Here is a 60,948-nt window from a genome sequence, read left to right as displayed (position 1 = left end):
TTTTTGCGTATTCTTTCTATCAGTTCTGTGAATTTTATTTCTTGTGGCCTGATTTTAATAAATGTAGATTTTATATTTTTTATGATAAATCACTGTTCATTATCTGTATATGCTGATTTTATGATTGCTGTTAAGCACATTTATTATAATAAAACTCCAAATATGGTTTCAGTTTGGTCTGTGTGTCTGTCTTTGTGGATGTGTATGTTTTTAATTTCATATGATTAGATTTGCTTTCACTTTAATACACCAAAGGCAAGAGGGGTTTCATCCAAACCAGAAGTACTGTGTAGAGTGACTTTGAACCCGCAGTACTGTACGTTGGTTAATATTTGTATACATCACATTAATGATAGGGGTTTTTGTATTAGTTTAAAGAGTAAGTAGCAGGGTTCTGAAAAATATAGCGTTATATGTCCCCATGTGTTGCTACTACAGTCTAAATAACTTGCCTGTATTTTTTATGTCCATTGTTAACATCCTGACACATTTTTACACTTATAAGTTTAAGGTCTGTTTAAAAGGTCTTTTCAGCATTTTGCTTATTTCTTTTCGCTCTTCCGACAGTGATAAGAGAACACACCCCTGACCTCAAACCAAAGTGTACTGAAATTGACATGTTGAAAACCTAAGATCTTGAAAGGAAAACATGTAAGTCACATTTATTTCTGGGAACCTGCTGTTAGGAATAATACTTCTTCTATGTGAAAACACACTTGCTGCTCTAAAACAAAAATTTGAGTTTTAATGGTTTTTCCATTTTAATTACAGTGCATTTACAAGTGGTGACACTGCAATGTAAAAATTCTGTACAATAAACAGATTTGTAATGTATTACTGTAAGCAATACTCCTCTCTTCTGATCAACAATCAAATGTGTTGTTGTTTTTATTTATATTTTGTTTCTGCATTATGTACCCATTCATTCAAATGGCATTAATTATCAGTTTTTCAATAAATTATTTGTGTGTCAGCCATAAAGGGCTTTTACCCTTTTTATGCTTTTACCTTTTTTGTGTGCTTGGTAAAGTTTACCTGATTTAACTGTGAAGTAGATCAGTCAGTAGTTAGTTTGATATGAAGCTGCCAAACAGTTACAGATGTGAGCTCAAATCTCTTAGCAGCTTGCGTGTTGACAAGATATTGAGAGTTGAGTTTTATGTGCCTTTCAACATTTTATGAGGGGAAATGAGCCTGTCAGACAAATGGACTTGCAAACTACACTTGTGCTTGGAGAGCACTGAAGTGAAATCATAGTAAGAAAAGAAAAAACAAGATTACAAAACATGAATAAACAGAAACAAGTAGCATAGAACAAATCTGTTTAAAAAAAAAAAAAAAAAAAAAAAAAAAAAAAAAAAAAACTATATAGGGTAAACTACTTGTGCAAAAAGTTGTAGCTGTAAAAAAAAAAAAAAAAAAAAAAAAAGTTTGAAACTTATGAATTGAAACAGAATTATGAGTATGCATGATCACATAAAACAGACTACTTGTTTAAAAAAAAAAAGGTTCCGAGTTAACAAGGTTTTTTTTATCAACCTTTTTTTAGTTTGATTTTTTGAAAATTTTCATTTAACTCATGGATTCATCTGCTTTATTTTGATAAGGAACTTTGTGAGCCCAATAACTCAATCAGTTCATCTATACTTGTTAATGTGGAATATTAGAACTGAAAACTGGATAAGACAACCTATTTCTCCCTTTATCTATAGGCAGGCTACATGATATTAAGAAGCGGGATGTTCTTAAATTGCACTAGCTAGATAATACTGTAAGATGCATGTTAGTAGCCTTCTCTCCTGGGACTATTTGAAAACATTAGTTCAGGCTATTGACCCACCTGGTCAATATGCCAATGTGAAAATAAAAATTGGAAATCTTCTGTGGGGTAGCCTGACCTGAAAAAAAATACAGTAGGTCGCAAAACTAATCACACGCATGAAAGAAACCACACAGCGATTATTAAACATGACTCCCTCACCCGCTGGTCATGAGTTATGAGGGCAGACAGCAAGTGATTGCAGCTACACTTGCTTTCTGAGGTGTTGCACATTTAAGTACCATTTATCCCCCATGAAAACATGTATAGTATAGACGGATATCTACAGTATCCCTTTATACTCTTTTTGTAATAATACTGGAGAAAAGGCTCCTCTTAAGAGATTTTGCAATTGGAAATAATTGCTGTTGTAATAATGTTGTAACAGTTTTGTCAATTCTGTCCCATCGGTGAGTGAGATGAGGTTGAAAGCTCTATCAGTTTGAATGCAGCCTTTGCTCTGTTACAATAGCATCACCCAAAGATATTCTAAACTGTCTTCATAAAATATATATATATATATAAACGTAAATAACCATTCAACGTTTATAATTGTTGATGTTAAACATTTGTATCTTGTTAGATATTAATAGATATTATATATAAATAAAAAAGAAAAATTGTCTTCCAATGTTACTTAACATATATTTTGAGGATCCCTCACCCAGCTTTAGTTTAATATCAAATTAGATATTTTAGTAAATATGGTTGGTGGCACAGAAGGGTGGACTATTCTAAATGGGCAGATATATTAATAATGTCTTATACTCACCTATCAAAGAAAAAGAATAAGCTGAGGTAATTAATAAATAATGTACATGAAATCTTGTGTTACAATAACACAGAATGAATAGTTATTCCTGTTATACCATAATTAAAGCTATATTTAAAATATATGTATGTATGTGATGTAAAAGAGGGGCTATCCCCAAAACACAACAAAGCTGATTTTCTTGGTGTTCAACAGTAAAGGTTATAGCGACCGTCAAAAGCGACTCGGTAGCATAATGTTGGTATTAAGGAAAGGAGATTGGGATTCAGGCATTTAAAAATCTATTTCTGAGCACCTATTCAAGTTGAGCTGTTTGTTTTTCAATTTTAATTTGTTTGGTACAAACAGACAGTTATTGTGTTGAAAACCACATGTATTTGTAGTTGAATGTCCTTTTACAGAATCTACATTGTCTAATATTTAATGTTGTACCTCTTTAATATCATATATCTTCTTTTGCTTAAAGTGTTGTTGCGTACACAAGAAGGTTAATGATAAAATATGAGTCATTTCTGATAGTGAGGGAATAAGAATGACAGAATGTCGACCCTCTATAGATTTCTATTGACCTGTGTCATGTTCAATTATATAGCTTGATCGGTTCCAGTAAGGTGAACGAGCAGCTCACATTAAGGGACTCATATTAAGGTCTGAGTGCTATTCTTTTAAATCAGAGCCATTGTCTTTTATTGATCTATTCAGAAAATTGCCACATTAGCAGATTAAAATGCAGACCAGCCATCATCTTTTATTTTACTGAGGCAGATGTATAGAAGTTACTGATGTTTTTGCATTAAGCAATTGTACTCATTATCAGAGTCAATCTTTTCTATTGCAGTGTGAAAAACAAACATTGCAGTGTTAGCAAAACATTTAAAAAGCGATTTATATTCAAACACATTGGCACACACTAGTGCAGGGATTTAAAAATAATTATTAAAGAAGACTGCAGCTACATGTCAGGTGCTAACATAGTTTTAGAGTGAAATAAACATATTTGCATAGCCTAGTTAGTTTGTTGATTACATCTGCTGTAACACCTCACCTTGTGCCTACTTCAGTTTTTCTGACACAGATGCTTTGACTCTGAGTTGAAGCAATGGAATGGATCTCTTCCTAGCAGCTGATGAGTTAATAATACTGACAACATCGTAAGACACATACCTGCCCCTCAACTGCAGAACCTGTTCTAGAGAGCTGCAATAGGCTGAGATGCCAAGCCATTACTGTACAGTGGTTCCCAACAATGAAGCTCTGTCTTTTAACTGTGAGGGTACCGGTTCATGTCTAGCCCTTGTCTTCCCATTCAATCCAATAGGTTAGGCTGGCAAGAATCCTGACCCCTGTTCAAACAAGCGATTTGTCTGTTTTCTTTGCATTATACGCTGTCATAAGTTGCTCCGGATCCTGGGGACTGCAAGCCGGATGTTGAAACTCCCTAAGTTAAGGTTGGCTTGCACTTGTGTTTAAGCTCAAGGACGAGGCTTGATTAAGGGGGTGCCTCTTCATTCAATTAAATGGGCTGAGATGCCAAGCTATTGCAAGCAGCTCAAGCTGATGGCTTATTATAAAAAAGCAATAAAAAAATTAACACACCAGGATGTATTTTTTGCAGAATCTGATACCACTCCTATTTTCAAAACACACTGTTATGAGAGACTTTTCCAACTACTGTGGATATAGGTCGCAGTGATTTTTTTTAGGAACACCTGTAATGTGTTATGTATATCCCTGACAGCATATCAGTGTAAATAACATAACGTTAATAAACATCCCTCTTTGAACAACATATTTTCTAAGTTGACAATATGCCAGTAGCAATGGAATCAGCTAAAAATTGTAACAATGACGTTTCAGCTGGTGTATTTACTGAAAAATGAATGTTTCCGCAGTCAAGCCAAAATTGTATTTTCACCCATCATACTTAAGCAACAAATGTTCCCAAGCAACTGAACCCTGAAGATGAGACCCAGCCTTGATTCTGGTGCCTCAGGATTACAAAGGTTAATACAGCACCAACAGCCAGGAATAGCAACTTTGCACCACCAACATTCCAAGGAGCTCTCGATGACTCTCCCTGCACTCCATGCATGAGTGCTTATACTGTACTAGAAGAGCCGCTGGAGACCTCTGGGTTCATACCTGCTCCCAAGATACTTTAACCACATGAAATGTGAAATCTCCGATAGTTGGTACTAAGGCTCACATGGCGAGATGTTTGGTTATGTATTTCAAAATGTTCTCTGTTTGTGCTTTGCTTTAAATTCTTGTTCCGTTGCTGACAGGAGATCTTGGAGCAAAACCTTTTAATGTTTCTTTCCATCAAAGCTTTCATCCTTCACCTTCAAAGCAATGTTAACAAGGAAAGGAAAGTTTTATTTTACTATGACTAAGGGTTGATTAAGATATTCAACAGCCCTCCAATGTAATTACCAGCCCTGAAATATAATTAGCAGCTTAGTGAGAGCAACCACTGTCCTTGAATTGTGCAATTCAGGAGACGCTGCATGACCTAGTTTGACACTGAATTCTGTATTACACTTGCTATATTACAGATGTTTTTTTTTTTCTTCTTGCGAGAAATGGCTTAAGGGTAAGGGAAGGGAATCAGGTGACTCAAACGAGCTGTAGAAAATACTGGTAACTGCTTGGAATGTTCTTTTCCTGCAGCCATACAGCACACATTGTATGTGAATGAGAAGAAGCTTGAAGATTTCTTTCCCCAGTCTATCTATTAAAGAGTTACAGAACACCTGATTTTGATTACAACACATTACTTTTTTTTTTCTTTTTGCTGTGCTGTACCTACAGTGTCATGGTTATATTGTGAAAAATAATCACAATTGTTCTGATATTTTTGTCATAAAAAAGTTAAAATAAATTCTCCTCGACATCATGCATCAATGCTTTCTCCTGCATCAATGCCAAGCTGTCTTTCTGTCTCCACGCATGCCATTCAATCAGATCATCTGCATTATTGCAGCAGAGGGAGCAGATTTGGATACAAAAAGATAATTTTTGTGAAGGGCAGTCAGATGAGGCTTCTCGATTAATGTCATTGATCATAATTTGTAAAATATGTTTAGTTTAATTCCAATCTGTATAACCCAAGGTTTAGGAAAATAATGATTATATAGGATTCACAGGGTCTTGTTTTAGATCTTTTGGAAACTGGACATGTTTGATCATAGCATACATTCTTTAGTGCAATTAGTCTCTTATCACAGAACCACCTTGGAAAGCTCTCTAAATTTAGAAGCTTTGAAAACCCATCATCTTTTCATATTTCCCTGTTGCTTATTTGGCTAGCTTTCAGGTTTGTGACAGTCACTTGGTTGATATATATTGATGTGTTCAGCTGACTTGCAGTCTCTGTTTTGAACTGTAGTATGGAATATAATTCCCACTTTGTAAAGAACTAGACAACTGTGGAGGACACTGTACAAAGATTGATTTTATTATTATAGTAAGAGATAAGATTGATACTGAGTGAAGGTTATGTTTTTATTACTCACACCTTGTGCCTTTCAATGCTCTCTCTAACATAAGTCTTAATCTTTAACCCTGAGTTCAGTTTTAAAAATAATCCACTTTGAATCCAAACTCCTGGTATTAAAGCCTAATTTCATGTTCCATTCCAATTCGACAAAAAACTGAATTTGTGACAGGGACCACAGCGAACTGTGGATTACAAATCAAATTCAGCATTTCGAGTGCATATGTGTGATTGTAACACTTGTATTGTAATTCTTGAGATCTACTAAATGATGTATGTATTTTCTATTATCAGTAATATTCGGAAATGGTATTTTGAATGCATTTCAGTTAAAACAAAGTGGTGAATTGATGTATGTTCCAATAATCCACAGATTTTAACAGTTTCTCACTTATATTTGTTTTGTCTCTCACATAATCCATCCACTGGTACCCAAATACCTCTAGTTCAAATACGAATGGACAGGTAAAGAGAGGAAAGGGTGGTCTATGGCCAAGATTAAATACTGTTACAGTGAAATGTTTGCAGATCTCAAGCTGTGCCAATGGTCTTATCTCCACTGGTGAGATCACAGCCCCGTGAATGAGATCTAAAATATATATATACAGTATCAAGCAATTGCAATTATTGTAACCATTTACTGGGTTTAATTGTTGTGACTCAAAGTCACTAATACAATGACTAAATGAATTACACAAGCATTACTGAGGTTGAAATGAGATGATTAAATTGTCCTGGGGCATTGCTAAGGTTACAAAAGTATGTTGTTACGCATAACATAGGCTTTCCATTCTGAATCATTTACAGTAGGCCGCATAATAATAAGATATACCGTTTTATGTATTGTAGAGTTTTAATAAGATAGGATTTTGTTCAATATGAATAACAATAAAATAAGTTGTTTCTTTACATAATTTTCTACCGTTATGTGTTTGGTGGAGCCAGCAGAGAGGAAAAGTCACAGCAACATGTTTTGTTTTGATGTGAAGCAGTCAAACACATTAGGCATGCTGCTAGCACTCAGTTAACTAAAAGCCTCTACTGTAAACAAAACAAAGGAATACAACTCAATATTGCAGTAGACCCAGAAACAACCAAAAATATATACATGAACAACTGTAAAATATGTATACAGCATGTTTTCCTGAAAGTTCTTCTGTTAAACTGTTTTGTATCACAAACTATCTGGGTTCAGATCACTGATATAGACTGTGTTGAAGTGTGGTGAATATTATATCCATCCATAACATTAAACAGTCAGCTTAGGGAAACAAGTCAATTAGACACATATTTCAATGAAATGTCTTTTTCAACATACAGCTCATCAATCTGCAAAAATAGTTGCAAGCAACATGCCCCAGACAGTGACAGATTATTGTACAATGGGAAGCTGTCTAAAGACTATGCAAAGTAATACAATAAATTAGTTTCTTCTCATTTTTTTATTTTGTAATATGCACCATATGAACTCACCATCTGCAGGACCTCTCCAATAATTTAGTTTTATAGGAGTTTATCGTCTTAATTGGCTGTTTTTATATTCCTCCTTTACTGATTACTGAAGAAGGATCATGATGTTGGAAGAATGGAAATGTGCTGTAGTTATTTATCTGATCAGTTTTGAAAGACGTGCCATTAAAAAAAAAAGAAAAAACAACAACATTCTGCTACTATACTGGGTTGAAGAAAATTCTCAGTTTTCATGCCTTACTTTTGGTTGCCTGTTCTTGTACTTTCTATGTCAATGTCTTCTATCCTGCCATTGATCAATCTACTGCAGTGAATTGACCTAGAAAGTTGTTTTAGTGACTATATGAAAGTAAGGCAAGCAAAATGAGTACATTGTTTAACCTAGTTTGGTACCAAATATATTTGTTAAGCATACCAGTGAGGGGAGCTTGTACGAGTTTGCAAATCTGCTACTACAACTATGACAATGACCAAATTTGGCTTCCATATTAAAGTTCTATTGTATAGAGGCAGTACACTTCGCGTTATTGTCTTAATGTTTGGAACACAGCTGTATTCTTGCATGTTCTTAGTTAATTTCCATTACCAGTGTTGTCTCGAAAAGTGAACCCTTTCCCTGTGGCATTGCTTTAACTTCTAACCATAAGTGATACAGATCCTTTCAACAAAATGTTTCATCATATCTAAAAACATTTTTTTTCAGATATGAAAAATAGCTTTAAAAAAGCAAAACAAAAGGGAAGCAAAACATTGATAGACATGATTAATGGACCAAAAAACATATTTGCACATTTTATTACTGGTGTGTTTGTATTAGGCCTACCAGTCTTGTTGATATAACTAAATGACTGCAACTATGTCTTTAATTCTGTCCTATAAACTGATAGATATGATGTAAACTTCTGCTTGCGTACCTTGGGAAGTATGTACTGACACTGTTTACTTTAATCAGTCCAAGTGTTACTTCAAATCAAATTACAAAAGCTTTACTAGACCCACATGGTAAGCAGTAGAAATGTTCTTATTAAAAGTGTCATTCTGCAATTAAGATGATTCCAGCGTGCCACTGGACAGTTTCACACGTGTGTAATTTATTTCAAGGAAGATGAGCCCAAATCTGTTTTAAATTGTGAATTCTGAGCAGACATTTAGAGCCAAGACTTTGATCTTAGACTGATCATGCTGTAGCTAATAATGGTAAAAATGAAAATGCATAGTATTACCTAAGGGGACAGACACAAATGTAATGTACTGTGAGCCTTATTAACTTCTATTTGGAATTGTACTGATACAGCACACAATGGAAATGAGGTGGCAAAAATCTATGACATTTTAATAAATCTACCTAAGTTCACAGTATTGACTCCAGTCAAGTGGAAAAATGTTTCTGAACACAGCTAATCACACTCTAACATCACACGATAATACAGCATTGTAATATAAATTAATACACTGTGTGTAGAGTGTCTCTAGTTTGAGTGAGAGGACCACAAAGCAAAGCTGTCTTCTCATACAGCATGAAGTCATTTTTGTTAGAATAACATACGGCACACTTATTAATTAACTTACTATAAATCACAAAAAACAAAGATTGTACTCAAGAACGAATATTAAACAATATAAAGGTGATTTTTTATTTAGTTTTTCATACTATAATGCATTTTAGACTTTGAAATCTATTTAAACTGTCACACCACCATAGACTGTGCAAAACAAATTTGCTGCAAACAGGAGTTAGGTGGTGTCAGGAACAAATACATGGTGAAAAGGGAAGGAATCTGCAAAGCTATAATAGGATCACTGGAGTCTGAACAGAAACCACTATAGAAGTTTGAATTATTTTTGTACAGCCATTGCAAGCTAAGTTAATCAAATATTTACACCATGAACCCCCTTTTTTTTTTTGCAACTATATCACTTTGATTAAAGTTTTCCTCATTAAAAGGACATATACTAGTTTAACAAAATGTCTAGATTCATTAAATAATGCTATTTGATCATTAGATTGGATTTTCAATTCAGGTGTATGTTGTAATCTGGCTGATATTGTTGTTCAAAACAAATCTTTTTTTGGTACCATACCAATTTACAGAAAGCTCTCACTTTTGTCTGTTACTGTTTTTAGGCCATTTCAGTGTCTTAGGGGTCAAAGCATATCAATGTTTGCCCAGCTTGTTAGTCGAAAGGGGAAGTAGCTAGTTAGTTATGACGGAATAGGTGTCAAAATCTGTCATGGCAGTGTAGTGCACAACACTGCCTGTTACACTTACAAACAAAGCTTTATTTACCCTGGTATAGTACTAGACCCTGGAGTTCACTGTAATGATGGAATTGTACTATTTTGATAGATATTGTTTACCATATATAATTTAAATACGGTTTGTGTTACGATGCTGTCCGGATAGAATAGCCACCAACACTGTTTTCAAAAGCATGCATTAATTTTCTACAGTATAGAAATGGGGGTGAGTGGCCAACTGAAAAGTATCCCTAAACGTGTATGAGTCCCTAAATGGATTGCTTCCCATAGGGAACAATGGAAATGTTCATTTTTCTTTAAAAAAAATCTAATTGAATTCAAATGTAGTGTAATTTTATTCTGATTTACAAAATTGTTATCAAAGACCTGATGAATAGAGGATGATTGAATTTTATGGATAATATTGTATTGTATTTTATGCTTGCTTTCTAGAAACCATTGGTATTTACAATAACTGTGGTATACAGTAACATTTATCTGGGGTATATATCATAGTATTTTTCTTTCTTTTTGAAGACTAGTTTGATGATTGGGTGATTTTGGGTGGTATGGTCCTTAGAATGTTGAACAGTGACCTCAACACTATTTCCTTGTGCTGCTGTGAAAAAAAAAAAAAAACACTGAAAGAATATACAATACCAATATGCTGCTTGCTAACCTCTCTATAACTGATTAAGTTAAGTAAGCAAGCAAACATTACTCACATACAGTCTTCCATCTGTTCCAAGAGTGAGAAAGAGTTGGAACTAGGAAAAAAAAGAAGTACTACAATATCGGTGTTCAGTACAACATACCTACAGGTATTTACAAAAATGTTTTTTATTACCAAATATACAAAATATATATGTATATACATTCAAATATCTGTAACATTGTTCTTTACTGTGTGAAATTCAAGTAGATTTCCCCTGTAAACATTGCTCAGACAGACAGACATAACAGGTCTGAGCCCTCCTTACTGTACGACATATTTTTTCCTTTCCATATTTGGCTTTCTCTTGAAGAAGGTTTACTTTGCATTTGGCACTAGCAGATCATCAAATTAACTGCCAATTTGAATCCTCAATGGTTTCACAGCTATACAGTCCAGAACAAAGTTTGCTCATCCTACTTAGGGCTCAAAGATAACTCTGCAGATAAGGTTAGATGCCAGTCTACTGATTTACAAACAGTCATTTGTATACATGTTTTGCCTCCCTTTAAACTCAAGCACCTGAGTTTGAATTAATCCCATTTATACACTGCACACAACTAGTGGTTTACTGAGTTCATGGTGACTGAAAACTATATTTAAACATTTTTACAAAACATGTAAACATCTCTGTGGGTAGCTCAGTAGATAGGAGCCCTGGCTTCACTGTGTAAATATAATGTGTTTGAGCTCCCATTTGTACAACAATATGTGGTTGCTTAGTAACAAAAAACAAAACAAACAAAAAAAAAAAAAAACAGGGAAGTTAAAGACTGTCAGGCAATACAGTCATCCCTTACGTTACAACTAGAGAAACAAGCACTTCCAGCAATACTCAACCTATCAGGTTTCAGCATGTGGGAGGCTTTTTACACATACTTAGCAGGTTATAATTTACACTGTTTATCTTACACAGCTACATCATAATTAGATGGAACCATAGCATTTACATGTTTTGAAAATCACAGGAATAAGCCTCTAATATTTCCAATAATTTATATAAAATATAAATACTGTATTTCAATAAATATGAGCAGGAAATGTATATGCAACCCTAAATTAAAAAAAAAAAATGGATGTACATTATTGGAAATACACAGAATTTGCAGAATTTGTTTACTATGAGGCTGTACACATAATAAGGGATTCTTGCCATAAAGTCCCAATTTAAATGCACAGGATGGGCCGCCTAGTCCAGTAATATGCGATCTTTCTTACAATCAACCACAATACTTAAAATATCTTAGCAGCACATTGCTAAGTTCTTCTGTATACGAAATACCAGATTAGTGTGAATGAGCGTTACAGAAGAACATGTTATTTTTCTCTTGCACAGGAGTTTGATCTCATTAGATGCAATACTACAAATCCTGCATATTCTTGAGAAATATTCACTCACACTTTCTCAGCTCGCGTGGTATTTGTGAAATACTGTAGAACTAGTTCCACAGTCTAAATGGCTACCATAAAGCATTGTCCATCTCTGAAACCCCATACATGTCAGACAGTTTTTTAAAGCGGGGCCCCCAGTCGCTGAGATAGTCATAGTCATGGTCGGTATTCGTGGTGACAGACTGCAAGGAGCTGAGAGAATCCGCCACGGACCCCTCACCTTCATAGGCATATGTCTGTAGGGAGTCGTAGGGGGGCGCGCTGGGGTCCACATCGGCCTCATACAGCTTGGCCAGCACATAGCCGTGAACGTTACTGTCCCCCATGTAGTTCTGAGGCACATAGCGGGACAGGCTCTCAATTTCCGGCACCATGTCCTGCCTGAACTTCACAGATTCTCTCGGGTTCCACATGGCGGCAATGTCAAAGGCCTCAGTGTCCTGCTCTCCGCCACCTTCATCATCGTAGCGCACAATGTTCTCGTGTACATTCTCCTCCGCGTCTGTCAGATAGGGCTTCTTCCTCTGGCTCCGCAGGGACAGGATGAGCAGGACCATCACTGAAGGAAGACAGCGTAAGGATTTAATAGCAAGCTGAATAATAAGTTACATTAAATTTAAACAAAATAACAAATGCATTTTTATATTAGAGCAGATCGGCTCCATATTGGAGATATTGGGAACTCAATAGTATTTTCACTTTCCCCTGTTATTATTTAATTGACCTTTGAAACACTTCTAGATGTAACCTCAACGCTAGAGAGTGATCTCAATGCTGGACAGAATGTCTCTTTCTGAGGAAACATTTTACTCTATAGCATTAGCCTGTCCTATAGTTTCGGTGAAGGAGGACAGCACGGCTTATGTAAGGAGGAATTCTCACTGGAAAGGGGCTCCAGCACATGTGGACCAAAGTGAAGAAAATGTAAGTGCTAAAAGGGGAGCAGTAAAAGAATAAATACCTACAGATTTTTTTAAGGTAGAATAAACAGGGTGTACAAAACTAATCATTTTCTTATCCATGTATCATTCATGGTATGTGGTTTCCAATCCTTGAAATTTGTCATTTTGTAAAAATATGTTCTCTTCTAAAGACCAGTATACCCCATAGAGATTTTTAAACAAAGGAAAATAGGGAGTTTTATTAGAGATGGTCCTCTCAATAAGCATTAAGACTTCACATTGCCATTAAACCTGTACTTCTCTGATACCAATTGGGTCTATACAATTTTAAGTGAATCAATTTAACAAAGTTCAACATAAAACAAAAAATGGCTACCAATATTAACTTAAAAGTAGTCTATGTGTTTCCTATAAAGCGATTTTTTTCTTTACAATTTTTGTAAAAATAATTCAATAAAAAAAATAAAATAAAATAAACCCTTTTTGTTCTTGAGAACAAATAGTTTTTATTTTTGTTTACAAAAAATGTAAACAAAAAAGGTGTTTCATAGGAATGTGAAGAACATTAACATCCCACTTATTTTTTTATGTAATTTTGTTTGTAGCTTTGGGTACATTACTTTGTTGGAACCGATAAAGTTAATTTCCCCCTTTTGCCAACAAGTCACATTCTCACATTCAGAGTGTACATGTATGACAAAGTAACTGTATCATACTAATGCTCAAAATGATAGAAACCCATGCATCTAACACCCCTTTACAACATCTTCCTCTCAATTACTTCACAAAAAAGAACTAACCAATTACTCGTTCAGCAATTATGAACCATACGATGAATACAAAAAAAAGTAAAATGTTCTCAATGAAAAATAACACAATATAAAAATTAAATGTGACATTAAAACTCTCTTTGGGGCTAACACCTCAATTCAATTAACAAGACAGGAGGTCAAATGCATCCACCAAGATTGAGGGGTTTTACCTGTATTTACAAGATGCTTCCACTTGGTTCCCCTTGAGGGCTTTTTGCATCATCACTGTGAGGCTAATTTGACTATTAATCTACACCTATGGGAGCTTTCCTGCAGACATTTGCGCTGTGATGCACTAGCTGATTGCTTCTGCTAATGAGATGCAGTGAGTGATGTTATTTTTTTTCTATTGGAAAGCGCTCACACAGAATACTTATCTTAAATCTCTCTTTGATGATGCAAAAATCATGTGTGGAACAAACTAGAAGCATCTTGTAATGGTATTTAGCAGAGAACATACTATCAACATACAATCCATCCATCCATCCATCTGTTATCATTCTGCTTCTCCTGGTGAGGGTCGCGACTGAACATACAATGTCGATCTCTTTATTTATTTATTTTTTTAAATAAAAGTCTCAAGGATGTAATGAAAAAAAAAACAGACAAGAAACAAAACACTATTTGGAAAGCAAATAACATCAATGATATGTGGCTGTAAGTATTATTTAAATTTTGTAAACCATATTTATTCTACCTTTAAATCTACCTCAATATGAAAACATCAACCTCAAAAACTAAGCTGGCTTACCAAGTAACACAAAAATGCAGGCTAGAATTGCAATGAGAGCTCCTCTGCTTAGGCTAACAGGAAGCGTGTAGGCCTCAGCAGTGCATGACATGGCATTCCCCTGTGTGTCACAGCTACACACACGGATCGTCAGGGTACTGGTACTGCTCTGCACAGGCTGTTCCCCATCTGATATTAGTATTGGTAGGTAATAAATGCTCCATTCTTGCTGGCTGAAACCTCCTCGTCGGGTCACTATCCAGGCTGTGTTGTCTAAAAAAAGAAGAATGATAATTACACCATGTTAGACTTCACACAATGTAAGTCATAAGATGTATTTCTATAGAAATGAATACTGAGAAAGTCACAAATTTCTTGCGCTTCCATATTGTGCTGTTTGCGTAATGTTTTAGGTTTTATAATTCCACAAATATAAAATATCAAAAAGTAGGTGGAAACATAGCTTTTAATAAGTCGGGTGCTTCTATTGATGAAAATTCAGAATATGTTTTGTTTATATAATTTTTATAGGGCCCAGTTTTCTACACTTTTTGTCATTATATATCTATATGTCTATATCTATATCTATATCTATATATATCTATATATATATATATATATATATATATATATATATATATATATATATATATATGTATATATAGATATAGATATAGATATATATATATATATATATATTTTGTAATTTATTTAGTCATCTTCAATTTTTTACCCCTGGTTTTCTCCCCAATTTATTGTGCCAAATTATTATCTGTATCCTTGGCTCACTGCTCGCAACCCCCCCCCCCCCCCCCTCCAAAACGTGCTCCTGCCAATCCTTCATTTTTCGCACTGTGGATCCACGGCGAGACCACCAGACCTATAGTGCCGGAGGACAACACAGATCTGGCAGCTCCACTGCAGAACCACAGGCGCTCTATCGGCTACAGGGGTTGATGATGTACGGTGAGTCATGGATTCCCCTGCTGACCTAAGCCCTCCCTTGCTCAGCCAATTATGCGTCGCACCCTCGGAACTCCTGGTCACGGTTGGCTGTGACATAGCCTTGACTCGAACCTGCGATCCCCAGACTATAGGACACATCCTGCACTCCACGTGGAGCGTCTTTACTGGATTCGCCACTCGGGAGCCGTCCTGTCATAACATTTTTTGTACTGAGGCACAGTTATTTTATTCAATACCTCAACACCGCCGAGGGCAGTAATGTAAATGATTAATTCTATCTTCTCTTATTACCTTGGTTGTCTCTGAGTGTGAAGTTACGGTTGTTAGCTGCCTCGGGTGCCAGGCTATAGTAGAAATGTTGACCTCCAAGTGGGTCATCTAGGTCCACGGCAGTTACTGTCTGAATCAGCTAAGGTCCAAACAAACACAATCGATGAGCATAACAGCCTTCTCATGAGCACACAGTATTACATTAATTGAACTACTGCAGGCTTAGTATTCTCCACTGAATTACAAGAATTGCATGCTGTCTATCCACAAATCATCCTTCTGATACATAGTGGAGCTGAAAATAATAGAAGCAGAACATATTATTTATATTATTATTTATTTACTTTGAGGTTGAACTTTATGTTCAGTTATTCTTTTATACTACATTGCACATTTGACTGTTATTTTTAAAGTTATTTCTCATATGGAAGCAGCATGGAGACTGGTGTATGCAAAATAACAGAATCTTGCTTGTTGCCAATGTTTTGTTGCCTCCACCTGCCAAATTCCATTGTGAAGTTAACACTTTTTTTCACAACAGCAGTGTAAAGTGAATAAGTGTATATATTTACAATTATTTTCGATCAAAAACACTGTAAAGCATATAATATTGTGCTGTATTTTACCTGTCCAGCTTTAGTGTTTTCACAGACAAAGGCTTCACTGTACTTTGCCAGCTCTGGCGCGTTGTCGTTAACATCTATGACTTTCACAGTGACTGACACACTTCCAATTTGTGAGGGGTTGTCTGATGTAACAAAAAGGTTAGATACAGCATTCATTCATTCAGTCTTTAGTATACAAGTATATACAAGTACATTAACAATATTAAACATAGGTTATATTATAGTACAGTTGAGTCATGACAGAAACATAAACTAAACTGTAGCAGCTTGAAACTATATTTAAAACACAAAACAAAACCAAAAAAAACAAAACAATGTACCCAGTTATCATGTACCTGTATGTGACTGTGAACCTTATTGACAAAACTTTAACTCATCAGTTATTTAAAGAGGATTTTCTTTTGATAGATAAAATCCACACCATCAATTGAAATTTGACTCAAAAAATATAATTTGGTAGCATTATGAAATAATTACATTGTAAAAAACATCCAAACTAGCAGTGCTGTCTTTGATATTTTCATTTAACCTAAACACTTCATTAAGAGATGCTTGGGGATCCAGTGGGCTGGGACAAGCACTGCTCTTTCATTTTCTGTTCTGTTTTTCTTGATTTTGCCTTTTGTCTATGTCCTTCTATTCTACAGCTTTCTGTCAGCTTACTCCAATGGTATTATAGTACATTGTTTGGGACTCTGCCAAGCCAGGAAAAGTTATTGTTTGACCTTGCTGTCGGCTACTTACTCATTTCCATAGCCATAACAGTAATGTTGTGCCAGGAGACCTCTTCGCGGTCCAAGGGCCTTGCAGTCATTAGAGCCCCTGATGTGATGTCGATGTAGAAGTATCTCCCAGGGTCACTGTTCCTCTCAATGGAATATCTTAGAAAACAAAACAGGGAAGCATGGGACTAATTCATGCCAGCATTAACTGCTTATTTACCTTTACTAATTTTAATTCACTGCTGGTGGTTGGCAGTTACATGACAAATACTGATATAGGTTGTGAGTCCCTGCTGAGTAATGCATATTCCCTGCCTAAATCATGACAACATGAACAGTGAATTCACACAATATATTTTCCCTTATACAAATATAACTAATTTCCCCCCAAGTGTATGTATTTATGTCTTTTCTAAGGTCATAATCTAAATGCACTCAAGCAAGGCCTGGCTGGAATGGCTGATACTGTGCCGACGAAGAAATCCCCTTAAGGGACATCTATTAATATAATTCCTTCATCACCAAAACAGTGAGAATATTATATTTCCCATAATGTAGAGATGTGTGTAGTTCTGAGAAAATAATTAATTTGATTACATGAAAGATTAGTCCTTTAACATTTTTTAAACCATATGCCCTTTTCTGTCGTATAATTGTAATTAATTGTCAATTTATTCCTTTCAAAACCATCCTGCAGTAGTGTTTTAGGATCCATTTATAGCACAGCTATGCCTGTGGCAGAATTTGTAAATCATCATTCATGCTCGCACACGAAATAAAGTATTTATCATATAGGCAGCCACGTGAAGGATACATTCATATGCTATATAATAGAAATTTGGGCATTTCTTTCTGATTGGATTATTTAATAGAATTTACTGCCTCCAGTGATTTATAGTCAAGTTGAAACTGAATAATTGATATGGCAGGCAGACAGGATTAACTCAAAAACACTGGAATCATCAGATAATGATGCACATATAATAGCCTGGCAACACTGCGAGCAAATGCAGTGCACAGCATACCACTTTTAGCGTGTACCTGAAAATAACACATCAGTCTTTCATCATCCATCCTACCCCAGAGTGTCGGACACAAACACGATGGACAGATGGGGCACCGAGTCGCAGACAAGCCCTATCAAGGTATGTGCATTCTAATGAAATAATAATTCATGTTGGGACCAATTTCATGAACACTGCTTGGGCAATATGAGCTCTGTCCTCTCGTGGGGAAAGGGCTTGTTAAGGCAGTGGTATCTGGCTGGGCGAGAGCCCCTTGGGAGGCAGGCGAGTGTCTCTAGCCGAGGTGTTCTTTCGGGCGGAGTCGACCATTAGACACAATGTGAAATGAATAATAGATATTGATGCTCGTCATGTTCATTGTGCATCAATGCGTAGATTAATAGGATGAGCGGGAGAAAGGCAGTGGGCAGGTGTATGTTAATAAACTATAATAATAACGTAAGAGACAGATTGGTGCTGGCAAACTAGCTATCAAATAATGGGTGTCCATCACTCACTCAATCACCAGTTCTCCAGAGCAACAAACCATCTCAAAGAATCCAATAGAAAATCTATTCAGAATACAAAAGATCTGGTCCAGACTTTCACCTTCCAAATCAACTGTCACAAGGAGTACTGGAGTTCCGTTAGCACTATGTGCCCAGATACTCTCCCATCAAGGACGTCCTAGAAACAATGCTGTCTCCTTTACCGTGGGTGCCTCCGGCATGGTGAAATCACCACCAAACCAGTTCCTTGATCCATTAATCAAACCCCTGCATTGGAGACCTTAAAATTCAATCTCAGGTCATGTATTCCGTACATATAAAGCATGTAAAATATGGCATTAATCATACTAATTGCCTTTCTGCTTCTAGTTGCTGAACCTTGGTCTCGGCTGGCTATCGAGGCGTCCTGCTGCAGTTCATATGGATCTTGGACTTCGGTCTCTGGTCATGTATCCAGCATTTAGAGTTCAGGGTGGTTTCAAATTTTCTTAAACAAAGTAAATCTGGTAAATCAAGGGAAGGAAAACTGTTCAAATTGCTTGCACTAATTATGTTTTCTGTCCCTACACTCCCATGCTGCGATATCTGGTCTCCAGACCCCAAACCTCAGCTCTGGACCTGCTGTTAACTGCGCAGAACCCGGCAGTCCAGGTCCTGGTTCTGTAAGACTCCAAGATCCCCAAAAAGGCAGCACTTCTTCCTCGAAGTATTCATGCCATGCCTTCAGGATTGGAGCTGCAACCACAGCTGCTCAGCGAACCATTCCTGCGCATGTCATTAAAAAAAAAAAGCTTAGCAGTGGTCCTCAGATGTTTATGACATCGACAATAGACTTTCACTGCCCAACAACACTCGGAACCTGCATCTTAAAAAAAGGACTTTATCCCAGGATCCAACCTTACCATATCCTTTCTTATATTGAAAGAAAAAACAAAATGAACTGCATTCTGCTATATGATGCCACCTATTATGTATAACTATGCTATATCATATATATATATATATATATATATATATATATATATATATATATATATATATATATATATATATATATATATATATATATATATATATATATTATATATTGTAAGGTAGCAGGGAGGGGGTTAAAATCCTTCCCTGCTAAAACATGTGAAAATGCACATTTGGGTGTTATTGAACTAATTGTTTAATTGTTTATTGCTTAATTGTGTTATTGTTTAGTAATCCCCTGCACCTGGTGGTAGTTGTAAATTAGAGCCAGGTGCAGGGTATTTAAGAGAGACAGGCAGGTTGTTCAGGGCTGCTGTGTGTAGGGAGGCAGAAGTTGTGGTCTGCTTCCAAGCAGTCAAGGTAAAGTGCTGTAGGAAACCGTGAGAGTTTGAGTTACAGGTAAACAGCTTAGCTGTCCTGGTTCAGTTAGGTTCCAGACTGTATAGTTAGTGCTCCAAGAAGGAGCTAGGTGTTTGTTTGTTTTGTTTAATTTTTGATTTTGTGGTTATTAAAAGTATGCAACAGCGCTAAGAAAATTTAACATCTGTGTCCTGGATCTACTTTGAAAGGGGCAACGAACGTGAAAAGTGAGTGGATCATTCACTATATATATATATATATATATATATATATATATATATATATATATATATATATATATATATATATATATATATATATATATATATATATTTATAATATATTTTTCATTTGTACATTGTATAAAAAACTGAATTCAGTATATTGTTTGTTCAGTATATAGCAGGTGGATTATGGCTCAAATGGTAAAATAATAAATCAGGCAGCTATTGGTAGATATTTATCAAAATTATTTCTGCAGTATAACACATGTCCAGGTGGTAACAATCAAATCAGTACCTCATCTTTTTAATTGGCCACTGGCATTAGGTAGCGGTCGTGCTCTAGAGCTTAGCAACGGTCGCAGGCTAGGGGTGGCACAAGTGTGCACCATTTTACACCTTGATCTGCTCTAGGTGGGTGACAACCATACAGTTGCCCCATCTTCATTAGATCAGCCCACTAAGGTTGCAGCCGTGCTCTAGACCGCAAGATCAATATTGCTGTCTCACCCCGCGCAGGGGGCAGCATCGGCTGCTGGAATGCTAACATGGTCTTGTCCAGCATACATCATCATGTAGTCAAATCATCTGGTTTTGAATTGTTTTAACTTGTATTTTGGGGAGATGCAGTCCTGCCTTTGCTTAACTAGCAAAGGCCAAGTATTTATCATGCAGGAGGTCAATTGGTTTGGCAATTTAAACAGCCTCGTGGGTTGGGGGGTTGGGCGGGGGGGTAGCTATCTGCCCCCTGCCCCCTGCCCCCTGCCCATGGATTTCATTGTCAGCCTCTCCACTTATCAGTGGAAATATTTATGGAAATATTTGACCAAAGATGTATTATATGTTAAATGTGTTATCCTAGAATGTACAATATGCATACAAGTGTTATCGTGTCTAATCTGTAATACATATTTTATCTATCGCATGAGTTCCCTGACTGAACTCATGTGCTCTGCATGAATTTACTAGTTGATGCTTTTGGGCACTAACTGTGTTAGCATATCGACACTGCCACCTAAAGATAACTTTCCAGAACTACATCCTTATTAAAGGGGAATGAGGAAATAACTGAAATTCTACTCACTTGCTCCTCACTTCAGTTTTTGTTTGGCTTATTTAACCAATGTATTCATCTTTACTTTTGACCTCTTTCAGTAAGTTCATCATTGTATACCATGTGTTGTATTGCTCAGACTTTGCCCAGTTGCAACCCCCGGCTTACCTCACAGAGTTATTAGACACATCTGGGTCCTTGGCAGAGACTGTCTGGAAGACAGTACCAATCTCCACATCTTCAGGCACCTCCACATAATAGAATTTGGAATCAAATTGTGGGAGCTCGTCTACATCCTCTACGCTGATGTGTACGATGGTTACGTCGCTGAATGGACCCATCCTCAGGAAACGGTGGTCCAGCTGTGTGTTGGCTCCCTCTACTTTTAAGGTGTAGCTCTTCTTACCTTCAAAATCTAGAGGCTGAAACACAAAGACAGGAATGAAGTTTGGTGCAGTTTCAAGCATCCTGAAGCCAAGTGGCTTGATACTGAAAAGGGTTGGAAGGTTTTTGGAAAGCGATTAGAAAGGGAGATTCAGGGGTTTCCAAGTATAGACTGAGCAGCAGAGGATCCCATGGCTTTGTACTATATAACTATTTACTTTCCTTGAAGCAGCATAATATGTGTGTTCAGAATATCTTAGGGTCAGGTTCATCATTTTGTATATCCTTTTAAAAATATGTTGTGGCTCTCCTAAGCTTGTGTGAAATAGCAACATAATGTACTCTCTGTACAAGCCATCAGGGTTATCTTATTAGTTTCATTTATGTTTACCTGCTTTCAGAGCTAACTTTTTGCCCAAAGGCTAGTTGCACTGTGGAGATACTAATGAATGAACAGATGTCACAGATAATTATGCAGATACTTAGCACACAGTTTCATAATTACCAGCAATTGTTTTTAAAATGGCCTAATACCAGACATTAATATTTAATATGGCTCAATGCAATTTTCGTTATAGGTTGAAATGTACCTGACTGCTTTGTAAAGGTCACATTTTTTAATATTTGGTAACTTGCCAAATGTTAAAAAGAAAATGCATCAACATTGCCTATATTCTGTGTTCTAATGGGGTCACACATATTACACCTTTTCTAGTTGACCTTTTCTGTTTCATTGCCAGGAAATTGCAACTGTTTTTTGAATATTTAATTTGAATGGAGAAATTGGGCTATCTGTTAGTTTCTAGTGGATGACCAGTTACTAAGTGACTGGTGTCTACTAAAATAACATTGCAGTTCCTTTGAAATATCTTGAGTTAGATTTAACATGGGCTATCTACTGGTTTTGCAGACTCTGATTAGCACTAATCTTGAATTATCTAATTTTACTTAATCTTGGATTACCTGAACCAGCCATACTGTATGACAGGTTATCCAAATAATTAAAGGAACATCAAGAAACAAAAAGCAATAAGACTGAAAGCTCAAAAACAATACTCAGGACGGTAGGGTTTCTGTGGAAGAGTTTTAAATAATTATTCAACTACAGTTGTCTGTTTCTTACTTTTCTGATGGTTATAATGCCAACTTGTTTTGTGGGATCAGTACTGATGTCAAATGTGTCTCTCCCGTCCCCATCAATGATGGTGTATCTCATTTCAGCATTGATCCCTTCATCCAGGTCCTTGGCCCTCACTTGACCTACTATGGAACCAACTGGGGATGACTCTGCCACACTCATCTGGTACAGCTCTGTTACAAAACAACAACAAAACGCTTTCAGGTTGTCTTTCAAATTCAGTCATGTTAACCAAAAGAAATATACTGACAGTCTTTTCCAATCTAAGGGTTTATTGTAAGCAGCCAAAGTGTACTGTTCACTGAAACTGTGAATACTGCACCTCATGTTTAGTCAAGAAAAACAAAAACTAGCAAGAGATAAGAATTGTCTAAGAAAATTATTAAACTAAATTGGTCATTGCTACCTGGCTTAAACAGTATACACAATCTAGGAGAGGTAGCAAATCGTGAAAGTGGTACAATAATCAAACACAAGCTGCATAAATAATGGAAACCTGTACTATACATATATTTATATAGGTTAGATCAATAATTCTACAACAATAAAGCAATTGGTGGTGTTTGTTACAATGATATGACTTCACCCCTGGGCAGAATAGAAAGAGTGGGATTTTGCCATGGCAACACCATTGGGTATGCCTTATTATAACCACGGTACCAATTATCTTAAACTGTTCAATATTCATTGACTGTACTTACATTATAATTTTTTTCATGAAAGCTTGTTTTTGTTTTAATAAATAGATCTGTTTTTAGGAATAAATGAATATGTATCATGTCTGTGATTATCTGATTTTATTCATAACACTTTTTTTTTTTTTTTTTTTTTTTTTTTTTTTTATTATACTGTGTATCCCATCCACACAGTACAGAAATAAAACATTATCTTGGGTTGTGGGTTAAAGGTCAGTGTAGAAACAAGTCTAAATGGAGTACCTGGATCCCAGAGAGTCAATAATATATCTGTTAGGATAAATTAGTTCTGGATCTATCCTGACGGACGGTGAATGGAAATAGCTTGCAATATAACCCATTGGGATTGAATGTGTTGTTTGGGCAGATGCTGAAAATGCTGGGGAGCAGGGACAAAAGACATTGGAAAGCACTCACTCTGTGCAAATTGTGGTGGATTATCATTGACATCACTAAGGGTGATATTGACATTCGTAGTCCCAGCTAAGCCTCCCAGCTGCCCGCCCATATCTTTGGCTTGTATAATCACTTCGTAATGCTCCTTGGCTTCCCGGTCCATGTTTGGCAGAGTCACTCGGATGATACCTGGAAGTTCAACAGAGTCCAGCCAGGAAATACAACTTAATAAACAAGCAAACCAGTAGAAAAGGCTATGTTTAATTTACCTCTGTTGAGAAGCATACCACTGTGACTCACATTGTTCCTTTACAAAGGCTTCCAGTGTTCTTCTATATTTATGTTGATCAGACCCTTGAATGCATTATATATATATAATATATATATATATATATATATATATATATATATATTGAACACTGATGAGCATGTGCCATGCATACTGGCACAGATTATCTTTGCTTCATTCAACAAATGGATTTTGTTCTAATCTGTTTACTCTGAGATATCTGAAGATACATTGAAATACATCAACGTGACCACCTGATGGCAGCATTAGCTACATTACAACGAGAGCAGTGCACATCTTAATGTGGGTACCGCTAAATACACATTATGTGTTAAAGCCATAAATCACAATCCTGGTCCAATTTTAAATACAAACATTAATAACCCAATACGTACTTTTTGCTTTATTTTTCACAAAAAAAGTATTCTTGAATAAATATAATTTACAATTTAAAACTAATTATGCTCTTATTAGGACGGAAGGCATTGTATTTTGCATCTTGCTCTTAATTGTACTGCATTCTTGATATGTATTTTTTGCATACATCTGTAAGTCGCCTGCTACAAAATAAATAATTTACTGTGTGTCACTGAGTACCTGTTCTGGGCTCCACAGAAAAGTAAGGCTGTCCCTGTAGGATACTGTAGACAACCCTGGCACTGTTGCCATAAGTGGGGTCATCTGCATCTGTAGCTGTCAATTGCAGAACAGAGGTACCTAAGGAAGAGCAAATGCATTACAAGTCATTACTTTGTGTTTTTTAAATGACTTTGGAATAATTAAGGACTGGTGTGTTGTTATTAAAAAAACAGCTTCTGCTTTTGGAATTCAATACACTGTATCTAATTGGTATTCTATATAACAACTTTACAAAGTAAAAGTAATCTGACTTAATAGATTAGGATTTCAAATAAACCTTGTCACATCACTGGAGCACTGTTTACATTTGAATTATTGCTTACCTATCACTGACATCTCAGGTACAGACGCTGTGTAGGGCCCATCCAGAAACTGGGGTTCGTTATCATTAATGTCCTGGATTTTAACAATGAACTCTGACTCGGGTTCCAAGGGCATGCCTGTGCGGCGTTGCAGTGCCTGAGCCCGTAGAATATACTGGGCTTTCACTTCCCTGTCCAGCCTCTGGATCGCATGGATATCACCGGTATTGTCATCTATAGTGAACATAGTGCCAGCTCCTTCTCCTGATAAGATGTATTTGATAGATCCATCCCCTCTGTCCATGTCTGAATGAAGCTTAAAATAAGATTTAAAAATAAGGTTTTATTCATAACAATGCACTTGCATAGTTACTGTTCTGCTAATTAAAAATATTATTTTGAAACCTGGGTGGAATTGGTAATGTGAGTACGTGACTGAGGAACTTGACTGTTCCGTCTGATAAGAAGAAGATACACATTGTTGTGAATGAGAAGAGTCCATTTGGCCGAGCAAGGGCTCATCTCTTTCAAACACAAATACATTTATCTGGTTTTTAAAATTGTTGATTGGTTAATTAAATGTTTGTTTGAAGAAAGGGGAATCTCAGTGCATTCCAACACTTCCTCAACCACAGCAATGTTTTGTTTATTAATTTTGTAAGATGTAATCAATAATGACAAAGAAACATTATGATCAATGTTTTATTAATGGAAAATGCAACTAACTACATATCTGAGAGGAGTGATTTAATTTTAATAATATATGAAGGATCTGTCATGGTAGAAAGCTGGAGCCATTTTAACTTAATTGCAACTTTACAACCAGTAAAGCTAAAAAAACGTATTTGATACCAAGAAAGTTTTGCATTATTTCAGCTGCTGACTGCAAAAACAATCCTTGGTTTTCAATATAAAATTCTTAGATCCGGAGTCTCACTATAATTTTACTTAATGGCAGTCCTGAGTGGCACAGAATCTCTCATAGATTAAAAGCCTGCTCTTGGTAATGAGTCAGAATGTGTCTGGTCATATCAGGATGATGATAGCAAAGCTATCCATTACCTAGTTCTTCTGTAGCTACCACTGGGAATCCCTCAAGCTATAGTTCTAAGACTACCACAATAAGTTATGCATTTCCTCAGGGGTGAACAATCCTGGCGTTATTCTTTCAAAGAAACTTGTCATATGTTATCAAATCAAATCCTATCTGATTGCAAGTAGGATATCATTTGCACCTTTGTTGAAGTTAGTCCCTTGATTTAGGGCATTGCTGCGTGGGTTTCTCAAAGCCTTTTTACACCATCACTGTAGCTGTTTAGCTGTCATGACAGCCTCCTGCTACTTTTCTAAGCCTTTCAGCTTTTGGTCTTATGTCTAGTTCTTATTATAACTGCCAGTACTGTTCACCATCTTTCAACAGTAATAATAGATTCAAAGGGTTTTTCTAGTACTGGTCAACTTATAAAGTATCTGAATATTCTACTTCAAGCTGTATGCTGTTCTTGGTTCATACAGCACATATTCCAAACCACCGTGTTACCTTCCTATATTTTGCACATACCTTGCCAACGTACAAAGGCTCTGAACCTGTGTATTCTTCCAGAACAAAAAACTGGTTCCAGATCCAGCCTCTCTTTACTCTTTGATGGTGCTTGAGTGTTTCATCAGACTGCAGCAACGTCTCATCTAATTGCTTTTCATTTTCCCCTCTAGTCTTCAGTGCTGGTTCCTCAGTCGTGGCATGTAGAAGGTGTGCCAGAATTGTTAAGCACAAGCAAAGTCTGCTTCTCAGCAAATGCTTCTCACCCATTTTCAATGAAATGGTGCTTTCTTCAACCAAAGGATTTTATTGCTGCACCAGAAAACAGCTTTTGAGAAATCTTCTTTAAGGTAGTCAATATGACAAAATTGGCTAAAACAAAATCTGATATTTTGAGATAGATTGTTCATATGTTGTTTATTCTGTTAAAAAAAGAACACAAAACAACATGTTTGTGTTTTTTGTTGTTAAAAAAACAACAAAAGCATTTTAAAAGCAACACAAATAACCCAAATTCTTATAGCCCTTATCAAGCCTTTTCATTTATAGGCCCAATACTGCTTGAAACATTGCCTGCATACAAAATGGTGTGATGTGACCAGTGATAAATTTTAGTGCCTACAAATTTACAAGACAGTACAAGACAAACACATTCACAGGAGCAGGTTCCTGGTGTGCTGGACCTGTATCTCACGGCTGGGAAACACCATTATAAACTGTGTTTTATTTGTATCCCCAAGACAGGTGCATGCAAAGTGCAGCTTGCTGAACATGTGCACCTCTAAATAACGGGACCTGGTAACCCCTGGAGATACACATTATAAATCCTTCTGAAAATATAATGTTTCGACTTTGGCTCTGTGATTTATTAGAAAATGATTCAGTACAATCAGCTTCTAGCTGTAGAGGGCTTCTATAAGATGGTAGATGCCTGCTGGAACTTCACAGCGTCAACTGTGAATCAAACTTAAAATTAATCGCACAAGAACTGACTTTTTCATTTTGACATTCCGTAATGAAAGCTCAGTTCTTCTATTGGACTGCATAGGTGAAATAGGTATGTATATATTGCATGGTATATGTTTTTCATTCGTAGTTGAAGTTAGTGCATACAAGTCACTCTGCAGTAGCCTGAACCTGAAGGCGGCATGTGTGTCGCCAGAAAGATAACAAAGGTATGTTCAAAACTGGAATCAGTTAGAACGGGTTTAAAAGACTAGTATAGGGTAATAAAAGTAGTTTAGAGTAATACAAATTAGTTAGCTATTATTGGGTAAGTCAGGGATGTTGGCAGCATGTGATATGTTAATGAATGCTTGTTTTGCTGTATAAGTAAGACCTGTAAAGCAGAAAACCTGTAATCTTTAGTTCCATTGAGGGTCACCCAGTACTTTAAGTTTCACTGTACTGTAATGCTGTTAGACTTCTGCTTTCTATGTAAAAAACTACTTTTGATGAGAAACATTACCTACAAGATCTTATTGACTTCTTTGATGACGGTAACATCACCTACAAACAGCAAATACTAAGCTAAGATACAATTGGTCCAAATTTATTTTATTGCCAATACCAGCCAATCAATTCCATGCACTGATGAAAGCAATCAGTCCTGTAACCGCAACTGACAAATCAGCCAATCACAGCCTGTCAGCTCAACTGGATCTCAACATCTTTCAGTAACATTGTTCCATTCTCATATCTAGCACTGTCCAGATACACTAGAAGCAGGGGTCTACATAACTGGTATGCAGGTATGCATGCAAACCATAAAAAAATGCAGACTTCCATATTGTTCTTTAAGATTCAAAGGCATACTGTCAGCACATTTTTAAAAAGAAAGCATGTTTCATAAAGGCAGCAAGGGTATTAACGCTTTCAAGGTGACCCATACCTGCCTGACCTCTGGATTTTTCCCAGTGACTCTGGGTTTTCTATTCAGTCTCAGGGTCTCCTGGCTCTGTCAATGATCTCCGGGTAACTGAGCTGATCATGACTAAATATGTCACTATATTTCACATAAGACTGGAGGGTTTCAATTTAACAACAGTCCCTCCCTGCTAGTGCTATCATTGGCTACTTCAAGTTTTTATAAAAAAAAAAAAAAATGAAGAGTGATAGGTGGAACCACTCCAGTTCATAACATCAGTAAATGTCTTTTAATGGGCACTTGAAACAACCAATGATATCAAGGAGCTCTGTTAAGCCTTCCATTCAGAGTAGAGGGAAGCAGCTACAGGAAGTGGCTCATTGATGCTTCGCTTCCCAAACTGAGTGCGGTTTTAATGTTTGACATATTTAAATGTGCGTTTAAGAAATACATTTATTTAAACATTTTACTTAAAATAATATATTTTCCCCCTTTAGTTATATCCTTATATAAATACTGTTGTGCCGTCAAGCTAATGTGTACAACAACACTACAAAGTGACAAAGTGTTTGGGTTTTTGCTTTTGAATCCCCGGGCGGCCAGATGTCGTTAGGATACTGAAATAAATAGAGAATGTGTGACGATTTGTTTAAAATTGTAATAACCAGCAATTCGGACTCCTACTTAAACATTCATGAACTATTGTTGTGGTCTCTGACACTGCCATCACAATCGTTTGAACTGTCGGAGGTGGAGCTAGACAATGACTTGGATGATGACCCCTGATTTCGGTTCGTAACGAACCATTTCTGCTGGTACTCACACGAGAACCTAATCATAAAAGTTATGTGAACCCCCGACTATGAGCAACTCTGACAAGTAAAAGTTTTTTGTTTGATAAAGGTTTTTTGTTTTTTGTGTTTTTTTTTTTTTTTTTTAATTTTTTTTAATCTAATTGTGTATGAGATCCTTTGTGAATTATTTTCCTAACACTTTTTTCAGCGAAAGTGTATCTGATGAATCATTACAAGTTCACACTAAATGTAGGGTTTGAAGTGTTGTTTTAAAGGAAATAATGATAAAAATCATTGAAGGCTCTTCCATATGGTAGTTGACCTTGACTTCTTCGGCTCAGGACACATAACTCCAGTTGCGTTCAAATGCCACACGGTAGAGCCTTCATCGACGGGCACTATCACTTAAGAAAATGATGGCAATCTGACATTTTACATTGGCATGTAAATAAATATGTAAAGAAGTGCAAACACAAGATACTTTACACTACCCATCACCACCCTCTCTTGGTTCTCTGCTTATAATCCTGTGCCAGCAATGTTCAGAACCATTAGGAAACATGGGGCCTTGGGGTTGACAACATGAGTATTTTAGAAAGTATAATTCAAAAAAAGTATTTTAAAAATAGCTTAAAAAAAAAAAAAAAAAAAAAAACATCTATTGTGTCTCACTGTCACTCTTAGAATTTCAATAGTCAGTTAATCATTATTTAATGGGGACAAAACATTTTGAGGCACTGGTGGGCAAGGCTCTATTGTTGGATGTCCCCACAATGAGTCTATCTCGCAATTCCACTCCAAAGACTGAATGACATGAGTGAGTGGAGGAATGCTGACCTCCATTAGTGGTCCTTTCTCCACATTCAAGAGGCCTGTTTGTTGTAATGAAGTCAAATTGGCCGGTGACCTCATTTAGGGTCACAGATTGCAGCCATTTATTTTCTTCTGTCTTGTTGTGTTTAATGAGGTGACATCACCTTATTGTGCTGCCAAAAATACTCTACACGTCTTTCTTTCTATAATATTATGCCTTTTCACTTGTGAAAAGCAGCATTTTTTTTTTTTTGTTTAAATAACCACACAAGTTGCTTGGAATATGTTACAATATGATAAGCTTGCTGAGATAAATAAAAGAATGCAAAGGCGTTCCAAACAATATGTTAAGCTATTAGTCTTGGGTCCAGAATTGCAAAGTGTTTTATGTGGAACAGCAGCTACTGCAGGACTGCTTCCATATTGGTTGCCGCAGATGGCGTTCAAGACTTAGAAGTCCAATGTCCTCAGCTGTCTAATACTCAAGCTGTCTGAACCAATTGTATTTGCACAGTAATTACAAACAATTTAGCATATTTCAAATTTAGCAAGTGGAATAGAAAATGCAAACAAACACCATTTCTTAAAAATACAGCTATACAAAAAGAGAATTCTTATTGAAGGCAAATATAAACTGATCTATCAATCTATGCGGATGTTGATACTGTGTTGTTATAAGCTTTGTTGCTGTTCCCCTTAATCAATTTCCATGGAACAGATTTAAGAAGCACAGAAGCAGAAAAAAGCCAATGCTATCTAGAAAGGCCCACATTGAAAAGTTAAAAACTGTGTCATGTCTAATTTGTTAACAACAATCAATTTCTCATGGTAAAAATTGCCACCATGGATGCAGTTCATATCTTTGACCCCAGGAGCACAAAATGAAGTCCTTTCTCATCAATTCCTTTGTGTTGTTCATTCTTGTTTCCAGTTCCATTGCCTAGGATAATTTTCTCTGTCCTTGTCCTTGCTGCAAAAAGTTGCATGCAGGTTTTCCAGTCACTAGTTATAAATGGCGCTTTTAAGTCTTTCAGGAATATATGAAGACCCCCTTTTATCAGACAAAGATGCACCACCCTGTAGAAGAAAACCCAGCCAGGAATCTAGTTTTAAAGCAAAAAAAAAAACAGTAACTACAAATGAATAAACTGGTGAGAAACATCCCAAGCTGTTACTTTCATCTACGTTCAAGTTTAAGAAATCTCTATGAAGGAAAGAGAACAGCACATTAAATTGTTATTTTCAAAAGGCACATTTTAGCAATGGGATGCCTCTTACTCTCTGCACCATGTAGGTTCAGAAGAAAGGCTTGAATCACAATAATCTGCTTTTACCTCTAGAGTGTTTTTTTTTTTTCAGAAAGCAGCAACCGCTATGCTTTGAACCCGCCACGCCCTGCTTTAATTGCTCTATGCCCTGTTCTCAATGGAACCTGTCTCTTTGGTGCATCATTCTCCTTTTAGGAGGTTTAGTATAATATGTTCTTAATTATTTTTTTGCACCTGATCTGTAACTCAAGAACATCAAACTGGGAACGGATAACTAAGCCTTTTCCCCTGCACAGAGCCACCCACACCTCCCCTGTTTCCTTGCAAAAAAGCCTATTTTACAGGCTTTTTAATCATTTGTTTATTACTGGGAGGGATAAAAGAACATCGTCAGTTATGAAGAAATTGAATCAAACCAACTTTCATTCATATCAAGCACTGGTGCATGGAAAGGATGCCATTGTGAATAAGTGTCATGAGGAAAGTTTGCAATCAGTGTCATTTTGGACATAAATTAAATCTGTGAGGTAATTGTGTATGTGTGTGTGTGTGTGTCCTTGTTTTAGTGATGAAATAGGATATGAATGGATTAGAGAAATCATCAGCCAGTTACCGTTCAGAAAACTGAATTCTTTGAAAAGATGAACTTATTTAAAAGACGTGGGGAGGGTTAGCTTCATATCAAAAAAGTTCAGCAGCTTTTAAATCTTTAATCTCCTTCTCAGAAACAACTAAAAGTGTGTAGCTCTTTGTACTATATGGAAATGTGATTGCTGATCATTTTTCATATAAAAACTCATTAGGACGTTTCAGTTTAATGTTTTAGAACACTGTAGGGCAGATACAGTCCTTTATTGAGTAACCCTTAACCTCTTTAAATTGCAGTGATTAAAGCCTCTGCAGTGAATTTCAGATATGCAGCTCTTAGGTCAACACAATCAGTGCAGCTTGTTCTATCAACCTAAATTCTACAAAACAAGTAGAAATCATACATTTCTATTGGAAATGGTATATTTATATGTTATATGTTCATTCCATAAGCTTCAAAACTTATGTATATGCTACATCTTTGAAAACATATACTGCAAATGTTACCAAACAATATATTTAAATATTTAACAAAGACCACATCTGACCAAAAACAAAATGCACGCTTGAAGGTTGTCCATTTGTAAGTATCAGTTGCAATTTCCTGATTTAAGATTTCAGCTACGTTATATTTATTTTTATGTTAGGACTCAAATGCCTGAATTTGTAATGTAACCCATGCTGTGCGATAAACGACTTTGTGTCACTAGTTAACCCTCATATTGGTATATAAACATGTAATTAATTAGTTAATTAATTAATTAATTAGAGTAAGCTTCAAATAATTGTAGACTGAAAGTATTCCGTATTGAGGTTAGCAGTAAAAGTAAAACTTCATGCTTAAGGTTTAAATAAAATAACACAATAAAAAAACTCAGCCTTACCTTGTTACTTTCGTGACGTTCCTTGCCAGATTACTTTTTTTACAGCATATTTTCAATTGTATTTGACCTACAACTACAAAACTAACACAATTATCTGGTTCCTAAAACTTCTGTCTCTTAAACACAATTATCTTTTAAAAGTTCTTCCTCTTTGGTACACTGCAAAATTCTTTTCACAAGAGATCTCTAAGAGCCAATCAGAAAAAAAGCCCTTTTCTTCTTTCAATGAAAAAGCAATCCTCATGGTTGTAACATCATCCTGCAATCTGTGACACCAGTTACAGAGAGGCGCTCATGAGAAGATGGTGCCGGGACACAAGCCTCATGGGCGGCACTTACAACAAAGGTAGTCATGGCATGTTTGGGTATTTACAAGAGAATAAAGCACCCTATGGAGGAAACAGTTATTTCCTTAAGCAGCGAAGATGAAACTAAAATCATCATACCAACCAACTTTCATACATTTTAATGAGATATGTGGTACACTATTGGAACTGAAGAGAGATTTATGGGCATAAAAGATTTAGCTAAAGTACTTATTTCATTTTTCAGCTGTCTACCAAAACTGATGCAAAGCAATTAATTTTGGAAACTGGTACATGGCACTGGAAAGTATGATTACTAACACACACAAAGCAACTGCAGAAAAATAATGATGTCATTTTCCCTTTCTTTTATTAAAGCTTTACAATAAATGTGATGTATAAAGATAGATATTATTTACAGTAGTTTCCTGGACCAACATTGACTTAACAGTACCACACATATGTAAATATAAATAAAACATCAGAACCACACTATATACATCAACCTTTGAAAGTGAATGTATGTATGTATGTATTTATTTGTAATATGTGAAGAATTGTGAGATTGTGTTTGTTTTTTTAATTATTAATATTAGGGCAAACATTTGCATGCTAAGTACAAAAACAAACAAAGATACTTAATAACTGGTGAATATGATATATATGTAAATAAGTATAAATGCATATAGATGTATGCACTGCATATTTAATAAAAGCCTGACTGAAAGGGTGCAAGTACATATTGTATTTACAGAATGTGGTTAATAATGCAGTATTTCATGGTCAATCAAAGTGTTTGTTAATAAATTTAATATACACCTAATTTTCCTGGTGTCACAAAAACTTTTCCACTTCTGTGTAACTAAAAACAGAGGGGTATGAAGCAACATTTAAAAACAACTTTTCATCTGTCTTCCTATTGTGTATATTGTGAACCCTGCCTAGTTTAGTGCAATTCTTCTATCCTGCTTCATACCCTTGTTTCCCAATGACTTTTTAAAGTTACTTAATCTTTCTGACAGAGTAATTTATCCTATTGTTGAAGATTAAAACACAGATAAAAGCAATACCATCCATAGGTCCAGATGGTCAAAAGGTTTTTCTCTCAATCAATTCAAGATATTTTTTTATGGTCTCTGTCATTTGGCAGCCTATTCTTCTCTTCCTCCCTCAATTCCTGTACTTCAATAAAGATGTGACTGGTTAGTGTCCTAGCCAATCTGTCCTTTAATGCCTGGCTACATCCTCAGAAAAGCAGGGTCCCCTTTGTTTGGTCCCTGCATGGCTGGGTGGCATTCTACATCAGCAAGCATGGCTTCCACCACAGTTGGAGCTTTGCAATAATTGCCAGAACAAATTGAACTGGGGCTTATCAGAGCCCGCTCTTTTCAGTGGGAAAATTGAGGTAGTCCCAAGAACAAGACCTACCGGGGCTTGTGACAATACAGTGTAGAAATAGATTGGATACAGCCAGCACGGAGCTGTGTACCGGACAACATCAATGATATATGCCAGATGTAATAAAGACATGTTAGTTTGTGGATGAACACAACCCTAAAACTGACAAATCCTGCTTTAAACACGTAGGATCACAATGAGGAAAAAGATGACGACCATGATATATATATATATATATATATATATATATATATATATATATATATATATATATACACACACACACACACACACACACACACACACACACACACACACACAATAAGGATAACTGTTGTTTAAACCTTTTAAACCAACCCTATCTACAGTCGTTACTAGGGGCCTAATTGAAATTAACTTCTGATATTTTGTTTGTACTAACGTATTTTCTATAGCATTATGCTGTAGTCAGTGAGGTCCTTTTAACAATGTAAACAGCAGGGGATGTTACTAGTGCTACAAGCAAACATGTTCTATCATGAATATTTTTCTATCATAGTTTATGTTTTACTTTGAATATTAAAAATCAGCCCAGGGGGAAACACCAGAAGGATTAATATTGATTTATAGAGGTTTAGAAGTCAAATGGACCTCTTCTGGTGAAAGAGGGAACTGCTGCATGGAAAGCTTAGTCACGTCTGATGAGCACAATATAAATTTGTAGTAGAAACTTTAACGGTCATTGAAGCCTTATAAACCCTAGTGTGTTTATCTTTAGTAACAATGGAATTTAAATTTTGAATTTTGAATTCAGTTACAAACTGCAAATGGAGGTTTATTGTAACAAATAAAATACTATTTCCTTCAGCGGTGTTTTACAGCATGATTATCTTCAAAGATAAAAGCAAAAATGTATATTTTCGGAATTTGAGATACCTTTGAACATGTCTTACATTTTTTTGTATTATAATGGCATTACAAAGCTGTTCTAAAATACAAATGCATGTTTTTCAGAGAAAAGTGTGTATTATACTTACATTACAGAATAAAACATTACTAAGATGGACTAAATGAAAAATGTCAATGGCCAGTGGATCCGAGTGCCAATATAACAACAACAATCAATTTACTAAAACCCTGCAGTTGTAAGGTGTTTGAACCCCAGCTCCTGTACACGTCTGTGAGAACTTATTCATTAATCTGGTTGATGAGCCTGCTTTGTGGGCTGGCTTATTGCAGTAATGGGGTCTTTAAGAAGATGTCATTAAAGCAAGTTATTTAAGCAATAGCAACAGGCCGTATAGAGTGTACAAAGAGATTAGAGGTTATTGATGTCATTTAGTTTTCTTTACCCGTATCTTAGTAAAAGGATTTCAGCCCAAATAAATGTGACAGTTACAAAACCTTCTGTCTCGATTGGTGAAGTGGACTGTGTGTTAACTTTGAAAGCCTTCAAAGGGCTGTCTGCTTTCTAGTAGATATAATAGGTGTAACGGTTTTCTTTAAGCATTTTGCTTTCAGGAATGGAAGTGGCTGCACCTGTACTTTGATCTGAAGACTGCTGACATTATTTTTCATCATTTGATGAAGTGAAGATGTATTTAGAAACATAATTAATTTGAGCTTACCCAATGCTGAATAATCTTGTTTTTATTCTGTATGGGGTAAAAGGGCTTATCAACTCCACATGCATTTAAGAACAGTATTGTGTGAATACCAAAGATAGAGATTTGGGACTATTTTTTGTTTTCACAAATTGATAATATATTTATATACTGCAAAGCATTTGCAAAAATAGCATTCTTTTGACTAGTTAGTAAGAAGCCATTTACAGGCAGAGCCTGTGGAACTCTTATGTTCTTTATCAATCTATTGTCTCAACACCTGGTATTAATTCATTCAGAAACCACATTATTTCAACACATGCTTACATTTTTGCATAAAGCTGAATTGAATGGAACAAGGTTCTCAGTCATTCAATTAACTTGCACATTGGGAAGGAGTTGTTCTGATGCAAAGATCCATTAAAGACATTAAGAATAAAGGTGATGTGAAAGGTCCATCATTCAAAAGAGAATGCCAGAGAGCATTTTAATTAAAATGAGGAAACAATAGATGCATTTGCTCCATTATAAAGATATGGCATTTGCTATGAATGTTTTCCTGTCATATTAATTACAATCTTATTTACTCTACAAATCAATCCCATTGAGCCAGACAATTAATTTTGTAGCACAGAAACCTTTAGCCATTTGCATTGACACTGCTGTAAATGTAAAAAAAGTAATTAATCTGATTCCAGGTGCCTGTAGTAAAAATAGGTACCGGAATGCTTTTATTCATTATATTTTATTCAGCTATACACAATTTAAAATCACCCAGGACACTGGACTATGCAGAAGGAGTGTACACTATATAGTACTGTATGTGTATCATTTTTCTTTTAAGTATGTTGTTTTCAGGACAGAAGTGATTGCAATTGAAGCACTTTAATTTGATTTCAGATATATTCAGAAATGTAATTAATTTGAGCTTACCCAATGCTGAATAATCTTGTTTTCTATTCTGTATGGAGTAAAAGGGCTTATCAGCATTGTATGAATACCGAGGATAAAGATTTTCTTTGGCAAATGTTTTCACACATTGGTCAGCAAATATCTGTTACAGAGCTGCAATATAAGCAATCTAGTGCCCTTTTTTGTTATTTTCTTTATTTATTTGTATAAAGTTAAAGACTATTACCCTTTACATCTGAAACACCTACGGGGACTCTTTAGTCAATACTAATAAAAGTAAAAACACAATATTTGTATTGGGATCATTCTAGTATAGAGGAAAGAACTTAATTGTAGAATTTATGGATTTTTCAATACTGTCATTTTACAAATGTTCTGATATAAACAGCAAATGTTATTAATACTGTTGCCTTTCAAATCAATAAAACCACTCAAGATAAATAAAAATCCTTTTTAGTTTTTTTTTAAAAGTTATAACAGAAACAAATACACTATATAAGCTCACTTGTTCCAATAATCACATAATATTATTTTTTTTATTTAGGCCGACAACATTTGTAGAACCAGGTCTTCCATCTGTCTGATTGCAGAGAAAACCACCAGTGTTTGTTCACAGACCCAGTTCTGTGTGTCTCACCTTACACAATAAAGTAGCATTAGCATAAAATATGTATAAGGCTGATTTATTGGGATGTGACATGTACTCATGTATGCTCAACATCCTGGAGCTTTTTTTGCATTTTGTTAAAAGACACTTGACATACTTAGAGAACTGTATAGAGTGAGTTGATTTGCCAGCTTTAAGGTACACTTGTTGACATATGTTCATCTTTCCTTAACTTCAACATGTGGAAGAGGCAACCTGTCTTGAAAATTATGAAAGGTGCACAGCCAGGAGAGTCAGAAGAACAAAAAAATCCCCTTTCCCTGTACCGTGTATATGCCTCAAGCTACTTCATTTTCGCTTTCTTTTAAATCAGCAAGAGTAAACCCAGAGATCAACAGCTGTGTCAGAGCAAACGTTCCAAAGTCAATGTGCAATTGTCTTAGCATATTACCATCCCTGACATAGAAATGTAATAATTTCTTAGGTGCACACCAACAGTCTTTCAAAAACCATTTGTTGGTTTCCAGCACCTGTAGGAATCAAAAACAGGGCACTGCGTTCACGTTTAATAAGATGTTGCTTTATTGTCTTTGAAGGTTCTGCCTCATGTTTTAAAAAAGTGACAAAGTCCTAAGTGACTATAAGGGGATACTGTTATTATTATAGAAAACCCAGGGAAGTTTAATACCCTTCAATTTAGTATACATTACCCGGTACCTGGCTCAATACCTGACAGTGAGTGCAGTCAGTCAATCAGCATCACAAAACAGCACTTTTTTATTAACATTTTTCATATTCTAAGGGTAGGTGTACTAAAGTGTTGTGCAGGTTGCAATAGTTGCAAATGACTCGGAAGTCTTGGGTGAAATGTACTAAACAAGCGGAATGCTATTTGCAACTTTTTGAGGAATGCTTTGTGGCAGCAGTTTCTGTTAGCGATTTAAGCGTAGATGAAAATGTAATGGATGTTCCTGAATACATTTGCAAAAAGGGGGTGGAGATAGTGAAGCCCCTTGAAACACTGAACCCTTTGAACCATTTGCTTCACGAAAGATTCACTGATCCGAATCACCTGAAGCACTTCATTCTCCATAGTGACATGTATTGGTAAAGCTGCGTCATTGAATATACTCAAGAGTTACATAGACTTATTTCCAAGGAGAACGCATTTGAAATTGTGATCTGTAGCCTAATGTACACGATAGACTTTGTAAAGCATGCTTTTACACTGTCATTTTTTTTTTTTTTTACTTAATGTCTTACTGTTATATGGTTATATATCAACCACACATGTGACTATCCCGAAAACATAAATAAAGAAATAAATGATCATACTTGAAATTTAAAATTGTTGTACAATTGAAAACACTATAATGTTACTTTAGAAAAGAAGGCATATGCTGCTGTTCTTTTTGGTTTGAAAAATACATAACTAAAATGTTTGATAAAAAGACATTTTTGATAAAAACAAAATGCAGCATCTTGATTAAAAAGAAAAAAAAAATACAGGAACTGCACTAAATGTTTCATTTGTTGCTCATTTGAAAAACTATAACATAACATTATAACAAATGTATGGGAGGAGGACCCCACAAATAGTTTTGTGTGTAGGCTATATAGCCAAGTTATATATAAAAATAAATAAAATAAAGACTTAAAGCCTCACTGACACAGCGAACCTGCTAAAGACAATGATTCTGGTTCAGCCAGATCACGTGATGTGTTGCTTCATGCAAACCAATTGAACACTATTTGCTTCATATGGTTCGAGACGGGTTGCGTCCTTTGTTTGCTTCACATGAAGCAGTGGTCATTTGAATCACCTGCTGAAGTAGTGAATCACCGAAGTATCAATGAACCCTGTTAATGATTTGAAGCCTCAATTAAACAATGAATCCCGTGAATGATTTTAAGATTTATATATATATATATATATTTCTATAATTAATCTCCCTCAATTTCACATAATAGTAGCCAGCATATGAATATATATTTTTTAATTTAACAAAGATTATATATATAATTTTAAATGCATCTTACATTACTTTGTGGATACGAACCCTGACCTCTGAATTGAGAAGTCTACTACTTCATCCCACTAGGCTCCAAGCCACTATGGATCCCACGGTCGTAGTGCAAACATCAACAATATATGATTTTATTTTATTGCTGCTTTAAATATAAGGTAATGGTGTTTTCAATACTACAGCAATTTGATATTTATACTGTTACATTTATTTTGTTGATGTATCACAATGAAATAACATTGATTTCAAGACTTCTTTGACAAGGTTTGACAAAACATTTTATTAACAATTCTTTCTGGAAAACTTCTTAAGTAATCATTACATTTATTTGTATAATAATTAAACTAATAATAATTAATCTCCCTCAATTTCACATAATAGTAGCCAGCATATGAATATATGTTTTTTAATTTAAGAATGATTAATTGAAAATTATTTAAAATGTAATTTGACAAACAGTACTTTCTTCCTTCCAGTTCTACATGTCAGTGAAGCATTATTGATTCGAAGTAAAACGTTCTATTGGTGGTTTGTGTCTTCTTTTGTAAATATACCATCAAAATGTTTCGATAGTGTACCTACGACATCGTCAGCAAGATTTTACTCCATGAGCATGTGTGACTGAATACCACGAGCGTCTGGAACTTCAGAGGCTCTGTAGAACAGCTGGCTTTTGTGTCACGTGCTGTACTGCTTCATGTGAACCAACTGAACCTTTGATTCACAGCACTGTTTGCTTCAAATGGTTCGAGACAGGTCGAAGCGGGTGAGGCTTTCTACCCATTGCTAGTTATATGTTGTATGTGTTTCGTGACCGATAAAACAGTTTAGCTGTCCGGTTTAGTTAAGGAAAACCAGCGAGGGAATTGCCCAGCCTGGTAAATTTAAAAGGAGTGGTTCTATTGGGAAAACGGCTTAGCCGTCCCAGCCCTTTAGTTAGATTAAAACCCAAGTTTAATTCGTGCTCCCAATTGGCGTTAGGATTTTATTTTGTTTGATTTTTGTGTGAATAACAAAAGTGCGCAGGAAAGCTCTAAAATACAGTTACTGTGTCTGGGTCATCTATTTAAAGGGTGCCATCCCAGTCTTGGCTGGGGGCTATAGCTATAACTTTTAACATTTTCCTGCACACTTTTATTATTCACACAAAACCTATACTCTACAAGTATAACCACACATCAATTACCCTTGTTACCAGCTCCATGACAGTCCTCCCCCTAATCAAGTTCCCTTTGTAGCACTGATTATCTAATTTGGTAACAGCTACATTCTCACATGTATTTGTCAAGGATAGGAATTAACCCCATCCCTGCCAACCACCACCAAAACACATAACCCCAACACTTTATCTACAAGCAGGCTCTGCCCTGCCACAGTGTTCATTTGCTTTTACTACTGTACTGTATAGATGTACTGTACCGATTTATGTTTTTGTTCATAATATATGTGTAGCCTACCCAAAACACACTGGTGTTCTTTCTGCAAAATTATTTATATATTTAAAATACACTGCACTATAAATGTAAGGGAGTGTGTGTGTGTGATTTTATTGTATTTTTTTAAACCCAATATATTTAAACTAGTATATTGCGGCTCTTTCGATTAATATATTTTCTCTTAGTACATATTACAAAATGTATACTTTGCTAAATGTCGCAATGAAAATGCAGATTGCGGTATGTTTGTGCTGCGACTGGCCCATCTTAGTAACCTACCCCTCTGTCTTTTCTAATTCTCATTGAAAAACACAAAGTGTATTTAGGTTTGGGGAAATATTTAAAATTTTATATTAGAAGAAAGGGTTTTGGGAACATGCAATAAACAAAGCAAATGTAGTGTAGTATTTATAATAATTGAATACATATATAATCTGTGATGCGTGAATAGAATTAAACTATATATATATATATATATATATATATATATATATATATATATATATATATATATATATAACCATTGGCATGAACATATAACTTAATTAAATGTTTTTTTTTTTTTTTTTTATTTGTCGGAAATTACAGTGAACACTTGTTTATGCATGTCTGCAAAACTACCTTGTTGGTGATGTGGGCTTTGTCAGTTTAATAATACCCTATGTGTCTGCTAATGGCATCATAATGACATGTAAAAGATAGGTAAATGCTACCAGAGTTAATGATGTTGTATTGTTGTGTATACAATGACTCACACAAACATCCTATTTAAACAAAATGTAAAGAATATTAATTAACTCTTCTTCAGTCGTTAGTCAGACGAGGAGGTTATATAGACAACTGGACACCAAACAGCAATGCTGAATAGATAGAGTTGCCACAGCCGTACATTAGCCTGTAGGGGGTGTTTGAGTGGGTAATGTGTATATTTAAGTATGGAGAAAAGCTCCCCTTATGGGGGGGTCATGTGGTAACCAAATGTCAGTGTTCCGTGACTAATATTGTTAATTCCACCATTGTAGCTAAAGCCCCAGTAACTTCATGTCCAATAAGCTATGTAAGTACTCACTGCATTACCTTTTAAATGATACTAAAAACTTTACATTTTGTTAAAGTTTCCAAAAAGTTTTTTTTTTAAGCATCCACTTTAACAAGTAATTACAGTAGGTTTATTTCCAACACTCCAGAAATAAAAACAGTCTGATAATAATGAAATTAATTATGTGTCTTAACAGTCCAGGACAGAAAGTGAAGGTGGAAATGTAATTATCCACACAGACGCAGACACTGGGAGATTATTTATAATATGCAAGCTGATTTTTTTCCTACATGACTCTAATCTTTCTCATTCTATTTGCTATTATCACTTGCCATTTTACCACAACACGAGCAATATTCAATAATATGTACTCAGATTTGTGTGAGCCTCCGTTGGCAGAAGATCAATAGAATGCAACAGAAGCGATGCAATGAATGAACATGGCAGGATTATGCCTAAAAACAGACAGTATTTTCAGATTGTCGACTGAATAATACACGTGATGACTTTATTGTCTAACTCATAAAACCACCGTCGGGGTAAATATACATAAGGTCCTGTTTTATGTGCAGTTATTTTTAGGCTCGGCTCACCGCTACCACCCCTGCACTGACTCAGGAGCAGCGAAGACGAACACACGCTGTCCTCTGAAGCAATTGCTGTTAGCCACCTGCTTCTTTACACACTGCAGACTCACCATGAAGCCACCTCGAACTGGCAATGTCCAAGCTATAGGGCGCATCCTGCCCCCCACGCGGAGCGCTTTTACCGGATTCGCCACTCAGAAGCCCCAATTCTTATAATGTTAACAGAACTGAAGGTTTATTTTGTGGTAGTATAGCTTCTTAAAATCAAACCATTGTGAGAAAAAGCCAAAAAAAAAAAAAAAAAAAAAAAAGCCAGAATTACCCATTTGATTATGTAATATTGTTAAGGAAGAGGTTGTGGCGATAATGCAGAGAAATTGTTTGGAGAAAACAATGTTCAATAAAACAGAGAAAACAGAATTTGGGCAGCGGTAACAGAAAATGTCCATGATCGGTTGTAAAGCGAAGCATCTTGGATTGTCAAAATAAATAGCAGGATGAAAGATATAATGTTGGAACAGAAGCACCTCTCCATAGAGAAGCTGTTGGCACCAGTGGTGGCTATTCCACTTGTGGTTTAACACAAGAGTTACATTAGGCAGGATATCAAGCCATATCTAAAATCACTTTGGACAGACATTTAGATATTAAAAAACAAGTTTCCTGAAAACAAACAAACAAATAGTCCAATTATTTCACCCTGAACTTCCCATCAATATAAGATGCCACTTTTTTATATGCTTGTCTTGCATTGTTAATGTGACTTAGGGACAGCTTGAAAATGGGTTTTGTCTTAAATTATTAATCGTTTACCAGTTAAGAGTTATGAGTTTCTAAATGTGCAGAAAGCTTATTAAAATGAGACTTCCCAGCAGCTTACTTCGGTTGCCCATAAAATATTGATTATATATACAATACATTGGGCAGCATGAGAAAGGCATATCAATGTAATCTACCTTCAATTAATACCATCATTAATATTTAATCTTTAAGCTTTGTAGGACAGTCAAGCCCACAGAAACATTCCAAGCTACATACTGTTCTCAATACTAATATAATATACTGTAGTTCACATTTAAGACCAGCTGCCTTTTCATTTCAGCTGTATCTGTGTAGAGAGAATCAGCCAATGAAAGCTCCGTTTTCAGAACAGGTGATAAAGGATCTCTTCTTGCAAGGGGGTTCGGCATTCTACCATATTTTACAGCTAGACCAGTTACTTGACAATGTTCTATTGTCCATTCCTTTGTATCATAGTAGCCATAGATAACAGAAAGTTGTAGTTTAGTAGATTACAATTTGGAACAAGATGGTTACAAACCATTAATAATATTACTTTATTGTTATCGTAATGGTTAATTAAAGTTCAACTAAGAAAATCTTAAGACTATGCAGCTGACTTTTAAGCCATAGCCATACTCAACGGTTTTAGTACCAGTATGTATTAGGCATCCTTCTGTTGAGCACTGCATTGTAGGATTAAGAGTATATTCTACCCCATAAAATTTATCCTATCTCATTTTAAAGAAGATCCAGGGAAATTAGACCACTTGCTTGCAAGCACTGTCATGTTCATGCATATGTTTGGCTGAACTGATCAGTTCAGACTGTGTTACGGTCTCTGAGTAGTCTCCTTTCAGAAATTGTAAAATTCCTTTCCGACAAAAATTGTGCCAATTATGATTTAGAGTAAATGGAGACTCCTGTCATGTAAGCTGCTTCTGGCTATGGGAAGAACAAGGGTTGCATCTATTTAAAGAAATAAAATGGAAAGATAATTAAACATTTCCTGTAATGTGTTTTCAGTCTTGTTCATGATCACAAAGGTCCCTAACTATGCATAAACACTATTTTTTTTCAGTTCAAGAATTACCCATGTGAAATAATTGCCTTTTTGTTTTAATTCAGGTTGAGAAAAAAGTTTACAAATATAACAGACTGCGAAGGGGCAGATAATCAGGATGAAGATTTGAAAGCTGCCCTGGCAGTCAGAGATAATTTGGATACTACATACAACCGCCTACAGTTTAATTATTTTAAGTCTCTCTTGCAGAGAGCTGTTTTACTATATATATATATATATATATATATATATATATATATATATATATATATATATATATATATATATCCAAAGCACTGCAATCTGCCAAAGATCTGAGGCTGCAGAAACTAACTCAAAACCATGACTTCTTAAACTCTAAATCCTACATTAACTTCATGTAATAGGCATTTGATGAAAATTAGCATAATTTACAATAAACATAACCTGGTTTTAAATGCAGACATCAAAATCTGAGCTTGATTAGCAGGTCTAATACTGAATGTAATGTCTCTTTTTGATTCAATGAACAATACACCTCTAGTAGTTAATTTTGCTAAACATTTTTTTTTTTTTTCAAAGGAAAGGTTTTTTTTTTTTCTAGGTTAGATTCATGTATCTAATTACACAGGATAGGCCTAATTAGGAAATAATGGCACACAAAAAGACAAACATAGTTAAACAGCAGCCAGTTTGATGTGCATTAGTGTCTAAATAAACATGTTTTTTGTTGACTAATACTAGTACTAGGATAAGTTTAAAATTTAAACCAAATGTGGATTTGACTTGCTGAAGCAGTAATAGAAAGTCACGTGCAGCTAGTGATTTTTACCATGTTGTATAAACAATATATGCTAAAAGGTGGGTAGGAGGATTCTCTTATATTCTCTTATAGGATTCTCAAATAAGAGCTCAACTACCTTTGGATCTTGCTCTGGCAATACTATAGAAGTGACCTATTTTATTAAAATGTTTAAAATGTAAGCTGAAAAAACTATTTTATTTCCCTTAAAGAATAATCGGGTACTGTCAACTCAGTGTTCCTTTGAGATAGTGAAAAAAAAAGATGTTTGAGGTAATGAAGAGGTTGTTGGGCCTTAAATCATTCCTGACAGATTGTTTGCTTGCTCTCTCATAAAACATTTTTATATGTGGCGAGAGGTGGACATCCAAGATAGAAACACAAGTCATCTAATAAGAGAGTTGATAGCTCAGTAAGTATTCTTGCCTCCAGGTATAAAAGTCATAGGGTTGACCTGAGCACATTGCAAGCTTTATACCAGCACCTCAGCTCTGTGTGGGCACTTTGATGAGCTCTCTTTGGATGAGGTCTAATGGAGATCCAATCTGTTTTGCAGATAATGATGTGGAGACTGGGCAATTGAATATTATTGGTGATTGTTAAAATGTGCATAACATTTATATATAACTTCTCTTTTAGAAAAGTATATTTTAATGATCTAAATAGAGGTGAATTTTAATACTGCCACCCTACAACTTGTAATGTTATATTTTGAATCTATTTAATGATGTTAAATGTGCAAATTCATATAAGCTCCCACAGGATGCTTAAATATATTATCGTTTTGATTGGATTAAAAAGTTTACTGGTAAAAGTTTTTCTTTAAAAAAACATGAAGTACCATTTATTTGTGTTCCATTATATATATATATATATATATATATATATATATATATATATATATATATATATATATATATATATAAAAGAGGAAAAATAGGACATTTCTACAGTAAAAGTATTAACCACTGAGATTATTCCAAACTTAATTCCAAATTCATGATTCCAAAAATGACATTTAAATTAAAGGCAGACATATTTCCCCTGAATGGCTGGTAAAGCCCACTATATCCTACACAGGTGCTCTTGCATTAGTTAAAGTAAAACAGAGCCCACTGCCAGAATCAGTTTCAGCCACAAGGATGATCGTTTATAAATTGCACATCTGATGACTCCTTCAAATACATGGTAGTAGGTTTTAATAAACAAAAAGGAGCTCTCCTAAAAACATTGTTGTAGAGGCTCAGCACGGCAGCAAATTCAGAAGGTCTCTGTGTGTCGACCAGATGTTGACTCTACCATTAAACAAACACCAGATACCACTGACAGCTGAGCAGACAAGCCGCAGCTAAAGCCCAGCAGGCTTCTGGGCCTGTTTGCTTTCTGCCTTTTGGCAATGCAGCCACCCTGCGGTAAATAGCATTCTGGGATGTATTTTTATCTTCACAGATGAACACCTATTTGCCTACTTCATGTTCTGAATAAAAAAACAATGTCTTTCCATTAAATTAGGTATTGGTTGCTCCTTCTTGGCATCTTTGTGAACTACATGTAATTAGATTGAACAGCATCCACCATTTCTGAGTTATTGGTTTGGGAGTAAGTACCCAGCAATACATAGAAAGAGGATCCTTTTATGCCATAATATTACAAGCTATTGTCACTTGAATACTAATAAGGAATGTGTCGGCCAGGTTTACAGATTGTAAGGACCATTATGAACAGCTCAGTTCCAACCTAATTGTAACTGCTGGGACAAAGAAACGAAATGCACAATACCAACAATAAGGAGACAGCTCTTCTTTCTATTCAAGCTGAAATCATGTTCATGCCTGAAGATCGTAGAGCAATTCATTTTTATTAGATTATATATCAGAAATAAGGTTTCTAAAGTACAATATATCGGTGGTAATGATACATTTTTACAAGAGTTGCTTTGAAAGTAAATTTTTGGTCTGCAGTAGAACCTTCTGAACACAAGTCTTGCCTGAAGCATCTTGCATATTCACAACATAAAATTCTACAATCGTCAAACTGCAGATATTGCTGTTAGGTACTGATTTAAAATAAATTATTTAAAAAAAACAAAAAACAAAAACAAAAACAAAAAAAGTATTTGCTTTCTTTTCAAAAAATTAGGTTAGCATCCAGTAGAGTTGTCAATTAAATGCTATTATGCTATTACTATTAGGTCAATAGTGATTGAAGGTTATTCACATTTTCACTTGTTTGGGCCCTATGTGAAAGGAATTCAGGGTTACTATTATTCCACATTGACATAAACAATTAGGATTGAGTTGACAGTTTCTCAGAGATATCAATGACTTGATTGGTTCAGAATTGACCTTTCTGTGCCTCTCCAAGCCAAGCTTGAGACCCATTGTTGCTATACATCATCTCTGCACATAAACAGTCACCAACCCAATCAAAAATCTATACTAACCAATACTGTTACAGCCTGTCCAAATAATATCAAATTACTTTAACATAACCAAGATTAACTATGATACACATGAGGTATATGGGAGTATAGCTACTGGACAATGTCATAGAACATGCTTCCTAATGATATGTAGTCAATTATCAAACAACCAGGACCTCTTTTGGCCTTTCTTATGCTGCACAATACAAAACCATACACGCTATGTATTAACTTTCAGTATATGTTAACTTCACTGTATGGATTATTAGATACCTTGCAAGCAACAATGGTTTTATTACTAGAAGCTCACATATGTATGTTGAGTAAAACTGAATACCCTAAAGGTGAAAATTCCCAGACAGAATCTTCTGTTTCCTGATTATGAAAACCCTCAGCATCAGGCTTTTTCTAAATATAACCAACCTGCATCTTTAATAAATAAAAAAAAGTAAAAGTGAAGAATAATTGACAGGAACGAAATTGGCAGGCTTGAAATAAGGACCAGCGATTTTTTAAGAATATAAGAAGATTTATGAACAAGAGGAGGTCATTAGGCTCATTCCTACTAGTTGATTGACCTCAAAACCTTGTCAGGTTGTGTCTTAAAGCATCCAAGCTATTCAGTCTTAGCAATTAATAACTAATTAACCTACTCTACACCCTCATCACTCTGCATAAAAAAAACATGAAAACTGCCCCAAGTCAATCTCTGCTTAATTTCCAAATATGGCCCCTGGTCAGAATGATCAGAAATAAAAAAGAAAAATGGATCGATAAATGAAAAGAGTTATAGTAAAGGATATTTTAACATTTGAAAGCTTAACAAATATTTAAACTTTGAGCAGCCTTTTGTTTGTAGCAACAAAGGTGCTTTTTGTGAGTATACCATTTTTGGCAGTTTCAAAATCGGAACAGAGCCAAACCGGTAACATAATTAGAAATACTGTTTGAAATTCAGGTCTTGTGCTTGCTTAAACATCATTAGTGCTGTTGTTACATGACATCTCCTGAGTTCCTAGTGAAAGCTAATGAAGTGTGAGGAGAGCCAGGATGCATGACAATAAATGAGAGGGTAGTGCTTATATAAATCAAGGGTATTTTTTCTTAAAGGTTAAAATTTGGCTTGAGGAGATGCCACATCTTTTTCAGCAGGGTAATTTTCAAAATGGATCTGTTCATGTGGACTCACTTGATAAAAAAAAAAAAAAAAAAAAAAAACGTGCTCAAAAGCTTGTGTGAGAAAATCAATTTAAATTAATTTCCGCCTAAGGTATACGCTCTATTACTTAAGCAACTGCAGATTAAATAGATTCATTACCTGAGAGCTTGGCTAAAAAACAAAGTACATAATTGCTTTCATCATGCTGATGACTGTCAGAGTAATTTACTGGCCCATCTACCACAAAAATATAGCCTTTGAATTAGGAGCACATGCATTTCATCCAATCATGTCACAGCCTATAAAAACAGCCCATAAAAACCCTTAAAGAAAGATGGCCACCTGTTTAAAAATAATAGAAGTACAGTATAACTTGTATGGGAAAAAATGACAAACAAACATAAGGAATTTAAGGCACCAATGGACTCAAAGTCACATGTGACAAGAAGATCAAACCAAATTGAAACCAAGCATGGAGTTATTTTCAAAGTTGACTGCATAGAAAAATAATATGGTTAAATGTATTCTTATTCCACATTATCTGAGGGTTTTACATTGAAGTATGCATGTATTTATCATTGGTATCAGAGTCTCATATACAAGGGGGTCCTGAAAAAATACAGCTGGCAGCACCCACATTCTGATACAGCATTATTAATGTTATATTAGGGCTGCAAGTTTATTTCTATACAATGAAATCACAGGTCTGATATAGTAATATATCATTTTGAAAATGGGTGCTCCACTAGCCATACAGTACATATATATTGTAGTTTGGAAGTAATGGAAGTAGTGCTATGGCAGGGTCCTCAACCTTCCTCACACGAAACACAACTATAATGAACAAGTTATGATGAGAGCTGTACACCCTCAGAAGATATATACGTTATTGAATTCACAAATTCACTGAAAAGAAGCCTCACTGACATATCTGCCTTAGTTTCTTAGAAATAACAGTGAGAAGAGGAAACGGTGTGACGTTCAAAGTTTAAAATAATAACAATCATCTTTGTCACGTCTATGCATAGCCTTCTGATTTACAAACATTTCACGGACATGGAAATTTCACTTTACTGTTAGTAATAGTCTATTAAACTGCATTCACATGTTTCAGAAATGGGATTTACACTGTACCATCTTATACAATCATTTTGGGTTCATAACATGAAGGCTAGACAAATAATGTAATGCAAGACATTTTAAGGGATTACTTTGATATCAAAGGAAACCTACTCTGAATTTCATGTTCTGTAACTGCTGTGTCCATTACACAGAGTGAAGATACAGAAAGTATAGCATTCACTCCTCAGACCATTTTCTTTTTAATCCTCACCCTTTATTTCACCCTTCTTTTGAGTTTCAATTGTTTTCTATCATATTTATTTACTTATTTATTTATTAGCACCACAGTTTTCTTTCTTTTTGCTTTAACTTTGTAATACTCTAACCACATATAAACAGGTTAAATTGTGCTCCCTAGGGACTGTACAAATAGATACTTAATGATTCTAGTCACACCATCCCACAATGAGATCTTTATCTACTGTTAGAAACAGTGGTTGGCAGGGGCTGTATGTTTCAAAAAAGAGAAAAATAGAAATAAACGGTGTCCCTGTTGGCTTTTATTCTTGTCAGCTGCCTTGGTTACTGTGTGGGCTGCCAACAGACAGATTCCTTTCTCTAATTTCAGTGTGAAACAGCCTATTCTGTTCCCAAGTGTATGGAATCTGATTAATGCACAGATAGCTTTTATAAGTACACATTGATCAGTCATAATTACAGCTGAAAGCAACCAAAGACAAGTGAAACCTTTTCTTTAAAATCTACTACAGCTACTTATCAACTTTGTATAACTTGCATAGTGATAGCTATTGTTAAAGCACAATGTCTAGTTCCACTTCAGTCAATACATTTCCTGGCAGCATTTAATTTAATACTGTATGAACACAGTTTAGAATTCAACAAAAGTGTTCCAATATTTATAACAAACTACTTTTTTTTTTTTTTTTTTTTTTTTTTAAACACCCAAAATAACAATTTAATGGTTTACTACCTTTTACAAGACTATCCTTTTATTATCGGACACTATATTTGATAATAAATATGTAGAGATATACATTCTAATGCAGTGCATGTTAAAAATGTGACAAATTAACGATTAAATGGCCACTCTGCATTTATGTGTATGTGTGTGTTTTCAGTAAATTGTAAAGCTTCACTGATATTATTGCTAATTTATAAAAACAATTGCATGCAAAATATGCTTATAGTCTGCTGCCCTGATACATTACACATTACAATTGTAGAACAGTTGTTATACCACCCTAGTGCATTTAATGATCTGGTTACCTTAGTGCCTTCTGCCTTTTCCTTGTTAGTTTTGACACCTAAGAAGTTCAGTTCACTCCTCTCCCGACACCTCCAGATTCCAATGTAAGCTTGCTGCTCAGTGAATTCAAACAAAATTCAAGTATTCTTTCAAATGAAAAACACCTCGTCAGCTCCTGCAATAAAATAAAATAAACAAACAAAAGAAAAACAAGTGAAATGAGCAGGACAAAGTTTTCACTGTTGAAACAGTATTGCTTAACAAGAGAAGAAGTCCTTTCTTTAGTTCCTCCTTCCCTCAAACTGACTGCACTGTGTGCCTGTGGCACTGGTACTCATTCCTCACCTCATGAATATTCTGACAAGGCAAATGCAGCTGAAGTAAATTGAATTAGCCTATTGGCTCCAGGAATTGCCCTCCCTCTCCCCAGGGAGCTGTCAAAACTCACTCCAGATAAAAGGTGTTGCATCCAAGAAGCCCCCACCCCCACTTTATCCCCGAAATAAGACAGTGGTCTTGCTGTATATCTGAGAAATGCCTAGAGATTCCTTTCCTTCATTGCATTCTTGGCAAACTGTGGGCCAAGGGAAACAATCTATACATCTGTTAATAACTTTGTTGTTATGTGAGATGGGTGTTAGGCTCAGTTTTATTATATCGTGCTCAAGGACAATGAACACTCTTGTGTAATTATCCCAATCTATTGAACAGTATTTGTGAATAAAATACAATACACATGTATAATTTTGTGCTAAGTAGACAGTTTACAGATTATTTTTAAATAGATGTGTCACAGAGACGGCCGAAGTGGGCGGCGTCAGAACCAGGAAAGGTAATGAAATATACAAAACACAGGACGGATGAAATGAAATGATGAAGACGCCTGTTGGCGCCGGTTTATTACAAAATAAAAGGTTTAACAAACACGAAAAACACAGGACACGGCACTCTACGCCAAAATAAATAGACAAACAAAAACAGACTACTGCTACTAATTTCCTCCGTCTCCAATCCCGTTCTCCGCTCACCGAACACCCAACCACCAGTATGTGCCAACGTGCATCTATATATACTATTGTGCTGGGATTCAATTACCAATTAATTATTCACTTGAATCCCAGCACGTGAATTAATAAAGTGCAATTCCCCGTGCTCACATATTACTACATTTTACTTGCACGTGAAGTGCTGTGCAATCCTCGTGCCTAAATACACATATACATTTTTAAACACTCGTGTTACACAGACCCGTTTATATCCCGTGTACCAATGTCTATACACCAACATTTAAACACACCACACGCAACACATAACAGATAATATACACAGGGGCGGGCACTTTGTTACAAGATGATATACTAATTCCTCTATATTTACATTTATCTTTTCTAAAATACAACCATACTTTAAAAGTAAAACACAGTTGGTTTAAATCATTACATTTAGCTTATATTTAAAAGTTATTATAGTTCCAATTTGTGTCATAACAAATACTTCCACGTTTAGAATCTTTGGTGTTGCTATGTGCAGTGTGGTATGTAAAACAATAGGCCAGATTTTCATGACAAAATGTAATTTGCAAAGATAAAATCCTAGTCGGAAGCAATTTTAAGGGCTCACTTGTGTGCCAAGGTGTTTGCTACTGACTTTGATACATATGTCTCCACAGAAGCAAGTGAAAAGAGGCATTTACTGAAAATAATTGTATAATGGTATACAGTCCCATAGAGATAATTGAGTTGCAGGAAGGAACAGCTAAATTATCATTGTTCTGCTCGTTGTACTGTATCTCATTCCAATTCTTTTATTTTTTGTGTAAATTTGTCTTTGCTTTTGCATTTGTGATAAATATATTACAAATTACTGTTCATATGATTAGGGTTCAAATTAAGGGTGTTTATATAAATATGTGTGGTTTATTATGAATTGGATGTAACTTTGTTGGAAGTTAAAACTTTAATATATTTTGAATTCCTGTCACTTGTTATAAAGTACTTCTTAAGTAGCAATGGTATTGGTACAGTTGGGGGTTGGTGGAAATGGATCCAGCAGGTGATTGATATAATTGTTTATGGCTCATCTACGGTGAGAAAGTTTACACTTTTGATTTTCCAAGGTTTGTAAATCACACCTAAACTAAATCACTGTTGTTGTTATTTTTTTCTGTTAACAACCTTTCCCAATTCTTGACAGCAGCTTCAAACATTATTCTTTGTTAATAATGCATTTCAATCAACATTTTTAACGTGTTAGTAAGCTAGTTGATAACAGTCAATACTAATTAGTGAAGAAAATGTCCCCTTAAAATAAAGTGTGACCCATAGATCATTAATCTGTATTTTATCATAATTGTAACAGTCTAAGCCCTAAAATATTTTATTGCTGTAAAACCTGAAAACAGATGCTTGTCTGAATCAACATAATATTTTGACACTTCACAGGCTGGTTGTATTCCACTACATGTGTGTCTTTAAAACACTGGCATACTGATTAAAGAAAACCCTCAGCAAAGCTCTTTTAATGTTCGCTGTTAAGTGAAAAGTTCTAATATATTTAAAGTTTGAAAGAGCATCTCACACACTTGTTCATGTCTTTTCAATGAGAATGATTTGAAAAACATTGCATTTGGGTAATTATAAAATATGATATAGGAGATCAGAATTATAGATTTAAAAAGAGGTTATTTTATCACTGCACCAAGCATGTTGTCTTTTCAGAGAGCACAGCACTTGTTAGTAAAGCCGTGGATGTCAAAGACATTATGATATGAACTGGGAGGTCTGGTTTGGTGAAAAGTTGCTTAGCTGTTATTTGTCAGTATGGGATTTATTTATTTATTTATTTATTAAATCTGATGAAAATATAGTGTACTTTACAGAAAGACAACAAAAAAAGCTGTGCTAATATCTTTACCACTCAGTATTACAACCACAAAACATATTAAGAAAACTATCTGATTTTAACTTGAATTTGCCATTTAGACCAGTTTAATGAAATTAAACAGAAATTGAGGAATTTGTAAGCAAACTAAATTAAAGGTAAAAGACTGTTGTATTTGATCCTGGCACTAGTACCCACAAGAGGCCTATTACAGTTCCTCTCACACACAGCATCAGTCTGTCCTAAAGTAAGCACTGGAGGAAAACCGTTTGATAAGTGTAGCGACATTAATTATCTTTCTGGCAATATGGTACAGTTTCTTCCAAAAGGATATGGACCAATTATTAGTACAAACTGCAACGCTCATTCAAGAGATTGCTGTAGGTGCATTGTCAAACCAATAATCTGAAGCAAAAAGAAGTAGACCATACACAAAGGAGTTCTAGAAAGCCTTTATTTTCTGCATCAGAACAATAAACAATAACACAACTAATACAATGCTGTAAAACTACTAGTGTTATTAAAAGTAAATGGAATGAAATTATACATTAGCACCTCTGGGTACATGACAATTTATTAAATTCTGGTTTTAATTTTGATTGCAATGTTTCTAGTAGTTTGTTGTTATAAATAACCATTGGATTGTTAATAATTAATAATTGGAGCTAAATCAGATTTTATTAGTCCCTACATAAAAGTGTGTCTTGATGTTTTGTATTGTGTTTTTCGAAGAAAAAAAAAAACATATACTGTTAGAGATACAGTCAATCCTTTGTTTTTTAGTTCCTTTGATACTGTACATCTAACACTAGTGCAGGAAGAATATACTAGATTGTTATGAAGCCTGGAATGGTTGTGGAGAAAGTATCTGAGTCATGAAAGGATGTCAAACAAAAGAGTAAATCACATGATAAATAGTTCCATAATTTGTGAGAACAAAGATGGTTTTTTAAACAGTGGGATCATAGATGTGCAAAAAGCAGCAAGACATCATCCTGACTAAGTACACAATCGAATCAGTGTCAAGAGAAAGGCTTTGAGAATGTCCTGTATTGTTTGATATTATAATATAAAAGGGAAGCTATTAAATTTTGGTAATGGTTTAGTTTAATGATTCTTTATTTATAATTGTTAAAAATAACAACAGAAGATTATTCATTATAAGACGCTCTCCTTTAAAACACCACATGAAACTTTTCCACTGGTACTGCTTTATTCAAGTGGCATTATATGGACTGTTCATCACTGTGTATGTTACGGTAAAAGTCAACATTTACCAAGCAAAATGGCAAAATGTCACAAATAAACATGGTAACGCTTTACTTCGGACATTTACTGGTAACTCTCAAGAATAAACACGTGCCTTTGGCTAATGACCGAATGTCTCGCTTTCACACTTTAAGTTTTCAGGAGTCCAGTATAATTTCAAGTGCCACCAAATGCTGCAATAAGTAAATATCCCTATTCACTACCTGTCTTTTTGGCATTTTATGTCATAACCAAAGTGTGATTTTCTGTTGAAAAAACAAAGGTCCTAAATGATTTAATTTGCATTTAACAGAACGTTATTTTTCATCAAACAACTGCGCATTTGAAGTACAATATCATCTACATAAGTGGATCACGATATTGTTCAGTACCATGTAGAACTAGTTTAAATTATTCAACTGTACATTATTGTAAGCTTGTTAATGATTATTTTTTTAAATTGACAATCTATATGCAGGAATAAATCAATTATGCGATGATATACCAGCATTTATCAATAAGCTTCGGTAGGTCATAAGATTAACTGGTATTTATTTATTTATTTATTTATGTATTTATTTATTGTATTTATACAGCGTTTTTTATACAAAAGTAACGCAATGCACTGTAGAGTACATAGCAGAAAAAAAGAACAAATCACAATACATTTGTATAGCATGTCACACATACAACTGCCACAGTCAGACCATTTAAATAACAGTATATAATAATACAAAAGCCGAAATATTAAAGTTACATTAAACCCCACTAAGATAAGAAAGCCATTTTATAAAAGTCAGTTTTTGGTGTTGACTTGACAACTGTAACGGTCCCAGCTTCCCTGACAAAAGATGGCAGAGCATTCCATAATTTAGGAGATCTACAAGAAAAAGCCCTACCGGGAGATTATGGAATCAACAGCCCTGCATTCTGTGATCTAAGAGTGCGGTTTGGAAGATACGGGGTCAGTAACTCCTGCAAATAACTAGATGCTAATCCATTCGGGGCCTTGTAAATTAACAGCTAAATCTTAAAATCAATTCTATACTGCACACAGAGCTGATGTAAAGAAGCCAAAACAGGGGTAAAATGATCCTGGGTTTAGTCAGAATTCTAGTGGTGGCATTCTGAACTACAGGCAGGATACCACACGTTTTTGGGACACCAGAAAAAAGTGCGTTACAATAATCAATTCTAGATGAAACAAAGACATGCATTAGTCTCTAGGCATCAGATACAGGAATAATTGGCCTAAGTTTGGCTGTATTTCTCAAATGGTAAAAAGATCAGGAACAAAGGTAACCCCCTACCTCTTAATTTCTAGTTTAAGCTTTGATGAGAGACTGCAAGGGTCGAGTTCAGGTAATCCCACATTTCCTTTTAGTTGATACTGTGATCCCACTAGCATAATCTCCGTTTCATCTGAATTCTATATCAGAAAATTATGTGACATCCAATGTGTCTGTAAGGCAAGTAGCAAATAACACCCAGGCAGAAGAAATTCTTGGCTTTAGGGACAAATATTGCTGGGTATAAGCATAGCAATGGAAATTCACTACGTGTCTGTGGACGTCACCTAACGGTAGCATATATAATGAAAACAGCAAGCGTCCTAGAATGGAGCCTAGAATTCCTGACAATCAATCTATTTCTTAATAATTTCGGACATTTATGACATTATTTGGTAAATGTAGACATTTATTGGTAAAATTTAAGATTGACCAAATTCAGACTTTTACAATACAAGTGTGATTATTATTCTTATTCATTTCTTAGCAGATGCCCTTATCTAGGACGACTTACAATTGCTACAAAGTATCACAGTACAAAGTATTGCATTATAAAAGGTATCACATTACAAGTTATCACATTATAAAATATTTTTGACTTGTTAAATTGTGGATTTTTAAGATTATAAACTAAGTTTGCATATTCTCTACTCAGTACCAACGTCTGTATTGGCTAGTCTTTCTAGTCATATGATTTGTGCAGCAGCTGTAAAATCACCTTTGTTCATTTGGAATATCTGCTGTGCTTTTCCCTGCAGTGCTTTTCAAGAATTTGTTTATGTAAAGCAAAACTGCTGCTGTGCTGCATGTAATAATATTAAGTTTAAAACTAAGGCTTGGGAGGAGGGATGGTCCCTACACATTACATCATCTAATTGTAACCTATATAAATATCCATAACTCAGCCCTTTCTAGTGTTTGATTTCTTTCCATTCACTCTTCGTCGTGATCTGTTCACTCTGCCACCCGAGTAGTGCCGCCCTTCTCCTTTGTGGTGTCTGGTTCCTCCTCGCCCTCGGCTGCACACTGCCTTGGTCCCAGCCTATTGCTAGTATGCCCGCAGTGGAGGCACCTCACCACCGGTGGGGGTGTTTCCTCTCCACTGTGGTGAGATTAGTCATGAATTCCTCTGTCAGAATAAATAAATATAAAAATAATAGGGGTCTCCCTCTGGGTCTGCAGCTTTGTCTTCGGGTTAGAGTATGTGCCAGCTCTGCAAGGGCCTGTGTTTCTCGGCCAGCTCATCGGACATCTCTTCTCCTCTAGTTCGCTGCAGCTCTCGTTTTGTTGGGAATGGGTCAGTAGCTCTTGGCATTAGGTGCTGGACTGTGCCAACTGTGCCAGCATTCCTGACATGATTTGTGATAGAGTTCCAAAGGCAGGGAGCATAACAACTAAAGACCTTTGTCCCTCCTGATTTCAGACAACTTCTAGGATCTAGGAGAAGTCCAGCATTTTCTCAGGGTACGACTGGGGGCATAAGGTACCAACAGTTCCTGCAAATATGAAGAAGCTAAGCCATGAAGGGCAGTCAGGAGAATTAAAAAATCGATCTTTGACAGAGAGCCAATGTAGTGATTTAAGTATCGCAGTAATGTGTTGTGAACATCAAGTGCGAGTCAACACTCTGGCTGCAGTATTTTTAACCAGTTGGAGCTGACACAAACAAGGCATTACAACAATCTAAATGAGGGTGACTTACAGTTGTATACAAAAAATACATATAAAAAAATTACAGTACAATTAAGATCAAGACACAAAATACAATGACTTCAATCCTAATAAGAGCAAATTCAAAACACCGTAAGATTTGATATTGGGGCAGTTCAAGAGTGGGTAACAGTGTTGATAGTTACATCAGGGTTACATACGAGTACAGGTGAAATACAAAATACTACAGATTGTGTTAAAGCAGGATTAAATACAGTAAAATAGGGAGCAGATAAGTGCAAGTTAAAGTGCATTAAAGGCAGAGTGCTATGTTGTCCAGAAGAGCTGTTTTACATGTGTTGTCTTGAGGAGATGCCGGAAGGTGGTCAGGGACTGGGCAGTCATGACATACGTAGGGTGAGAAGTGGTGAAGAAGTGGGCTCTGGAGGGAGAGGAGCATAGAGGAGGTAAATCCAGTCTTCTAGTGCAGGTGGAGCGGAGAGGTCAGTGGGGGTGTAGGGAGAGATGAGGGTCTCAAGGTAGCTGCAGTCTGGTCAATCCATCAGTAGGCGAGTACAAAAGTTTTTAACTGGATGCGAGTGGTGATTGGGAGCCAGTGGAGTGAGCGGAGCAGTGAAGTAGCATGGGAGAAGCAAGGCAGAGAGAACACTGGACGAGTGTTAATCTTTTGAACTATAACATTACAATATTAATTCTCTGTCCGTGGGGTGTGAAACTTCCCAATAACAGAAATCACCCTGCTGTGGCAATCACCTTATTTAGATCATTAAAATAGACAAAATAGAGCCCCATTTTCCTAAGCTTCATCATGAATTTGGGATGAGGGGCAGGGAGGTGCAAGTTGTTAAAGTATTCCAGCCTCCAACAAATAGCTGTTCAAGAAGACCAATTAAAAGCTGTAAAAGCCACAACTGTGTTATTAGCAAAGATGTGAGTCATCTTGAGTTCAGCACCACACATTACGATAAAAAGGCCTTTATTATCTGAAGGTGACCTGCTTCTAATTGAATGCCTTCCTTTGAGCCCTAGTGTTTTTGGAGTCATACCCTGGTTAAATTATGATATGAAACATAACATTTTAAAATGGAGAATCAATGATAATGGAGAATCACCCATGTCAAAGTTCACAAATGCAGTACCTTGGTGTTTAGTGACAGCACAAGGTTCTGTTCACTTCAGGTTTAATTGATCATAAACAATTTCAACACATTCTACTTGTGGTATGGTACTGAATGAATTGATAAATAACTTGTCTTCTGTAAATCACTGGAGAAAGTGTGAGTATCCTGGAAGTATTCTGTATCTCTACTTTCTCATCAAAAGAAAAAACACCTTTTGTAACTGCCATCACAACAAAATAATAACACCTGCCTTCTATCTGAGGCCAGTGCATCGACACAACTGTACTAACAATGTGTATAGAGGGCACAGAGCAAGAATAAACTATGGCCCTTGTTGTACTGTAAACTATAAAACACGAAATAGTGGGAAATTCAATTACTGTCACGTTGAATATATTGAGAAATATTTTTATTCAGAAAGTTTTCCTGAGATAATTTAATTTATTGCGTGATCTCAACAAAATGACTTGTACTGTTGAAATCCTGAAATAAATTATCTCAGAAAAAGGAAGTAATAACATCATTTTTTTTTTAGATCCTGAGATAAATTATCTTGTGATCATGAGATAACAGAATAGTAACATCAAGATTCTGAGATAAATTATCTTGTGATCTCGACATAACAACAATTGTTTTTTTTTTGATTGCCTTAACGAGCTACAATAGGTAAAAGCAAGTTTCGATGCAAGACCTTCAAATTAAAAATTCCTTTTGAAAATGTATCCAACATGGATGTGCAATTAATGCATTCAATCTGGTGAGGAGCGTGAATAGAAAATGTATGGACAACATGGTGTAAACAAGTGGGTTGCAGAGCGCAGGTGTAGTGGTGATGCAGTGCTCTGGAATAGACACACACAAGACAGTTCACAATGAAAACAGCTTTATTTTTAATAATAAGCATGGGCTTTACACAACCATGTGTATTGTAAAACGAGGGTTACTATCCCAAAATAATAAGACACTTTTATTATATACATGTAACACAAACATGGTCACGTCTCAGAACTGGGGGTGCTCTTTAGTGCAGGTGTATAGTGACAGGACAACACAGTCGGGACAGTGGCGCAGTGAAATCCGAGGTTTGGTGCTGGCATGTAGCGACAGCTCCCGGTTCGTGTTTAGCCATCTAGTGAGAACAAACAATGATAATTAGACTGACAAACAAATAAAACACAAAACACTCACGGTACTTTTTCTCGTTTTCACTCCTTGCAGTTTAACCATAAACCAAGGAGCAGATTGCTGGGGCCGCTTCCCCTAAATACCATCTGCCCTCTTTTGGTGGCGCAGCCAATCACGTATCCTCCAATATGTGATTGACACATCGCCTAGCACATTAAGGCGACGACTTCTGGTATCGTGGCTCCACCACCTTCCTGGATGGCCGGCTTCTGACTGATCCTGGAATGAACTGCCGAACCATCCATTCCAGGGCACTCTGCTCCGGTTATACAGTGCCCTCACAGGTCGGGAGGGAGACTATTGATAAGGCTTCATTCGCTCGCTATCACACATGGATAGCATTATTAATCTTGCATTGTTACCCTGTACTGCCCTGCAACACATGTAACTCGCCTTGGATAAAGGCGTCTGCCAAATAAATAAATAATAGCATTTGGGTATACATTTTTGTTGATTGTTTAATACTGCTTTTTAAATG

The 60,948-nt window shown here is 35.6% G+C and overlaps 1 protein-coding gene across 1 annotated transcript; it reads right to left on the bottom strand.

The window, feature by feature from the left end:
• Positions 1-6,686: 6,686 nt before the first annotated feature.
• LOC121312749 (cadherin-20-like) lies at positions 6,687-51,362 on the bottom strand. Its single transcript, XM_041244479.1, has 12 exons — positions 51,097-51,362; positions 26,456-26,856; positions 24,916-25,210; positions 24,551-24,670; positions 23,686-23,853; positions 22,559-22,746; positions 21,220-21,473; positions 16,951-17,087; positions 16,207-16,328; positions 15,602-15,719; positions 14,366-14,617; positions 6,687-12,459 (listed from the first exon to the last, which is right to left on the bottom strand). The coding sequence occupies exons 2-12, from the start codon at positions 26,702-26,704 to the stop codon at positions 11,969-11,971; spliced, it is 2,394 nt and encodes a 797-aa protein (XP_041100413.1). The 5' UTR covers positions 26,705-26,856; positions 51,097-51,362; the 3' UTR covers positions 6,687-11,968.
• Positions 51,363-60,948: the final 9,586 nt, after the last annotated feature.

The sequence above is a fragment of the Polyodon spathula genome, chromosome 3 (genome assembly GCF_017654505.1).
Source record: "Polyodon spathula isolate WHYD16114869_AA chromosome 3, ASM1765450v1, whole genome shotgun sequence".
Lineage (NCBI taxonomy): Eukaryota > Metazoa > Chordata > Actinopteri > Acipenseriformes > Polyodontidae > Polyodon > Polyodon spathula.
Note: the sequence above shows the minus strand (reverse complement) of the source record. Positions and strands in the feature narration are given on the sequence as shown.

Excerpts from the sequence above, each read along its gene's own strand:
- LOC121312749 (XM_041244479.1), bottom strand. The coding sequence starts at position 26,704 with ATGGGTGAGAAGCATTTGCTGAGAAGCAGACTTTGCTTGTGCTTAACA. Across the intron at positions 22,747-23,685 it reads TCCACCACAATTTGCACAGA|AGCTGTACCAGATGAGTGTG; the intron begins GTGAGTGCTTTC and ends GTTTTGTAACAG. Across the intron at positions 16,329-16,950 it reads TGTTATGGCTATGGAAATGA|ACAACCCCTCACAAATTGGA; the intron begins GTAAGTAGCCGA and ends TTGTTACATCAG.